At 45.0% G+C, this 71,282-nt stretch overlaps 2 protein-coding genes and 1 pseudogene across 28 annotated transcripts in view; 2 read left to right on the forward strand and 1 right to left on the reverse strand.

Annotated features, from left to right (window-relative positions):
- Positions 1–8,925: 8,925 nt before the first annotated feature.
- LOC709678 (large ribosomal subunit protein eL34 pseudogene) lies at positions 8,926–9,377 on the forward strand (annotated as a pseudogene). Its single transcript, XR_001446599.3, has one exon. The product of XR_001446599.3 is annotated as a large ribosomal subunit protein eL34 pseudogene (transcript).
- A 6,841-nt stretch (positions 9,378–16,218) lies between these two features.
- Positions 16,219–50,836, reverse strand: TNFRSF10A (TNF receptor superfamily member 10a). 2 transcript variants are annotated; one of them, XM_015144975.3, is made up of 10 exons: positions 50,094–50,836; positions 35,369–35,465; positions 26,761–26,874; positions 25,912–26,023; positions 24,792–24,865; positions 24,600–24,704; positions 23,985–24,016; positions 23,371–23,553; positions 21,263–21,335; positions 16,219–17,249 (listed from the first exon to the last, which is right to left on the reverse strand). In XM_015144975.3, exons 1-10 carry the CDS (start codon positions 50,397–50,399, stop codon positions 16,930–16,932), a joined length of 1,416 nt encoding a protein of 471 aa, XP_015000461.2. In that variant the 5' UTR covers positions 50,400–50,836; the 3' UTR covers positions 16,219–16,929. The 2 variants fall into 2 exon arrangements, with proteins under 2 accessions (XP_015000461.2, XP_077799371.1); XM_077943245.1 differs by lacking the exon at positions 23,985–24,016 and having other exon boundaries at positions 24,577–24,704; positions 50,094–50,821.
- A 15,917-nt stretch (positions 50,837–66,753) lies between these two features.
- Positions 66,754–71,282, forward strand: part of CHMP7 (charged multivesicular body protein 7) — an 18,256-nt gene continuing 13,727 nt past the window's right edge. For 17 of the 25 annotated variants that reach the window (XR_013397179.1, XR_013397180.1, XR_013397185.1 and 14 more), the window contains exons 1-2: positions 66,754–67,139; positions 69,378–69,549. Coding sequence is in view for 4 of the 25 variants with exons in the window: in XM_015144987.3 (XP_015000473.1) it covers positions 66,841–67,139; positions 69,378–69,549 (471 nt within the window). In the remaining 21 variants the exon portion in view is untranslated. Of the gene's footprint in view, positions 67,140–67,627; positions 67,696–69,377; positions 69,550–71,282 lie in introns of all 25 variants that reach the window. The other 8 variants (XR_013397173.1, XR_013397174.1, XR_013397175.1 and 5 more) reach the window with 2 other exon arrangements.

Below are 71,282 nucleotides of genomic sequence, written 5' to 3' on the forward strand. Positions count from 1 at the left end.
CCCAGAAGTACCTCGAACTATGAACGTATTGATCAGTGTAATTTCCTAATATTTTCTTAGCTAGAACTTTGCCTTTTTGTCTGAGCCTATAGCACTCAGGGTTTTCGGCAGTAGGGCTGGTACCTCATGCTTCCTAGATCTGTTAATGAGTGGGACCAGTGTCTGTGCTCAGGTGGTCAGGCCAATATCAAATGGGTCCCTGGCAGAATATTTTTTCCTAACACATTCCTCTTCTGGTTTCCAGGGATCGGTAGATGTCAATATGAGTTGTGGTAGTGTAATTTCTTTAAATTTTTCATGAAGGCCTCAAAACAAATTATATATGATCTTTAAAATTTTGTTTTCTCATATACAGGGTGTTTATGCTAAATCTTCATGCAGAAATCTAATGACTGTAGAGAGACCAGGTTCCTGAAACAGGCAATCCAGACTCCAATATGTAGTGCTAAGGCTCTGATTCAGGGACCACCAGAAGAGAGAAGGTCCAGCCAGTCTCATGTTAGCAAACACTTAATTTCACTCATACTTCCCATTCACTCTTCCTCCTCCAGGCCAGGGCCTGTCTCCCCTGAGCCTACATGGGGCCTGTGGTAAGCAGTTTCTGAAATGGTCCCAGTGTTCCTCTCTCCTGGTATTCATGGCTGGGACGTAATGAGAAACATCTGTTTTTTTCTCTGGTTTTGGGGCCAAAGCTTCAAAACACTGATGTTTCCTGAGCAATTGTGGTGAGAGGGGCTTTATTTTTTTTAATCATAAGATGACTTCCAGCATTCCTGAGTTGAGGCTCCTGAGGTGGCTCTTGGAGGAGAGGGTCCGGCTGCCAGTGGAACCAACCACATGATCAGAACAATGGAACTTTCCACACCACCACATCCCTTAGTTCAGAGCAGGGAGATGCCTGAGGATTAATCACCCGAGATTAATGATTGACACCTTCGTGCTTTGGAATGAAACTGCCATAAACACCATAAACCACAAGGTTCAGAGGAAAGGAATAATCAGTCGCTCACTGGGGTTGGACAGATGAGAGTAACTCAGAAAAATTAAGGGCAACATCACACTTTCTATAGCGAAAGTAATGTCCGTGGGCTTTACCTCACTATATGCTACAAATCTAATCATTTAATAAAACCTCCTTAAGAAATCAGAGAAGTTCATCTTATATTATGTTGGGCAATGGACTTTCTAAGCTTATGATCAAGAAAAAAAATAAATGTACCTATAGATTTAGCTACTTAAAATGTAAAATTTCTGTACATTAAAATCTAAGACAAAAAGAATAGGCAAATAAAAAATCCAGAAATCTGTTAATAGTATTTGGGAAGCATGAAGCCTGTCTTTCTAAACAAGACAAATCCTAAAAAATGAATTTGAACAAAGGAATTTAAACTACTGACCAATATATGAAACATATATTAGAGAAATGTATATCCAAGTCAACTAATTCTTTCCTGGTTAGCAAAAGTGAAAACCAAAGAGCAGTGATGTCAGATCTAAAGTTGGTAGAAGTTGGCACTGTTGGTAGGAATCACAGCTGTGTGTGTGTGTGTGTGTGTGTGTGTGTGTGTGTGCGCGCGCGCGCGCGCATCTCTACGGGTTAACCCCAATATGCTACTTCTTCTAGAAAATTGCCTAATGAATGTGATCAGAAATGTGGCCAAAGAGGGCAAAGAATATTCACAACTTCTTTGCCCTCCGCATACTGGTGATTGAGGTTTTGGGGAGAGGGGCTAGTATTTGGGCGGAGCGTGACACTGGACTCTCGCCTTTGCCCATCTTGAGAACACAGGTCATCCTCATCATCTTTGGAGGGGGACTGACAGGATGTTTAATAACTGTATGTTTTGTGGGGGGATTTGGGCAGGGTCCAAATGTCAGGAAAAGGGGCACAGAGCTGAAGAACAGGAGTCGCCTGTAATGAACCAACCCGGTCCCACTGATGACGATGCAGGCAAGTTCCAGGGAGAAAGTGAAGATCGGCCCAGGGCGGGAGGAAGCCACAGGAAAGTGACCACAGGACTTTCCCAACAACCAGGGCCAGTTCACCACTCAGGGACCCACTGTCCCTTCCTTGACAGCTCTATCAGAGCCCAGCTGCAGCCCCAGGTGCAGCCAGAGGACCCCCCCGGAGGCTGTGGGTGAGCCAGGCCAGTGCTGGTGTCCCTGTCCCCACAGGGAGGGGCAGAAGGAGGTGCTGGATTCCAGTCCCCAAGACTCCGTCACTTTATTTTTTTTATTTTTTTATTGTTATTTTTTTTGAGACGGAATCTCTCTCTGTCGCCCAGACTGGAGTGCAGTGGCATGATGTCCACTCACTGCAAGCTCTGTCCCCCGGGTTCCTGCCATTCTGCCTCAGCCTCCCAAGTAGCTGGGACTACAGGCACCCACCACCAAACCCGGCTAATTTTTTGTATTTTTAGTAGAGACAGGGTTTCACCATGTTGGCCAGGATGGTCTCGATCTCCTGACCCCTCGTGACCCACCCACCTCGGCCTTCCAAAGTGCTGGGATTACAGGCGTGTGCCACCGTGCCTGGTCAAGGCTCTGTCACTTTAAATTCCAGGGAGTCAGAGGCAGGAAACAACCCCCCACGCACTTCAGCAAACCTGAAGGAAGAGAAGGCAGGGAGGTGTGAGTCACAGCGAGAACACAGCCTGTGTTTACTCAGAGCTGTTTCAGAGGAGAATGGGACAGGGCAAAACCAAAAACAAACAAAACCTCTACACTTCTTTTTATGTCAGTTTCCATAGTTAATTTGGTCATGAATTCACACATACCTCAAGATTTTACCCTTAATTGCCTTCTTTTTATGTTTGATGTTACCAACATATTCTTCAGATATGATCATCTACTGCTTTCTCTAGTGTGAGAACAGACAAGCAAGGGAAGGTCTGCTTTTGTGAAGCAGTTCCTGCCCTCCGTGCACACAGCAGAGGCTGTCTGGCCTGTTCTTTTCTCCTGCCTTCAAATGAGCAGATTCTTTCTTCTGCCCGATCAAATCTGGTGTGTAATTTCTCTACTGGATTTTCCACTTCAGCTATTATATTTTTTTCAGTCCCAGGATTTTCTACCTTCTGATATTTCCTATATCTTTATGGATATTCTCTATATGTTCGTATAGGTATGTATAGATATATATAGATGCATCAATGTTTCCCCAGAGGAAAAGTGTAGGTGCTACTCTGGGTTTCCCTAGAATATTTCCCTCCAGCCCCTGCCCATGGGCTCCTCAGCCTCACCCTTGAAGCCATGGGCTGCGCGCTATTGTTTTAATCCTCCGCAATCCTCTAGAATATACACCCCCCCCCCCCCACACACACACACTTCCTTTAGATACTTGAGCATTCCTCAAACTGTTGATTTAGGCAAGGTATTGCCTCATGCCCATAAACCTATCACTTTGAGAGGTGGAGTTGGGCAGATCACTTGAGGTCAGGAGTTTGAGACCAGCCTGGCCAACATGGCGAAACCATGTCTCTACTAAAAATACAAAAATTAGCCAGGCAATTGTGGCACTCTTGTTACCCCAGCTACTCCGGAGGCTGAGGCACTAGAATTGCTTGAGCCTCGAAGGTGGAGGTTGCCTTGAGCCGAGATGGTGCCACTTCATTTTAGCCTGAACGACAGAGCAGAGCGAGACTCTGTCAGAAAAACAAACAAACCCCACCACAACTGTTGATTTAAAGCCGAATAAGACCAATATCTGAGCTTCCCCAGGTATCTATCAATTTCTTCTTTCCCTGCACATGGACCATATTTACTTTGTATGCTTTTGTGGGTTGAATTTTTCTCCCTAAAGCTTATTTTAAAGCCCTACGCTTTGGTATTTGTAAATGCGATTATTTTTGTTTTTGTTTTTTTTTTAAGCAGAGTCTCACTCTGTTGCCCAGGCTGGAGTGCAGTGGCACGATCTCAGCTGACTGTAACCTCTGCCTCCCAAGTTCAAGCTATTCACCTGCCTCAGCCCCCTGAGTAGCTGGGATTACAGGTGCATGCCACCACGCTCGGCTACTTTTTGTATTTTTATTACAGATGGTGTTTCACCATGTTGGTCATGCTGGTCTCGAGCTCCTGACCTTGTGATCCGCCTGCCTCAGCCTCCCAAAGTGTTGGGATTACAGGTGTGAGCCACCGTGCCTGGTCATGTGATCTTATTTAGAAATGGGTTCTTTGCAGATATAATTACTTAAAAAGAGGTCATACTGGGTTAGGGTGGGCCCTAAACCCAGTGACTGGTGTCCTTAGAAGGCCATGTGAAGACACAGAGGGGAGACACACAGAGAGGAGAACATCCTGGGAAGACAGACATGGAGACTGAGTGAGCACCCCGAAGCCAAGGAAGGTGATGGATAGCCAGCAGCCCCCAGAAACCAGAAGAGAGGCATGGATTATTCCTCACAGCCTGCAGAGGGACCAACCCTGCTGCCACCTTGACTTTGAACCTCTAGACTGCAGAACTGTGAGGTGAATTTTTTTGAACCATAAAGTTTGCGGCAATTCATTACAGTAGTCCTAAAACTAATGCGCTTAGTCAAATTCCATCACTTTTTTTTTTTTCATTAAGCCCTCTTTTGGTTGCTGTCGTAGGGCTGGAGAAACTCCCTTTCATTCTCCTAGGATCCCACCTAGGTTGCAGAGTTAAACTGACATAAGATTGATCATCGGGAGCCCTCATAAAGAAATGAAGATCCAATGAAGTACTTAGAGTCAGTTACTCATGCACTGAATTGGATCAAAAACGAGTTGTGAAGAAGCAATTAAATTACGTGAAGAGATTTAAAAGATAAGTTATTTTTAACAAGGTCTGTACAGAATCCTCTTTCAACTTCTTTTCCTTGCAGATAGGGAAGGGCATCTTTCCCATAGAAATTACATCTTCCACTTTATCATTATTATTATTATTTTGAGATGGAGTCTCTCTCTTTCACCCAGGCTGAAGTGCAGTGGTGCTATCTCGGCTCACTGCAAGCTTCGCCTCCCGGGTTCACGCCATTCTCCTACCTCAGCCTCCTGAGTAGCTGGGACTACAGGCACCCCCCACAGCGCCAGCTAATTTTTTGTATATTTAGTAGGGATGGGGTTTCACTGTGTTAGCCAGGATGGTCTCGATCTCCTGACCTCATGATCCACCTGCCTCAGCCTCCCAAAATGCTGGGATTACAGGCATGAGCCACCGTGCCCGGCCATCTTCTACTTTTAAGAAATAACAGGAGGGTCAAAGTGATTATTTCTCACTTGCTGTTTTTCAAGTATCTTTAACTTAAATAGTCAGTATGCTAGATTAGCATATTTTAACCCCTTCATTTCTCTCATCTGGAACTTCCCAGGACGTTTCATGTATTAAAAGTTAAGTTGATGGCTGTGGAGAGCAGAATCAGGTTAGTAACTGAATGGCAAGAGACCTATAAAGGAAAACAGGAATATAAATAGGAACAGGCAAGACATAAGTCTAACTATATAGTCCCATTTTTTTTTCTTTTTTCTTTTTTTTTTTTTTTTTTTTTTTTTTGAGACGGAATCTCACTCTGTCACCGAGGCTGGAGTGGAGTGGCGCGATCTCGGCTAATGGCAACCTCCGTGTCCTGGGTTCAAGCGATTCTCCTGTCTCAGCCTCTTGAGTAGCTGGGATTACATGTGTGCGCCGCCACACCCAGCTAATTTTTTGTATGTTAGTAGAGATGGGGTTTTGCCACCGTGTTGGCCAGGCTGGTCTCAAACTCCTGAGTTCATACAATCCACCCGCCTCGGCCTCCCAAAGTGCTAGAATTACAGGCGTCCCATATCTTATTGAATAAGTCTCTTAGTCATGAGAATAGTTTTGTCCAGTTAAGCAGTTGTATCTCATTTTAGGAGGTGATGTTGTAGGTGGTCCTTCATCTAGGTTAGGCCTCTATAAGGTGTGGCCAATCAGTATTTAATAAGAGGCATTTCTATGGAAACGAAAGAAAAGTAAAGGTTAATGGTTGGAGCAAATTATACAAGCCCAGTTTTTGAGTCCAGAGGACAGTCCGTTGAGATTTCTAGATGTTGGGCTTGAAGTATCTTTAGATAGTGGAATAAGAAGTCGTGGCAATTTTGATGAATTTCCTGTTGTGTGGTTTACATCAAGTGTTCTGGTGAACTTTCTGAGCACCCCATATACTCACGGGCATGAAAATTGTCCATAGGTAAGTTGTTATTGTTACTGAAACACCTGAGGATGGGTCTGGGTCCTGCTGCTTGACACACAGAAGGTCAAGCACTGAGACATTGAGTATTTCCAGGGAAATGTAGGGGTATATATAGCAGGGAGGAAATGTAACCATGTGTAGGAATACAGGAATTAGAGAGTGATGATAAGAAACCTAACCATGTGTGGAAAAAGAGGAATTAGAGAGGAGTAAAGAAGAGAAGTTAGTCAACAGGAACCACCTGACTGGCTAGGCAGTCCTAGTGGATGAGGAGTCTGGCATCTCACTGTTCAAATGCAATGATTTCAGGAAGTTTCAGTTCCTTGATACTGTCTGGGAAGCTTGTTGGTGGGTTTTCTGAGAAAGGAAGTTAGATAAGACTAATATAACTTTCTAAAGTGTTAACACTGGGGGGATCAATTTCTATGATTTTTCAAATAAACCGTAAACATCGATTCTGTGAGACAGTTGGGTCCGTTTCAGTCCCTCATTTCTACTTATTAATTCCTCAATCCTGGGGAACCTGACCCTGGATCTTTCTGGCTGCCTCACGCTGAGGTGAGGCGTTGTGGGCAGCTTAATACCATGGGTGACCTCGTGGCCACTCAGGAATCACAGGTTAATCTAATCCTACAGTTTTCTTCTGAAATACAATCTTCCTCTCTCCATCTCCCACTTCCACCAAAGATGAATCGTAGCAAGATCATCTCTTATTAATATTACACAAACATTTTGTTCAAAAGAAACAAAGTTTTTACCCTTGTATGGTGTATTATTGTTAAAACTCATTTTAATAAACGCTTAGAAACTAATCCAATTTTAATTAGTTTGAACATAATGTAAGATTTTCATAAACTTTCTATAATGTTTTACAATTTTCTATTAAAGAGCAAATCAATATTCCAAAGAAACCCTGTTATTCTGACACAGGGGCCCAGATGCTGGCCTTGCATCAGTGTGCTTTGAATATTAACGCTTAATTTGTAGAAAAACTCCCAAACTTATTTTATCTCTCAGAATCAGTCCTTACTATCTCACGTGCCCATCTCTTCCAAAATAGTCCCTGGGCCTAAAGGGATTGAATAGTTTTAATTTCTTGCCCTGTGTCTCATGAAGGCACTTCATTTTGATTGTCACCTTCTCCTGGGTCTGAAGATGAAGCTTTGACTGGTGCCAATGTTCAGGATTAAGCAAGAGTTGGCCAGGCACGGTGGCTCACGCCTGTAATCCCAGCACTTTGGGAGGCTGAGGCGGGCGGATAACAAAGTCAGGAGATCGAGACCATCCTGACTAACATGGTGAAACCCCATCTCTACTAAAAATACAAAACCAAAAAATTATCTGGGTGTGGTGGCAGGCACCTGCAGTCCCAGCTACTCAGGAGGCTGAGGCAGGAGAATGGTGTGAACATTGGAGGCAGAGCTTGCAGTGAGCCGAGATCACACCACTGCACTCCAGCCTGGGCGACAAAGCGAGACTCTGTCCCCCCTCCCCGCCCCCCCCAAAAAAAAAAAAGATTAAGCAAGCAAGAGTCGGTGCCTTTTTCAGACCCAGGAGTCCAAGTCCTTTAACTTGACAGCCCAGGATTGGTTAACAGGATTTTACACTGCAGGAAGTCCTAGCATTCTCTCTAACATGTCACAGATTAACCATGTCCAGTAGTTACTGCCTGCAGCACTTCAAACCATTATATTAAAGTGGTTAGGTTACTTATTGCACATGTCTAATTGCAACAATCTAGTGACAGAACTATGTCCAAAAGCATCAAAAATGTGATAGATTTTATGCCAAACTTACCAAAGTAAAACAACTAACTTTCCTCTCCATCATTTTTAAAAAAAGGTAAATGCAGCCAGGCATGGTGGCTCACGCCTGTAATCACACTTTGGGATTATACTTTGGGAGGTCAAGGCAGGTGGATCACCTGAGGTCACAGCTTTGAGATCAGCCTGGCCAACATGGTGAAACCCTGTCTCTACTGAAAATACAAAAATTAGCTGGGTGTGGTGGTGCGTGCCTTTAATCCCAGCTACTTGGTAGGCTGAGGCAGGAGAACCTCTTGAACCCAGGAGGCAGAGGTTGCAGTGAGCTGAGACTGTGCCACTGCACTCAAGCCTGGGTGAAAGAGCAAGACTCTGTCTCAAAAATACAAACAAAAAAATAACATAAATGTGGATATCAGTTTTCGAAATTCAGCATAGGGATAACCTCCTTTCACTTAAATACTGTAAAAGAAAACAGGGACAGAGTCAAGAACAAGCATAGAATAATTTCAACTATTTCAAAAGAGCGTCATCACACCTTTCCAAGATTGTTAATCTAGACAACTGCTTAGGTAAGTTTCACTGCTACAGCCTTCAAACCGGTGCAACACTTGTACGTATTTTATTTTCAAGTGCACACATGAAGCCCTAAACGTAATAAAAGGGTTGGGATAAAAAATTAGTAGAAAGTTGGCTGCGCACAGTGGCTCATGCCTGTAATCCAGCATTTTGGGAGGCTGAGGCAGGTGGATCACCTGAGGTCAGGAGTTCAAGACCAACCTGGCCAATATGGCAAAACCCTATCTCTACTAAAAATATAAAAATTAGCTGGGCGTGGTGGCAGGTGCCTGTAATCCCAGCTACTCGGGAGGCTGAGGCAGGAAAATCACGTGAACCAGGGAGGCAGAGGTTGCAGTGAGCCGAGATCGCACCATTGCCCTCCAACCTGGGCGACAAGAGTGAAACTCTGTCTCAAAAAAAAAAAAAAATGGCTCTTCCGGGGACGTTGTCTGCAGGTACTCAGAATGGTCCAGCGTTTGACATACCGACGTAGGCTTTCCTACAATACAGCCTCTAACAAAACTAGGCTGTCCCGAACCCCTGGTAATAGAATTGTTTACCTTTATACCAAGAAGGTTGGGAAAGCATCAAAATCTGCATGTGGTGTGTGCCCAGGCAGACTTCGAGGAGTTCGTGCTGTAAGACCTAAAGTTCTTATGAGATTGTCCAAAACAAAGAAACATGTCAGCAGGGCCTATGGTGGTTCCATGTGTGCTAAATGTGTTCGTGACAGGATCAAGCGTGCTTTCCTTATCGAGGAGCAGAAAATTGTTGTGAAAGTGTTGAAGGCACAAGCACAGAGTCAGAAAGCTAAATAAAAAAATGAAACTTTTTTGAGTAATAAAAATGAAAAGAGTTGCTGTAAAAAAAAAAAAAAAAGAAAGGTCTCATTTTTAAAATTACTACTTAACCCAAGTGAATGTCACTTAGTTTTAATAATGGTAAACACAACTAAAGCAATTTTAGAGAAATCCTAGTCAATATAAATTTCTTAAGGGCAAGGCCAATCTTTCCTGAATATTAAAACTTTGTACCCGTATCACAGTTTTTCTTCATTGCCTAAAGAAGAGGATCTGAAACCAACTTAAATTATTGATTGAATTGAATTTCCGTGAAAAGAAATGCCATTTAAACATTTCTCCTCTCACTTGCTTTTTCAGATAACAAAATCAATAATGTTCTTTTTCTGCTGGACTTTTAAGCCTTTATTTTTATTTTTATTTTTACCAGGAAACTTAAAGTTCTTGTAGCTCTCTAGATCGTCAGAGCTAAGCAAAACCAATCCAATTTTAAATGGCTGGTATGAGCTCTCAATTTTTGCAGGTTTGACAAAGGTAGCTTAGGAAGTTTAGGTAAATAGAACAAATGATAAATGGTTGGAAATGCACAGGAAACAAAATGGCTGTTCATAGAACCAAATATAAGCCTTCCATTAGAAACTAAAATACGGCCAGACACGGTGGCTTATGCCTGTAATCCCAGCACTTTGGGAGGCCGAGGTGAATGGATCATGAGGTTAAGAGAACGAGACCATCCTGGCCAACATGATGAAACTCCATCTCTACTAAAAATACGAAAATTAGCCAGGTGTGGTGGTGGGCACCTGTAGTCCCAGCTACTTGGGAGGCTGAGGCAGGGGAATCACTTAAACCCGGGAGGTTGCATTGAGCTAAGATCACTCCACTGCACTCCAGCCTGGTGACAGAGCGAGACTCCATCTCAAAAAAAAAAAAAAAACAAACAAAAAACAACAACAACAACAACAATGGACTTACAATTGTATGTATAAGCCAAATCCCAATGAAAACAAACAGCAGATAAATGTAAATTAAAAGCAAAAACAAATAAACAGGACACCAACCCCCAATTTTTTTTCCTACTCAGTTGTCTTGGAGGCTACCGTGTTACCCAGGGCCTAAGGAAAAAAAAAAAAAAGATGAATATTTCATTTCTGGTATATGAATTAATGTCTTTAAGTCCACCAATCCCACTGTGTATTTTGTGCAATTAAGAAATTCACTTTAGGCATGTGACAAGTAAGTACTTTATTGCTAGTACTATCTCTGCAGAAGAGCAATACAGTGTGAAACGAAGCAACGCAAGCATGGGTGTGAAATGTGGCCCCTTGTTTAAATATGACTTCATGATGAACTATATTAAAGAAGAATTGGCAAACTGCCAGTGTATTTCTTTACAATACTTCTTATTTTACCTTCATCAAGACTGAGCTTTTAACCACGAGCAATGTCAATTAGCCAAACTTTTCAATTTTCTATCAGATTTTAAAGAATATTTTACAATGTACTTACATGGATCATTGATGACATGCTAGAACTTTCTGTTTTGTCCTAAATTGTCTGTCTTTGTTTTAATAATCATTCAATTTATATTAGAATATGTTCCTATATTCATCATGTAAGACTTTTTCTCATACAAAGTTATTCTCTTTTCTTTCTAACCTTCATTACCAAAAATACATCTTCACCATAATTTTTTTATTTTTCTTTTTTTTTGTTTGTTTGTTAGAGATGAGCTTTTGCCACATCACTCAGGCTGATCTTGAACTCCTAAGGTTGCAGTCCACTTGCGTCAGCCTCCCACAGTGCTGGGTTTACAGGCGTGAGGCACCACGCCTGGCCATAAATCCATGACTTACTTTACATCTTTCTCCTCTTCTTACTGGTTCCTTTCTACCTTGTTTCATAAATAACCTTTGCAAGTCCATAAACAGAATTAACCTTTAGATAACTTCTGAATTAGACAAATTTATTCTTTTTCTTAATAAGAACCCATCTTCTTTGGCAAATCTTATGTACAGAATTATACACTAACTACAATTGTTATCCTTAGTAACTTTAAATTTTAGTGAAAACTAGGAAGCAAAAAGTCCTGAACTGAACTGTCTATCAAGAGAAAATACTAGCATTTTCTAGATGGGCTTTCCATAAGGAGGAACAGTCAGACTGCAGGTTTTTCTTTCCCTTTCTCGTAATCAGCCTAAGAAACAATATTTTACATTTTATCAAAATAATTCCCAGTCAGGTGCAGTGGCTCATGCCTGTAATCCCAGCACTTTGGGAGGCCAAGGTGGGTGGATTGCTTGAGCCCAATAGTTCAAGATCAGCCTGGGTAATATGGCAAAACCTTATAGCTACAAAAAATACCAAAAAGAAAAAATTAGGCCAGGCACGGTGGCCCAGACCTGTAATCCCAGCACTTTGGGAGGCCGAGGTGGGTGGATCACGAGGTCAAGAGATCGAGACCATCCTGGCCACCATGGTGAAACCCCATCTACTAAAAATACAAAAATTAGCTAGGCGTGGTGGCACGTGCCTGTAATCCCAGCTACTTGGGAGGCTGAGGCAGGAGAATCACTTGAACCAGGGAGGCAGAGGTTGTAGTGAGCCAAGATCGCGCCACTGCACTCCAGCCTGGTGAGAGAGCGAGACTCCATCTCAAAATAAATAAATAAATAAATAAATAAATAAATAAATAAATAAATAAAAATTTTTAAAAAATTAGCTGGGCATGGTGGCACATGCTTGTAGTCCCAGCTACTCAGGAGGCTAATGTGGGAGAATCACCTGATCCCGGGGAGGTGGAGGCTACAGTGAGCCATGATCACACCATTGCACTCCAGCCTGGGCTACAGAGCAAGACCCTGTCTCAAAATAATAGTAATAGTAATAATAATAACTCATTTGTTGCCTTTATTAGGTTTTTAATTGCTTAGAAAAACTGAGATCTAAAAGGTTTTTTACATTCACCTAACCTTCTGTAGTGCTTTTTTTTTTGAGACAGGGTCTCAACCTGTCACCCAGGCTGGAGAGCAATGGCCCGATCTCAGGTCACTGCAACCTCTACCTTCTGGGTTCAAGTGATTCTCCTGCCTCAGCCTCCCAAGTAGCTGGGATTACATGCACCTGCCATCACGCCCAGCTAATTTTGTATTTTTAGTAGAGATGGGGTTTCACCATGTTGACCAGGCTGGTCTCAAACCCATGACCTCAGTTGATCTACCCACCTCGGCCTCCCAAAGTGCTGGGATAATAGACGTGAGCCACTGCGTCCAGCCTGTTTTGTCCTTTTTTTTTTTTTTTTTTTTTTTTTTTTGAGACGGAGTCTTGCTCTGTCGCCCAGGCTGGGGTGCAGTGGCCGGATCTCAGCTCACTGCAAGCTCCACCTCCCGGGTTTACGCCATTCTCCTGCCTCAGCCTCCTGAGTAGCTGGGACTACAGGCGCCCGCCACCTCGCCCGGCTAGTTTTTTGTATTTTTTTTTTTTAGTAGAGATGGGGTTTCACCGTGTTAGCCAGGATGGTCTCGATCTCCTGACCTCGTGATCCACCCGTCTCGGCCTCCCAAAGTGCTGGGATTACAGGCTTGAGCCACCGCGCCCGGCCTGTTTTGTCCTTTTAACAGAGAAATTCAAATTCTAGTTCTGTGTCAGTTCACTCTCAGTATTTAGGCTCATTTTTAAAAGTAATATAATAAATTCATTCAGTTTAATCAACTTGAGCACATAGGATTCTCTTGTTTTCTCTCTTTCAGCTTTTTATTTCTGCTGTGATTTGCATGTGCCCCCCAAAGTTCATGTGTTGGAAACTTAATTCTGAATGCAACAGTGGGGGGAGGTGAGACCTTTAAGGGATGATTGGATTATGAGGGTACTTCCCACATGAATGGATTAATACATTATTGTGGAAGTGGGTTCGTTATTGCAGGAGTAGATTTGTTATAAAAGTGAGTTTGGCCCCCTCTTGTATGTTTTCCCTTCCTCTCATGCATGCCCTCTTGTCCTTCCACCTTTCACCAGGTGATGAGGCCACAAGAAGGCCCTTGCCAAATAGGGGCCCCTTGACCTTGTACTTCCAAGCCTCCAGAGCAGTAAAAAACAAATCTCCATATTTAACTAAATCACCCAGTCTCAGGTGTTCTGTCATAGTAGCACAAATCAGACTGAGACAATATCCATTCAGTTTGATCTGTTATTTAATGATTCATTTTGAAACAACCTTTGAATAACTTCCAAACTAAAACAATATTATTTTTTATTTTAGCAAAAACCCATCTTTTCTGTCTCATAGTTTTTTTGTTTATTCATTTTTGTGTTTTTAGAAAGAGTCTTGCGTTGTTGCCCAGGCTGGAGTGCAGCAGTGCGATCTTGGCTCACTGCAACCTCCACTCCTGGGTTCAAGCGATTCTCCCACCTCAGCCTCCGGAGTAGCTGGGGTTACAGGCACCCGCCACCATGCCACCATGCCCGGCTAATTTTGTATTTTTAGTAGAGACGGGGTTTCACCATGTTGGCCAAGCTGGTCTTGAACTCCTGAGCTCAGGTGATCCACTGCCTCAGCTTCCCAAAGTGCTGGGATTATAGGCGTGAGCCACCATGCCTGGCCAGTATATGGTTGTTTATAAGTGTGTGACACCTTCCCCTCTCTCTCTACCTCCTGCTCTGGTCATGTGAGACAGCTCACTCCCCCTTTGCCTTCTGCCATGATTGGAGGCTTCCTGAGGCCTCCTAGAAGCAGAAGCCGCCATGCTTCCTGTACAGCTTGCAGAAGTGTGAGCTAATTAACTTATTTTCTTTATAAATTACTCAGGCTCAGGTATTTCTTTATAGCAATGCAAAACAAACTAATACAGTGACTCTGTTATAAAAGCCTGTTTGCCTCTCAGTGTGTCCCCTCGCCCTATAATGTCCTGCACCAACTTGGGACTCTGCAGAGACTTTGTATTAGTTTGTTCTTGCATTGCTATAAATTAATACCAGACACTGGGTGATTTATAAAGAGGAAGAGGTTTATTTGGCTCACAGGTCCACAAGCTGTACAGGAAGCACAATGCTGGCATCTGCTTGGCAAATAGGGAAGCCTCAGGAAAGTTACAATCATGGCAGAAGGCAAAGGGAGAGACAGCACTTCACATGGCCAGAGCAGGAGAAGAGAGAATGGGGACGTGCCACAGATTTTTTGACAATCAGATCTCATGAGAACTCACTCACTGTCAGGAGGACAGTACCAAGAGGAATGGTGTTAAAACGTTTATGAGAAATCTGCCCTCATGATCCAATCACCTCCACCAGGCCCCACCTCCAACGCTGGGGACTACAATGCAACATGAGACTTTGGTGGGGCCACAGATCTAAACCATATCAGAGTCCGTCAGCAAGAAGGCCCTCCCTAGGTTTGGCCCTTTGCCCTTGGACTTCCTAGCCCCAAGAACCATAATACATAAATTGATTTTCTTTATAAATTACCCACTCCCTACTCTGAGGTATTCAGTGATAGCAACAGAAAACAGACTAATACAAATAACCTTCATTTAACTTAGGTTAATATAACTAAGATTTTTAAGTTACCAAAAATTAAATATAAAAATACTTAAAAGTAGACACCTTATAAAAACCATACCAAAAAAGACACAAGAAATGGCCTTGCGCGGTGGCTCACACCTGTAATCCCAACACTTTGGGAGGCCGAGACAGGCAGATCACGAGGTCAGGAGATTGAGACTATCCTGGTTAACACTGTGAACCCCCGTCTCTACTAAAAATACAAAAAATTAGGCGGGCGTGGTGGTGGGTGCCTATAGACCCAGCTACTTGGGAGATTGAAGCAGGAGAATGGCATGAACCTGGGAGGCGGAGCTTGCAGTGAGCTGAGATCACACCACTGCACTCCAGCCTGGGCGACAGAGCAAGACTCTCAAAAAAAAAAAAAAAAGAAACAAAAAAAAGATACAAACATCACATAACACATAAAAAACACAAAACAAACAAACACATAACATAAAAAACACACAAACAAAATACAAAGAACCATACATTGAAAATATATGACTCTTTTCAATCCTTTTTTTCATTCTTGTGTTTCATATACATCAAGAAATTTATATTTTCCTTGTACATTTTGTTCTCCAGTTGAATTTACAGTTTTATGATCTTAAAGACACATAAGTGTTTTGATTAGTAAATCCAGGTAGAAGTTGTATGTGTGAACTGTATATAATGTTGACAACTCTGAAGAATTGTCTGTTTTAATTAAACCAAGAAACTTAAACTAGCTTTTCATATACTAAAGATTACCTCGGATCACGTGAGCTTGAAAAACATTTAGGTGGGCTCCCATTTTTCTAAGAAAATGCTTGATTTACGGAAGCAATTCTTTTCTTCCTTTTAGCCAAATCTTTGCATAGGCACCAAATAACACATTTGTTTAAGATGAGAGCTCCCCCCTACCCCTGCCAAAAAAATAGTATTTTTATATACAAAAGTCCAAATCTCCAAAGGTACATGTACTTCAATTGTGACTTGAACTCACGGTAAATAAATTAAATAATTAATAAATTAACCTTAGCTTACTGGATAGTCACCATCTTATATGCTGTTCCCTTGACTGAAATGTTGTTGTGGAGCAAATGACTCTATATGAAATGGGACTTATTGGAGGAATTAATGCATCTCATAATGGAGACTGAGAAGTTCCACAACAGGCCATCTTCACAGCAGAGACCCTGGAATGCTGGAAGCAGGGCTTAATCCAGTCCAAAAACCTAAGACCCAGGGAAGCCGATGGTGTAATTCTTAGTTCAAGACCAAAGTCCTTACATCCTCGGGGGGCCACTCATATAAGCCCTGGAGTCCAAGGGCTGGAAATCCTAGAGTCTGATGTCCACAGGCAGAATAAGAGTGTCCCAGCTCCAGGAGATCAGATGGATTTGCTTTTCTTTTTTTGTTCTATCTGGCTCCCCAGTCTATTGGATGGTGTCCCCCAACATTAGGGGTGGGTCTTTTCCACTCAGTCCACCCGACTGCACGCCAGTCCCCTCTGGAAACACCCTCGAAGACATGCCCAGAAATAATGTCCCAGAAATAATGCCTTACCAGTGCTCTAGGTGTTCTTTAATCCATTCACATTAGCACCTACAATTAACCACCATGATAAGGAAACACATGGAGACCCAAGCAGACCGGCCAGCTCAGGAGAGAACCAGATTTTTCTTTGGCATATGAGCCTCAGTCGGGCAATAATTCTTTCAAGTTTATTTTATCTTGAGATGGAGTCTTGCTCTGTCCCTCAGGCTGGAGTGTAGTGGTGCAATCTTGGCTCACCGCCTCGTGGGTTCAAGCGATTCTCCTGCCTCAGCCTCCTGAGTAGCTGAGAATATTGGCACGCACCATCACACCCAGCTAATTTTTGTATTTTTTTGTAGAGACGGCGTTTCACCATGTTGGTCAGGCTGGTCTTGAACTCCTGAGCTCAAGTGATCCACCCGCCTCACCGTCCCAAAGTGCTGGGATTACAGGCATACCACCACACCCAGCTAAGTATTTATTTTATATACATGTAAACAAAACAAAACAAAACAAACAAACAAAAAAACTATTAACACCAAAAAAACTATTAACACTCTTTCTGGTAAAAAGAGTCTTTCACTCCAAGGACACGGCAGAGCCTGTGCCATCTTCCACGTAGATGAATTTTCCAGAGTCCACCAGGAGGTCCTGAATCCTCTCCTTTGCATGTCTCTCTCCTATCCTCTCCAAGGCATCCAGCAGGGTGTGGATCGAGGCATCCTGTCCAGTTTTGTTGACCCATTTCATCAGCATTGCATACAAGGCATCCCCTGGGCCTGCTGTATCAGCTCTTACCATGTGGATCTCATTGTTTGTGAGGCCCAGCTGCCTCATGAGCTGGTCCCAGGAGTTAAAGGGCACGATGTCTGCAAAGTTGTCAAAGAACAGCATCATAGCTGGGTGGAGAAAGCCACAGAGACAGCTTGGTGAGTTGGGACTCAGTTCAGAAGGGGCAGAGGTTCCCACATCAGGCCCAGAACCCAAGAGGAGAACCTGGAGAGCCCCTTGCATGGGCAAACTTGTTGCTCCATTGCCCACCCACCTCCCATTCACAGACAGCCCGCCCACACTGCCCGGTCTCCGTGGCCCCCAAGGCACTGACGGACACCAAGGTCACCAGAGAATCTGCCCTCAGAGAGGGCTGAGAACCCACCTGGGGAGAATGGATGGACCCTAAGGAGGCAGAAAGCAAAGTGGGTGAGAGCCCGAGGAAGGGAGAGAGAGTGGCTGCAGCGGGAGCTCAGAGGAGGGAGGCTGCCTGGGCTGCGCTTGCCATGGGAGCAGGTCCCAGGGCGGCCACTTCTGCATCTGTGGGAAGTGCAGGGTCTGGGGCAGAGCTAGGTGGGGGCAACCAGGCCCTGACCAAGAAGCAAACCTGAAGACAGAGCAATCCTGCCCAGATCTCAGGACTACCAGGGATTAAATGAAATGAGATGTGTGTGCAAAGCACTGCACACCACCATCCACAGGGATAGAAAGGGCCAGGAATACCAGGCTATGTTTTCTAACAGCCTCATTTAAAGAACATAAAAAAGAAAAAAGTGACATTCATTTTGATGTGTGGTACTGAATATGTGTAAAATATAATTTAATATGCAACCAATATACAAAAACTGAAACTCACTCAATTGTCCCATAGAAAGGTTTTTTTGATAAACATAGAAATTGACCCTTCTGGTCCTTAACCACTTGAAACTTACATTTGTTTTATCTGAAGTATTTCCTCAGGAAAGACATTCAGGCATCTCAAAAATGTATCAAAGAACTGAAACTCACCAGATCACTACATCCAGACAATGATGGGATGTGGGACCCCTCATTCCTCTTGTTTCCTTGCCCCATTCTAGTTCCTACTTTCTTACACTGTTACATTTCTTGCCTGCTATATAAACCCTTAGTTTTAGTGAGTCAGGGAGATGGATTTGAGACTGAGCTCCCATCTCCTCCACTGCAGCACCTGATTAAAGCCTTTTTCTTGGCAATACTCATCATCTCAGTGACTGGCTTTCTATGCAGTGAGCAGCGGGACCTAGACCAAACCCCTGAGGTTTTGGTAACAGATTCTGGTTCCCTGGCTGGGAAAGTGTTGCTCATGGTTCTGCTGCCATGGGCCAGGCGTCTCAGAAGCCCTCCCAAGCAGTTGCCCCACTAATTTTGGCTGGAAGTGAGTTTCAGTCTCTCTCTGGTCCCACTGCAGCCGTCCCCAACCACATTCCTGATTACCTCAGAAGAATTGCCTTTGAAATTTGGCATTTGCATCCAGATAGGTGATTGTCCTTTATAGGCTCAGACAGCAGGATCTGCTCTTCTCAGTTTGAGAAATTTGTAAAGGAATTTCCATTTGCAGGTTGAACAGGCCCAAGTTCAGACTTTGGAACTGAAAGGGATGCACTCTGCCTCTCAGTCTGGACACTCTTGGGGGCTTGTTGGTAATTGTGTGTCATGTTGGGGCAAGTGAGTGTCTTTTGTGGGTACCAGGCAGCACGACTGGCTCCTCTCAATTTGAGAAATTTGAAAGAATTTTTGTTGGCAGGTTGATCAAACCTAACCAATGGAGAGAGGAAGCACCCTGTTTCAGTCTGGGTAGTTTTGGGGCTTGTGTGTTGCTGCAGCAGTTGGATTATGTTTTGATAATTATTTGTATGTGTTTGCTAGAGTCACGGGAAACTGTAAGTAAGATTAATTTAATGTTGTTGGTTTAATGAAAACAGCTGAGTCTTCTGAGTTATTGGTGAAAATGCCTATATATTTAACTTTGAAGCTCTTAGGTGAGCACCTGATGTTCACTGGCTATTAAAAAAATGGTTGACAAAGAAATAACTAACTTTAAATGATGGTGTCTAATATTTCAATTTTCAGAAGCAATCTGGATAAACTGAAAAATGAAAGAATTCGGTAAATATAAATGGGATGTTTTAAGTAAATTTTTCATGTAATTAAAAATTGTTGTCATTGGATTACAGAGAAAACTTTCAGGGCAGTAACTGAAAGACCAATGTGTGGCCAGGCACATTGGCTCATGTCTGTAATCCCAGCACTTTGGGAGGCCAAGGCGGGCGAATGTCCATCACTTGAGGCCAGGAGTTTGAGACCAGCCTGGTCAACATGACAACACCCTGTCTCTACTGGAAATACAAAAAGTACCCAGGTGTGATGGTGCACACCTGTGGTCCCAGCTACTCAGGAAGCTGAGGCATGAGAATTCCTAGAATCCAGGTGATGGAGGTTGCAGTGAGGTGAGATTGCACCTCATCACTCCAGCATGGGTGACAGAGCGAGACTCTCTCAGAAATAAGTAAGTAAATAAAAGACACACTGATGTGTTCATAAAGACTGTGATTGTTAACCAAACATGAAGCTGGGCAGGAGTTGATTGTGTGGGGTAAACTAATGGAGGACTGAAATAATTTTTACGGCTTTTCTTGGTTTGAAATATTGCTGATTCTTTTGGTTTTGTTTTCCAGAGTCTGGAGAACTTTTTGTATATTGAGTATACTTTTGTAAACAGAATTTGAAGCATATTTCTCCCTCTGCCTAATTTCTCCAGAATGTGTAAATTATTTGTGACTATTAATTCATGGCAATGTGTTTGCTTGCATATGGTTAATAACGTTTTCTTTTACAATGGAACGCAGTTGGAGAAAATGGTTATTTTCTCAGGGCTTTGATTGCAGTGGCCTTGTGAGAGGTTCCAGCAAAGCCAACTTAGGAGAGCCTATGTGGACAGTGATTTTTGTTGCACTTTGTGTGGGTAATCAGGCCACATATATGAAACTAAACTTATTTTGCAGGTACACTGGTCCTGCTATAATTTGTCTTTGGTGGAAGTGGGGCCAAGACAGAGAGAGAGATTGTGTTTCAGAAGAAACACAATCTTCTAGTATTAAATTAACTTTTGATTCCTGGGTGGCCTCAAGGTCACCCATGATATGAAGCTTCCCACAATGCCCCTCCTCAACCATGAAGCAGCCAGAAAGATCCAGGACCAGACTCCCTGTGACTGTGGGATTGACAGATAGAAAGGCAGACCTGAAATCAACCCAATAGTTCCATCAAAAGTTTTTTGTTGTTGTTGTTTTGGTAAACATAGAAGTTGACCCTTCTGTTCTTAAAGCTCAAATCTTACATTTGTTTTATCTGAGTTCCTTTTTCAGGAAATGATCTTCAGGCTTCTCAAAGTATCAAAGAACTGAAACTTACCAGATCACTACATCCAATGGAATGCGGGACCCCTCATTCATCTTGATTGCTTCTTTACTCCTCCCTAGTTCCTATTTTCTTACACATTGTTACATTTTATCCCTACTATATAAACCCCTAGTTCTAGTCAGTTGGGGACATGAACTTGAGACTGAGCTCCCATCTCCTTGGCTGCAGCACCCAATTAAAGCCTTCTTCCTTGTCAATAGTTGTCTCAGTGATTGGCTTTCTGTGCAGTGAGCACCAAGACCTAGACCCAATCCCTGGTCTCAAATAATGAGTGAAATATTTCAAATGAGTGAAATATTTTCCATTCTTTCTTTCATTAAGTCTTTGGAATCAGTATGTAGTTTATACAACAGCTCTGCAAATTGGGCTTAGGCACAGATAAAGAGCTATTAGCCCACTGAAGTCAGTTGTGCCATGCAGGACAGCGCAGCTCCTCAGGAGGTCCTGAACAACAAAGGAGGAGAGAGGAAGTGGAGAAGGGGATAGACAGAATGGTTAGTGTCATTAATAGCATGCAGAAAGAATGAGTGGGAAGAAGAGACGGAAGAAGACAGTTTAGGGCCTTGATGGTCTTATAGCACAGGACCCCGTTTCTGGCATGGAATGCTCTGGAAGAGCATTCTCAGCAATGGGGACACCACTTAGGACACTGTCCCTATTCCCTCCATTCCTGCTGCACCTCCAGGAGCAAAACACTTACTCTCAGTGGGGTCAGCGCCATTTGCTGGAACCAGCAGCCTCCTCCTCTGAGACCCTTCAGGTTCTGCCGGTCCCTGTAACACACAGTGGAGAACGCCTTGGTCTGAGTCAGGGGTCCTGCAGTCTAGTACTGACCCTGACCACCAGCCAGCCCTGAGACCTGCAGCACATCACTTTCCCTCTTGGGTCATCATGGAGATGCCGAAAAACCTCTAGTCCCACAGAGCTCACAGTCACTCCCCACTGCTGGCATTACCACCTCAGCTCCACTCCATCAGATCAGCGGCAACATTAGATTCTTATAGGAGAGCGAACCCTGTTGTGAGCTGTGCATGTGAGGGATCTAGGATGCACGCTCCTTATGAGGGTCTTATGCCCGATGATCTGTCACTATCTCCCATCACCCTCAGATAGATCCACCTAGTTGAAGGAAAACAAGCTCAGGGCTCCCACTGACACTATTATGGTAAGTTGTATAATTATTTCATTATATATTATAATGCGATAAGAATAGAAATAAAGTACACAATATGAATCATCCCAAAACCATCTTCACCTCCCAGTCCATAGAAAAACTGTCTTCCACACAACTGGTCCCTGGTGCCAAAATGTTGGGGACCATTGGTTAATAATATGATGTCTTTTGTATGCACATATACTGATGCATCGATTTGGACAAAGAATCACAAGAAATGGTATCTCATAGTTACTTGAGGAAAACCCAGGGCACTGCAGAGTGGAAGATGCTCTCTTTCCTCACTGAATACCTTTTGACAGTTTAAATTTTCTCACTTTAAATGTATAAACCATTTCTTCACATCAAAGCACCTTATCAAGCTGGAGAGATTAGAGATTATTGACCTTTTTAATGTTTGCTTTCTTTTTACTTTTTTTATTTTTATTTTTTACATTTTTGGTTAGAATAAATGGGTACTAATGCAAGAAAGCAACCAAATGGAACAGTCTAGGTGGAAGGAGATCATTGTCTACATGAGCATTTAACCTGTGATTAAGCATTTAACCAAAGCAGAGGGAAACAGGAGAATCAGTGGCTCAAAGGGGTTGGAAAAACCAGACAGCGACTAGAACAATTCAGGGAGTGCCTCGCTTTGCACTGAAACACAAAACAAGTTCCATTTAGATTCTATAGTTATATGAAAAAATCACATCTTTGAAAAAAATATCTCCATAAGAAGTTAGAGGAGTTCATCTTGTGTTGGGGAAAGGTCTGTCTACAGTAATGAGCAATGAAAAGGTAAATGTATCTACAGATTTCACTGGTTAAAAATTAAAGCTTCTACACCTGAAAATATTAGAACAAAAAGGGGCAAGAAGAAATTAAGAATCTATTGTCTGAATGTGAGAAAAAGCATGAGTAGGAGAGCAGACCTTTCTCATAAAGACTCTGAGAGACAAGACACTGATCTTATGCAAAAACAGTCAAAACAAAGAAATGTTCATTTAAAACAATGTTTTCCTAAATAGCAAAAAAAAGAAAAAGCCCTTCAATGTTGAATCAAAATATATAAACTGGTACAAACCAACGCTTGGGGGCTGTGTGCATGTGTGTGTGTGTACATGCATGTGTACATGCATGTGTGTGTGCATGTGCATGTATGTGCGTATGCACAGTAAGCAGTACTGTCACACGCTGACTTGGAAATTGTGCTTCTTCTTGGAAGCCTCCATACAACCATATTCAGAAATCTGGGCAGAGATTTATATCCAAATATATTTAATGCAATAATAATTTCAGAGTACATTTAAAACCCCTGTTGTTAGGAGCAAGGGCTCCCTAACTTCTGTTAGGAGCACACAGTGGAGACCGTGCAGCTTTATTCAGTCATCAACAAACCCTGTGACCCTCACTCTATTCCTGTGGAGCTCCAGTTTCTGAGGACATGGCAAGGACAGGACAGGGACTAAGAAGCAGACATCTGGAAGAGTGGCTGTCCCCTTGTGAGGGTGGTTTCTTTTCCCCACGCAGCCCCGTCCCCTGCAGTCCTATCTCCCTCAGGCTCCACTTCCCCCTTGACCAGGAGAGCCGAGGCACGGCCCTCATCCCCTGCCTACAAGGTCTTGGAGGGGCCTGGCCTGTCCCCCACTCACCAGCAGACACTGTGCCTCCCCTGGAGACTGTACAGTGACACCTGTCAAATCTGCCGGCTCCTGGCTTTCCATTTGCTGCTCAGAGATGAAAGTGGACAGCGAGTCTCCGTGGTTCAGAATCATGTTGTGGGCATTGTCCTCAGCCCCAGGCCCTCGTAGGAGACCCAAGCACCAGAGAAACACCTTAGGAAGGCAAAGAGCCAACTCAGAAGCCCACACCCAGGGCTCCCCACGGGGTCCCCAGGGCACAGCTGGACCTGCTGCCACCACACTCTCCCAATGAGGTCACTCCAGGAAGTCCATGCTCAGCACATCCAGGACCTGAGGCTGGGGCCAGGCTCTGGTGCTGGGCTCGGGGGCTTACCCCATCCCCAGGGTACAGGCTGTGGGGTAAGGGTGTCACCCGGCCTGTAGGAAGGACAGGGCTGCAGCATGGCCTGCTACCCTGTATGATGCTCAAAATGGCCTGTGTCCCCCATAGTCAATCCACAGCGTCCAGGCCACTTCAGAGACTCAGGGTAGCCATGATAACACGTGGACCCACCCACCTGGGCCACGCTGTGAGCAAGAAGCAGTTCCTGAGCCAGCCCCAGCTCCTGGAGAAATCAACTCACCCTGTGCATGCACTTGGGGTTCCCTCCACAACCTAGAAGAGAAGGCAGTTCCCTTAGTGGCCAGGAAGGGCCCATGCAGCACTCCTTCTTAGAGGGCAGTGTTGGGCAGGGGTGGGCTGGGGGCTGGGACACTGGACAAGAAACCCCAGGCCTGGGGATCTACATGAGGCCTTGCTAACTTGGGAGCTCCTTCAGGAGGAGGAGTATAAGGGAAGTAGGCTAAAAACAAACACATGGAAAACTGCTGTTTTCTGCTTTGTGTTCTGCTCTGAACAAAGCTACATAAATCCCATGACCACTTCTCATCCCGACTCTTGTCACCCAGTTGAGGAGCTGACTGCCCCCTGCCTGGCTGGTCCTGAACAACGGAGGAACTGGCCCTGCCTTCCCAGACTTGGCTGGGAGATGAGGGGACGCCCAGCTTCGGGAGAGGGACGGATGAGACCAGGGTCCTAGGGGTGCAAGGATGCAAGGATGGGGAGTGATCACAAGGAGGAAAATAGAGCCAGGCCACAGACACTAGGACTTGGGGCAGGCGTGGGCGTTTCTGTCTGTGGGAACAGGAGGAGGCAGGGCAGAGAGTGCCCAGCGCCCCTGCCCTCAGCCAGCACCTACCTGAGCCGATGCGCCTACAGAACATCAGCACAGCCACCAACAGCAACAGGACAACCAAAATCACAACTATCACAATCAAAATCGCCCATACATTATGTCCATTGCCTGAGAAAAGACAGGGAAAGACAGGAGTCCCAGGGCTGCTGGTCACTGTCTCTTCTGCAGCTGGGGCTTCCCCAGTGTGCTTTGTACCTGATTCGTTGTGGACACACTCGATGTCACTCCAGGGCGTACAATCCTTGACCTTGACCTTCCCTCTGGGACACCTGGATACACACAGGGAGGGAGAGGGGGGACTCTTGATGGAAAGTTGGCCAGGTGGGATGAAAGATGAGCCACCCTCCCTTCCCCAGTGTCCCTGAGAAGGCGTCAGGGGAAGGACAGTCTCATCGTGTCTGCAGGGGGTCCCACTATGCTCCTTTGTTGAGGCTGGGGAAAGGTCTGAGCATGCGCACTTTAGCCCCTCGGCCTCCCTGCCCTATGGTCAGAGCTGCAGCTCCAGGAGCCTTCTGTGCCGGGCAAACATTAATCTTCCCTGGGCTGCAGGGGAGGCCTGCGTTAGGAGGAATCACACTCCAGGGGAAGGCCACACACCTGTGTGGCCACAAGCTGAGCCCCATCCTCCAGTTAACCCACAGTACAAGTGAGCCCTCGCCCCACCTGTCTGCTGGTTCCTCTCAATCACAGCAAACACTGGAAGACCAGAGAAGAGCAAGTTACTCTTTGCTTCCAAAACCAAAATAGGAAAAAGACAGGACTTATTGGGAAATCGGGGCCAGGGATGAGGCCGGCTGGGTGGGCTCAGGTCCTCATGGGAACTTGAAGGAGCTCCACCCATGGCCTTATTATGATTTTTGCGGGCTGTGGGCATTTCTGTCTTCTTGAATTAAAAGCAAATATTAAAAATTACATTTTATGACTCAATTTGTTTAAATATAAATATAACCCTGGCTGGATTCTATACCATTATTTTCTTATGATTTTAAGATAAAATATTTCATGTACTTCTATTGTGGGCCCTAAGTCATGGCCTCCTGAGCCAAGTGAACAAGTCAGCCTGGCCAAGGGGACTAGTGATGGGGAGGGGTGAGAAGGGGCCACTGCAGGGGACAGGGGTGGGGACAGGCAGATGAACCAGGAGGGGCAGGTTGCAGGCTCAGGAGACGCCACAGGCTTAGGGACACCCATGGGGGTGGAGGCGCCATGGGGTCAGGGCTGAAAGATAGGGGTACAAGGAGACTCAGGTTTTTTAGGGTTCCTTGCTTCTGGGGGTTCTTTGAGGCTGCTGGGAGCCCCTTGGCTGCTGTCTCACCCTGTGCTGCACTTCCGGCACATCTCAGCGGAATCATCATTCCGGAAAGTTCCTGGTTTGCACTGACACGCTGTGTTCCTGGTCCTGGTGCAGGCACTTCTCTCTTCTTCATCTGATGACAGAATACAAGGTTTTGGGAATGTGTTTCCCTGACGTGTCCCTTGATCTTTCCTCACCACCCCAACCCCCTCCCCCCTCAGCTCAGCTCAACTCAGTTTGCCAAGGAGATCTGAGGGCCAGATTCTGCACCAGCACACTTGGGCTCATACAGGACACCCACCCTTCAGCTCTCACCAACACTTGGAGTCATACAAAAGGACCATGATTCGTTATTACATCAGATTAGGGAAAAAGCACCATTTAGATTGCATGGTCAGTAGCAAAGGAGGCACAGGTATCATTTGAGAGCGTCTGCAAGAAGAGGAACCCTTGGATGACTTCCCAGAAACCCAGCGTGCTGGGGAGGAGGGAGGTACCTGAGAAATTGAAGGCTAAGTGAGGCCGAGAACCTGCCAGGAGCACAGAGCCCAGGGGGAGTGTGACCCCAGAGCAGACCCGTACCACCACTGAAACTCAGCCCTGTCCACTCAGCCAGGCCTTCTCTGTGCTGTAATGATGCCCCTATCCTCTTGGAGCTGATAGTTTGCACTACCAGGTGGCATGCATTATAAAAATGATTTCTTTCTGTTTCATTTTATGGACCTAAGACAGAACCATGGAACAGGGTATGATGAAGACCAAATTGGGCTGGAACTTGGTTCCCTGACTCACATCGGCTACAACTCCCACCTCATTGCCCCTCATTGCCCCTCACCCCACCTCTGGACACGAGGTCCACACATTCTGTACCTGATTTACAAGCTGTACATGGGAGGCAAGAAAACAGATTGTTGGAAGCACTGGTGTAACCCACACCCTCTGTGCACTGGTTACAGGCTCCAGAATGTTCTGATCTATGAGATCCTGGGAAGGGAGAGAAAAGCCAATGAATGAATTGCAACAGAGTTCCCAGAGGCTGGCGGCGGTGAATGGAAAACTCTTCTTTTGGCTATCAGTAGACCCCAGATAGGGAAATCCCCTCTTCTCAGCTTGGTCTTGTCGTCAATTCTGTATCTATTACACACCTCTGACTGGCACTGCTGACAGAAATATAATATAAGCCACATACATAATTCAAATTCTATGAGAGCCATATTAAAATAGTAAAAAAAAAAAAAAAAGAGGTCAAATTAATTTTTTTTTTTTTTGAGACGGAGTCTTACTCTGTCAACCAGGCTGGAGTGCAGTGGCCGGATCTCGGCTCACTGCAAGCACCGCCTCCCGGGTTTATGCCATTCTCCTGCCTCAGCCTCCCGAGTAGCTGGGACTACAGGCGCCCGCCACCTCGCCTGGCTAGTTTTTTGTATTTTTTAGTAGAGACGGGGTTTCACCGTGTTAGCCAGGATGGTCTCAATCTCCTGACCTCATGATCCGCCTGCCTCGGCCTCCCAAAGTGCTGGGATTACAGGAGTGATCCACTGAGCTCAGCCAAAAAACCCAAACTGTTAAAAGCAACTTCCTTGATGATGTGTTATGATGATGACACTACCAATGATAAAAATGTGATCATTCAGTAGTAGTGCTGGGGCAACTAAGGTTACTGCTGAAAAATAATAAAGCTTCTTGCTTATGCTCTTCCTATAAAGAAATAGAGACTAGTTCTATCAAGGTGTCAACTGTAAAGTATGAAACCACACAAGTACTGCATGAGAAATTTTTCTTTTTTTTTTCTTTTTTTTTTTTTTTGAGACGGAGTCTCGCTCTGTCGCCCAGGCTGGAGTGCAATGGCCGGATCTCAGCTCACTGCAAGCTCCGCCTCCCGGGTTCACGCCATTCTCCTGCCTCAGCCTCCCGAGTAGCTGGGACTACAGGCGCCCGCCACCTCGCCCGGCTAGTTTTTTGTATTTTTTTAAGTAGAGACGAGGTTTCACCGGGTTAGCCAGGATGGTCTCGATCTCCTGACCTCGTGATCCACCCGTCTCGGCCTCCCAAAGTGCTGGGATTACAGGCTTGAGCCACCGCGCCCGGCCGAGAAATTTTTCTTTCAAGTTTGGAGAGAGAAAGGACCTTCTCAGTCTCACGAGAAACTAAAAAGTTGCGTAAAGTTAATTATATAAAAATTAGGAAGAAAACTGCATGGAAGAAATCATGACTAACATGAAAACAAACTAGGAGAAAATATTTGCAATGAAAACCACACTTAAAAGCACAGTTTCCTTAACCTATAGGAATTCATACCAAAAAATCTAGAAAGAACATCAACAAGAAAGTAGCAGACTTGAACAACACAACTAACAACTAGACCAGACAGATGTCTATAAAACACTCTACTCAATCAAAACAAGATATACATTCTTTTAAAGTGCACATAGAACATTCTCCAAAATAGACCATATGCTCGGCCATAAGATAAACCTTAATACACTTAAAAGGATAGAAATAATACAAAGTACACTCTCCTACCACAATGGAATAAAATTAGAAATCAATAGCAGGAAGAAACTGGGGAACCTCACAGCTATATAAAAATTAAATAGCACACTCCTAAACAACCAACTTGTCTAAGAAGAAATAAAAAGAGAAATCAGAAAATACGACGAATGAAAATGAAGACACAACATATGAAAACCTATGGGATACAGCTAACATAACTGAAGTTTACAGAGAAATTGTCTATTAAGGAACAAGAAAAATCCTTCCTAAATGTCTATTAAGGAAGAAGAAATATCTCAATCTATAACCTAATAATCCACTCTAAGACACTGGAAAAAGAAGAGCAAACTATACATAAAGCAAGCAGAAGGAAGAAAATAATACAGATTAGAGCAGAAATTAATGAGACAGAGAATAGAAAAACAACAGAGTAAATTAATGAACTCAAAATCTAGTTCTTTAAATTGATTGATATATTGGCACAACTAATGGTATTAAAAAAATTAACACAGGGAAAAAATAAGACTCAAATTATAGTCACACACTGCATGATGACGTTTTGGTCAACAATGAACCACATATGTGATGGTGGTCCCATAATATTATGATGGAGCAGAAAAATTCCTATCGCTTAGTAATGTCATAAGTCAATGCATTACTCAGGTGTTTGTGGCAATGCTGATGTAAACAAACCTACTCCACTGCCAATTGTTTAAAAGTATAGCACATATAATGAATTTCTATATGTAATATTTGATACTGATAATAAATGACTTACTGATTTATGTGTTTTTGATACTATGCAATGTATTGTTATTTTAGAGTGTACTCCTACTTACAAATGAAAAAGTAACTGTAAAACTGCCTCATGCAGTTTTCCAGAAGAAGGTATTGTTATCAGAGGAGATAGGAGATGACAGCTCCACGTGTGTCTGCCCCTGAAGATCCTCCAATGCGACAAGATGTGGAGGTGAAGGACAGTGATGTTGCTGAACCTCTCCTTGTGTAGGCGAAGGTTAATGTGTGTGTTTCTTTCTTTCTTTTTTTTTTTTTTTTTTTTGAGACGAAGTCTCACTCTGTCGCCCAGGCTGGAGTACAGTGGCACAATCTCAGCTCACTGCAACCTCTGCCTCCCAGGTTCAAGCGATTCTCCTGCCTCAGCCTCCCAAGTAGCTGGGACTACAGGTGCCTGTCACCATGCCTGGCTAATTTTTTGTATTTTTAGTAGAGACGGCATTTCACCATGTTAGCTGGGATGGTTTCAATCTCCTGACCTCGTGATCTGCCTGCCTTGGCCTCCCAAAGTGCTGGGATTACAGGTGTGAGCCACCGCGCCCAGCCAATGGGTGTGTTTCTGTCTTAGTTTTTAACAAAAAAAAATTTTAAGTAAAAAAAAATTTTAAGTTAAAAATATAAAAATGCCTATAGAATGAGAATATAAAGAACATATTTTTGTACAGTTGTACAATGTGTTTGTTTTTTAAGCTAAGTGTTGTTAAAACGAGTGAAAAAGTTTTAAAAATTAAAAACTTTATAAAGTAAAACAGTTACACTAAAGTTAATATTGAAGGAAGAAAAAAAAATTTTACAGATTTGCTGTAGCTTAAATGTACAGTGTTTATAAAGTCCATAGCAGTGTACAGGAATGTCCCAGGCCTTCACATTCACTCACCATTCACTGACTCACCCAGACAAGATCCAGTCCTGAAAGCTCCATTCATTGTAAGTGCCCTAGACAACCGCACCATTTTTTTAAACTTTTTATACTATATTTTTATTGGGCCTTTTCTATGTTCACATATGTTTAGGAACTCAAATACTTACCATTGTGTTACAATTGCCTACCAGTACAGGTTTGTAATCTAAGAGCAATAGGCTATATCATCTAGGTTTGTGGAAGTACACTCTATGATGTTTGCACAATGATGCACTTCTCAGAATGTGTTCCCATCACCAACTGAAGCAATGACTGTATTAGAATCAGAAATGAGAGACAGCACATTACTACAGATTATACAGAAATTTAAAAATTATGAAAGAATACTATGAAACCTGTACAATAAAAAATTAGGTACCTTAGATGAAAGGGACAAATTTCTAGAAAGACACAAACTACTGAAAGTGAATCAAGATGAAATAGACAATTTGCATAGACAAACAGCAAGTAAAGATTTTGACTCAGTAATCAAAAACTACTCCTAAAGAAAAGTCGTTTTTCACAAGATGGCACTGAAAGCAAAGAAGGAAGCTCCTGCTCCTCCTAAAGCTGAAGCAATGCAAAGCCTTTGAAGGCCAAGAAGGCAGTGTAGAAAGATGTCCAGAGCCATGAAAAAAAGAATATCCATACGTCATCCACCTTCTAGTGGTCCAAGCTACTGAGACTCTGGAGAGCACCCCCAGGAGAAACAAGCTTGACCACTATGCTGTCATCAAGCTTCCAATGACCACTGAGTATGCCATGAAGTAGATAGAAGACAACAACACACTTGTGTTCATTGTGGATGTTAAAACCAACAAGCACCAGATCAAACAGGCTGTGAAGAAGCTCTATAACATTGATGTGGCCAAGGTTCAACACCCTGATTATGCCTGATGGAGAGAAGTCGGCATATGTTTGACTGGCTCCTGATTACCATGCCTTGGATTTTGCCAACAAAACTGGGATCATCTAAACTGAATCCAGTTGGCTAATTCTAAATATATGTATATGTTTTCACCAGAAAAAAAAAAGTCAAGGCCCAGTTGGCTTTACCATTGAATTATACCAACCATTTCAAGAAGAATTCATACCAATTATTCACAAACCCTTTTTAAAGACAGTGGAGGAGGCAGCACTTTCCAATTCATTGTATAAGGACAATATTACTGATATGGTTTGACTGTGTCCCCACCCAAATCTCATCTTGAATTCCCATATGTTGTGGGAGGGATCCAATGGGAGGTAATTGAATCATGTGGGGCAGGTCTTTCCCTTGCAGTTCTCATGATAATGAGTAAGTCTCACAAGATCTGATGGTTATTATAAGGGGGAATTTTCCTGCACAAGCTGTTTGCTTGCTGCCATCCATTTAAGACATGACTTGCTCCTCCTTGCCTTCTGCCATTATTGTGAGGCTTCCCCAGCCACGTAGAACTGTAAGTCCAATTAAACCTCTTTCTTTGTAAATTGCCCAGTCTTGGGTATGTCTTTATCAGCAGCATGAAAAAAAAAAACAGAAAACAAACAAACAAACAAAAAAACGAATACAGCAAATTGGTACCAGTAGAGTAGGGAACTGCTGAAAAGATACCTGAAAATGTGGAAGCAACTTTGGAACTAGGTAATAGGCAGAAGTTGGAACAGTTTGGAGGGCTCAGAAGAAGACAGGAAAATGTGGGAAAGTGTGGAACTTCCTACAGACTTGTTGAATGGCTTTAACCAAAAGCCGAATAGTGATATAGACAATAAAGTCCAGGCTGAGGTGGTCTCAGATGGAGATGGGGAACTTGTTGGGAACTGGAGCAAAGGTGATTCTTGTTATGTTTAAGCAAAGAAAGCAAAGAGAGGTGACATTTTGTCCCTTCCCTAGAGATCTGTGGAGCTTTGAACTGGGAAGAGATGATTTACGATATCTGGCAGAATAAATTTCTAGGCAGCAAATCATTCAAGGGGTGACCTGGGTGCTGTAAAAGGCATTCAGTTTTATAAGGGAACAAGAGCATTAAAGTTTGGAAAATTTGCAACCTGACTATGTGACAGAAAAGAAAATCCATTTTCTGAGGAGAAATTCAAGCTGGCTGCAGAAATCTGCATAAGTAAGGAGGAACTGAATGTTAATCCCCAAGACAATGGGGAAAACGTCTCCAGGGCGTGTCAGAGGTCTTCATGGCAGCCTCTCCCATCACAGGCCTGAGGGCCGAAGAGAAAATAGTTTCGTGGTAGGAGCCCAGGGTCTTCTGCTGTGTGCAGTCTAGGGACTTTGTGCCCTACATTCCAGCCACTCCAGCTGTGACTAAAAGGGGCCAAGGTACAGCTTGGGTTGTTGCTTCAGAGGGCGTAAGCCCCAAGATTTGGCAGCTCCCACATGGTGTTAAGCCTGCAGGTGCACATAAGTCAAGAACTGAGGTTTGGGAACCTCCACGTAAATTTCAGAAGATGTATGGAAATGCCTGGATGCCCAGGCAAAAGTTTGCTGCAGGGGCAAGGCCCTCATGGAGACCCTCTGCTAGGGTAGTGTGGGAGGGAAATGTGGCGGAGTCCCTACTGGGGCACTGCTTAGTGGAGCTGTGAAAAGAGGGCCATCGTACTTTAGACCCCAGAATGGTAGAATTGCAGATCACTTACACCGGGTGCCTAGAAAAGCTGCAGACGCTCAACACCAGCACATGAAAGCAGTCAGGAGGGGCGCTATACCTTGCATTGCCACAAGGGTGGAGCTGCCCAAGACCATGGGAACCTGCCTCTTGGCATCAGTGTGACCTGGATGTAAGACATGGAGTCTAATGAGATCATTTGGAGCTTTAAGATTTGACTGCCCTGCTGGATGTCAAACTTGCATGGGGCCTGTAACCCCTTTGTTTTGGAAAATGTCACCCATTTGGAATGGCTGTATTTACCCTATGCCTGTACCCCCATTGTATCTAGGAAGTAACTAACTTGCTTTAGATTTTATAGGCTTATAGGCAAAAGGGACTTGCTTTGTCTCAGATGAAACTTTGGATGGCAAACTTCTGAGTTAATGCTGAAATAAGACTTTGGGGGACTGTTGGGAAGGCATGATTGGTTTTGAAATGTAAGGACATGAGATTTGGGAGGGGCCAGAGGTGGAATGATATGGTTTGGATGTATTCTCACCCAAATTTCATCTTGAATTCCCACATGTTGTGGGCGGGACCTGGTGGGAAGTAATTGAATCACAGGGGCAGGTCTTTCCCATGCTGTTCTCATTACAATGAGTAAGTCTCATGGCATCTGATGGTTATTATAAGGCAGAGTTTTCCTGCACAAGCTCTTTGCTTGCTGCCATCTATGTAAGATGTGACTTGCTCCTCCTTGCCTCTGCCATGATTGTGAGGCTTCCCCAGCCACATGAACTATAAGTCCAATTAAACCTTCTTCTTTTGTAAATTGCCAGCCTTGGGTATGTCTTCATCAGCACCACATAAACGGATTAATACAATTAGCTTAATATTAAGACCAGAAAAGGACTTCACAAAGAAAGAAAACTACAGACTAATGATTCTTATGAATATGGTTGCAAAAATCTGCAACAAAATACTAGCAAGTTGAATCCAAAAGCATACAAAAAGAATTATATACCAGGATCAAATAAGTTTTATCCTAGGAATGCAAGATAGGTTCAACATCCCAAAATAAATTGATGTAACAAATTACATCAATAGAATAAAAACCAAAGGTCAGATGATTATCTCAAAAACACAGAGAAAGCATTTTACTAACTCCAACACCATTTTATGATTAAAATCACAAAATAAGAATAAAAGTGAACTTCCTAGGTCAGGCGTGGCGGCTCATGCCTGTAATCCCAGCTTTGGGAAGTCGAGGCAGGAAGATCACGAGGTTAGGAGATCGAGACCATCTGGCTAACATGGTGAAACCCCGTCTCTACTAAAAAAAATACAAAAAATTAGCCAGGTGTGGTGGCAGGTAGTCCCAGCTACTCAGGAGGCTAAGGCAGAAGAATGGCATGAACCTGGGAAGCAGAGCTTGCAGTGAGCCAAGATCGCACAACTGCACTCCAGCCTGGGCAACACAGCAAGACCCCATCTCAAAGAAAAAAAGTGAACTTCCTCAACCTGATAAAGAATATCTACAAAAACCCACAGCTAACATTGTAATGGTGAACAACTGAAAGATTTTCTCCAAAAAAGATATCTGTTTTCACTGCTTTTATTCATTATCATACTGGAGGCTCTAGCCAGGACAATTAGGTAAGAAAAAGAAATAAAAAGCGTCCAGATCGGAAAGGAAAAGGTAAAACTTTCTCTATTTGCAAATTATATGATCTTATATAGAGAAAATCCTAAGGAAGCCACTATAAAAGCATTAATAATAATAAGCAAGTTCTGCAAGGTTATAGAATACAAGATCAATGTATGAAAATCAATTATATTTGCATACACTCAAGATGAATCCTAAAATGAAATTAAGAAAAGGTTTTATCCACAATAGTATAAAAAAGTATTAAATATCTAGAAATAAGTTTAACAAAATCAACCCAAAATTTATAGTCTGCAAACTACAAAACATTGTTTGTAAAAATTAGAGGTGATCTAAATAAATTTTTAAAAACTCATGCTTTTGGATCAAAAGCCTTCTCATTGTTAAGATGTCAATAACCTCTAAACTGAGCGACAGGTGCAACACAATCCCTGTGAGAAACTCAGTTGATTTTAGAAATTGGCAAGCTGATCCTAAAATTAATATGGAATTTCAAAAAGCCCAGCATTAACAAAATAATTCTGGAAAAGGAAAACAACAAAAGGAAGATTCATACTTCCTGGTGTCAAAACTTGCTACAAGACAGTGTGGCACTGGAAAAAGGACAGATATAGATCAATGGAAAAGAATTGAGAGTCCAAAAATACACCCATACCTTTACGGTCAATTGGTTTTTGACAAGGATGCCAAGACTATTTAATGGAAAAAATCATCATTTCAATGAATGGCAACTGGATAGCCACATGCAAAAGAATGTAGCTGGAATCTTATCTGATGCCATTTACAAAAATTAATTGAAAATGCATCAAGAGTTAAGCTACAAAACTCTTAGGAGAAAACATGGGAATAAAGATTTGTAACCTTGGATTTGGCAAAGGATCAATAAGTATCTGTTGAACAGAAAAACCAGAAACTGTAGAAAACACAAAACTTGAAGAACATGGAAAAAGAATGTTATTGATGAATTTTGAGATGATTTTTGTATATGGTATATGGTAAGGAAAAGAGAGGTGTCAAGGATTAGAGATCAGTCTTAGAATGTACCTGGTGGACACAACTCTCCCAAAGGACTGTGTTCCCATTGCTGTGTGCCGACTGATTGATCATGAACTTTGATGGTTGCAGCTGAGCCAGGTACGACCTATGGGGACAAAGCAAGGACTGGCATGAGTGGCTTCCAGATCTTACCCATTACAAGATCAATCTTACATTCCATTCCCCCAACCCTCCAAAATTAGACAGAACTTGCATCTTTCTCCCAGTTATGAAACTCAACCATTTGTTTGTACTCAAATTTGTCTCTTTGTCCCCACCCCTGCCCAGCCCTTGGCAACTACCATTCTACTGTCTGTTTCTATGAATTTGACTACTGTACATACTTCATATAAATGGTAATATACAGTGCCTTATGTTTTTCTTGTGGCTGTCATATTTCAATTAGCATAATATCATCACGATCCATCCATGTGGTACCATGCATTGGAATTTCCTTCCTTTCCATTGTGTGTATATATATCATATTTTGTTTATCCATTCATCTATCCATGAGCACTTGGTTTGTGTTCACATCTTGGCTATTGTGAATAACGCTGCTATGAACATGGGTTCACAAAATCTCTTTGAGCCCCTTCTTTCAATTCTTTTGGATATATACCCCAAGGTAAAATTGCAGTTTTATTACAAGAGTTGTATAATTCTTGTAGATCTTAGACTTAGAGGCTGCATATGAAAAGTCAATAGTTACCATCCTACTCAATAGTGAAAGACTAAAAGTTTTTTCTCCAAGATCAGGAACAAGACGTGGAGACCTCCTTTTATCACTTCTATAGTATCAGAGTAATGCGGGGCCTACACTTTCTAACTCAGTTTCTTGGAAGAGTTTGAGGAGAATTCATGTTACCTCTTTAAATGTTTGATAGACGTCATCATTGAAGCCAACTGGTCCTGGGCTTTTCTTTGCTGGGAAGTTTTGAATTATGGATTCTATCTCCTCACTATAACTGTGTTCAAAATCTCTATTTCTTAATGATTCAATATTGGTGGGTAGTGTGTTTTTAATAATTTACCAGTTTTATCAATGTGATCTACTTTGTTGACATGCAATTATTCATAGTATTTTTTATAATCCTTTGGATTTCTGTAAATTTGTTTGAAATGTCCCCTCTTTCATTTCTGATTTTGATTATTTGTGTTTTCTGTCTTTTTTCTTAGTCCATCTAGGTAAAGGTTTGTACATTTTATGGATCTCTCCAAAGAGCCAACTTTCAGTTTCTTTGAGTTTCTCTGTAGTTTTTCTATTCTCTATTTCTGTTATCTCTGACCTAATCTTTATTACTTACTCTTTTTTTCCTGATTTTGGGCTTAGTTTGCTCTTCATTTTCTTTCCTTTCTTTTATTTTCTTTCTTTTTTTTTTTTTTTTTGAGACAGAGTCTCGCTCTGTTGCCCATGCTGGAGTGCAGTGGCGTGATCTTGGCTCACTGCAAGCTCCGCTTCCTGGGTTCATGCCATTCTCCTGCCTCAGCCTCATGAGTAGCTGGGACTACAGGTGCCCGCCACCACACCCAGCTGTTTTTGTATTTTTAGTAGAGACGGGGTTTCACTGTGTTAGCCAGGATGGTCTCTATCTCCTGACCTTGTGATCCGCCCACCTCGGCCTCCCAAAGTGCTGGGATTACAGGCGTCAGCCACCATGCCCGGCCGTTTGCTCTTCATTTTCTACTTCATTATGTAAAGGTAGATTGTTGATTTGAGCTATTTTTTAAAATGTATTTACAGCTGTCATTTTTCATTTTAGCACTGCTTTCATATATCCTGTAAGTTTTGGTATATTGTTTTCGTTTGTCTCAAGATACTTTCTTTTGAAACATTTTTAAAATTTCCGTAGGTTTGAGGGTACAACTGTTTTTTTTTGTTTTTTTTGTTTTTGTTACATGGATAAGTTCTTTAGTGGCGATTTCTGAGATTTTAATGTGCCTGTCATCTGTCTCAAGATATTTTCTTTTTTGGGGGGGTGGGGCCTCCCGAGATCTGCCCACCTTGGCATCCCAAACTGCTGGGATTAAAGGCGTGAGCTACAGAGCTCAGCCTCTCAAGATATTTTCTAATTTCCTTTTTGATTTTTTTTTTATCCATTGGTTGTTTTAGATTTTTTAATTTTCACATATTTTCAGATTCTTCAGTTTTCCTTCTGCTATTGATTTATAATTTCTTTTATTGTGATTGGAAAAGATACTCCATATTATTTCAATTTTTAAAATTGTATTAAGGCTTGTTTTGTGGCCTAACATATCGTGTGTTCTGGAGAATGTTTCATGTACCCTTGAGAAAAATGGATATTCTCCTGTGATTGGGCGGTGTTCACATACACACAGACACACACACACTTTTACTAATGAGGGTTATATGATGTGTACATTTTTTAAAAAGCAGGATACTGAATCAAATATTAAATAATGAACTTCAATTTTTAAAAGGCACCTTACAACCTGAACCCCAAAAGAGTCTGTCAATGTCCCATGAAATACTAGAGTCAGAAAAAGATGAAAGAGCAGTATAGTTATTCAGGACAGGATTTCTGTACAATAAATTACATCATAAAGACAAGTGAAAACCATTGGGGTCTGAGGATTAGCTGGTAGTAATGTACTGATGCTTACTGTCTGATATTGAGGGTTGTATTGTGGTTATGCGGGAGAATGTTCTTATTTGTTGGAAATACCCACTCAAGTGTTAAAGGGTGATGTGCATTCTGTGGGTGGCTTGCTCTCAGGTGGTTCAAAGCAAAGCGTATAGTATAATTTTTGCATCTTTTCTGTAACTGGGAGATTCTTTTAATTACAAAGTTCAATTAGAAAAGGAGGAGCAGGGAGGCTAGGTGCGGTGGCTCACACCTGTAATCCCAGCACTTTGGGAGGCCGAGGCGGGCGATCACCTGAGGTCAGGAGTTCAAGACTAGCCTGGCCAACATGGTGAAACCCCATCTCTACTAAAAATATGCTGGGCGTGGTGGCTGCACCTGTAATCCCAGCTACTCCGGAGGCTGAGGCAGGAGAATCGCTTAAATTCAGGAGGTGGAGGCTGCAAGGAGTTGAGGTCGTGCTACTACACTCCAGCCTGGACAACAAGAGCAAAACTCCGTCGGAAAGGCCAGGCCAGGCCAGGCCAGGGAAGGGAGGGAAGGCCAGGCCAGGCCAGGGAAGGGAGGGAAGGCCAGGCCAGGCCAGGCCAGGGGAGGGGAAGGCAGGCCAGGCCAGGCCAGGCCAGGCCAGGGGAGGGGAAGGCAGGCCAGGCCAGGCCAGGCCAGGCCAGGGGAGGGGAAGGCAGGCCAGGCCAGGCCAGGCCAGGGGAGGGGAAGGCAGGCCAGGCCAGGCCAGGCCAGGCCAGGGGAGGGGAAGGCAGGCCAGGCCAGGGCAGGCCAGGGGAGGGGAAGGCAGGCCAGGCCAGGCCAGGCCAGGCCAGGGGAGGGGAAGGCAGGCCAGGCCAGGCCAGGCCAGGGGAGGGGAAGGCAGGCCAGGCCAGGCCAGGCCAGGCCAGGGGAGGGAAGGCAGGCCAAGCCAGGCCAGGGGAGGGAGGGAAGGCCAGGCCAGGCCAGGGGAGGGAAGGCAGGCCAGGCCAGGCCAGGGGAGGGAGGGAAGGCCAGGCCAGGCCAGGGGAGGGCGGCCAGGCCAGGCCAGGGAGGGCAGGGAAGGGCAGGCCGGGCCAGGCCAGGGAACAACGGAAGGGCAGGCCGGGCCAGGCCAGGGAACAGCGGAAGGGCAGGCCGGGCCAGGCCAGGGAACAGCGGAAGGGCAGGCCGGGCCAGGCCAGGGAACAGCGGAAGGGCAGGCCGGGCCAGGCCAGGGAACAGCGGAAGGGCAGGCCGGGCCAGGCCAGGGAACAGCGGAAGGGCAGGCCGGGCCAGGCCAGGGAACAGCGGAAGGGCAGGCCGGGCCAGGCCAGGGAACAGCGGAAGGGCTGGCCGGGCCAGGCCAGGGAACAGCGGAAGGGCAGGCCGGGCCAGGCCAGCGAAGAACGGAAGGGCAGGCCGGGCCAGGCCAGGGAACAACGGAAGGGCAGGCCGGGCCAGGCCAGGGAACAACGGAAGGGCAGGCCGGGCCAGGCCAGGGAACAACGGAAGGGCAGGCCGGGCCAGGCCAGGGAACAACGGAAGGGCAGGCCGGGCCAGGCCAGGGAACAACGGAAGGGCAGGCCGGGCCAGGCCAGGGAACAACGGAAGGGCAGGCCGGGCCAGGCCAGGGAACAACGGAAGGGCAGGCCGGGCCAGGCCAGGGAACAACGGAAGGGCAGGCCGGGCCAGGCCAGGGAACAACGGAAGGGCAGGCCGGGCCAGGCCAGGGAACAACGGAAGGGCAGGCCGGGCCAGGCCAGGGAACAACGGAAGGGCAGGCCGGGCCAGGCCAGGGAACAACGGAAGGGCAGGCCGGGCCAGGCCAGGGAACAACGGAAGGGCAGGCCGGGCCAGGCCAGGGAACAACGGAAGGGCAGGCCGGGCCAGGCCAGGGAACAACGGAAGGGCAGGCCGGGCCAGGCCAGGGAACAACGGAAGGGCAGGCCGGGCCAGGCCAGGGAACAACGGAAGGGCAGGCCGGGCCAGGCCAGGGAACAACGGAAGGGCAGGCCGGGCCAGGCCAGGGAACAACGGAAGGGCAGGCCGGGCCAGGCCAGGGAACAACGGAAGGGCAGGCCGGGCCAGGCCAGGGAACAACGGAAGGGCAGGCCGGGCCAGGCCAGGGAACAACGGAAGGCAGGCCGGGCCAGGCCAGGGAACAACGGAAGGGCAGGCCGGGCCAGGCCAGGGAAGTCCAGGGAAGGGAAGGGAAGGCCAGGGGAGGGGAGGGGAGGCCAGGGGAAGGGAGGGGAGGCCAGGGGAGGGGAGGGAAGGGGAGAGGAGGGGAGGGAAGGGAAGGGAAGGGGGAGAAGGAGCAGGAGAAGGTGGAGGACGAGAAGGACGAGGCTGTTAAAAATAGCTTAGGCTGAGCTTAGTTTGACTGCTGCCAGGATTTAAAAGAGATCAAATGCAACCCCTTTCTACATAAAAGTCTCTCTAGTATTTGGCGACAGCTACATTAGTGTCTCTTCCTCAAACTCTGTTTCTCTTTTCTGCTCTCACAGTCCTATTTCCTTGTGTAGTACCTGGCTTGTATCTTGTGACCTGCTAGAGCCACCTGTTAGTTCTAGTAGTTCTCTGCAAATGAAGGTAGTCCCATTCCTTCCTTCCCAATTATTCTGTCTTTCTCTCCTGCCATACTGCATTGGCTAGGACCCTGAGTTCAATGCCAAATGGATGTGATCTACAGGAACATGCTTGGAATTGGTCCTAATCATGGAATGAACGCATTCAATATTCTACTATTTTAACAGATGTTAGCCATAGCTTTTATACATGCATTTAATCAGTTTTAAGGAAGTTCTCTTCTGTTTCTAAAGAGAATTATTAAATCATAAATGGAAGTCAAAGTTTGTCAAATGTTCTTTCTGCTTCCATTGATGTGTTTATATAGCTTTTCTCCTTCATGCTGTTAATATCATGAGTAACATTAATTTTCAGATCTTAATCCAACTGTATTCCTGGAATAAACCCTACTTTCTTACAGTGTATTATCTTCTTGGAGAATTCAATTGGCTATTGTTGAATTAAGGATTTTTACATCTGTATCTATAATAGATATTGATCAGTATTTTTCTTTTTTTGTAACTTCTGTCAGATTCTGGTATCAGAATGATGTTTGCCTTTTAAAACAGTAAAGAAGTTTTTCCTCCTTCTTTATGTCCTGAAACAATTTGTCAACTGTTGGTGTTTCTTCCAAAAATATTTATAGAATTCAGTGAAATGACATGGGCCTACAGTTTTCATCATGTGAGCATTTAAACAATGAATTTCGCCAGGGAGGGTGGCTCACGCCTGTAATCTCAGCAGTTTGGGAGGCCAAGATGGGCAGATCACCTGAGGTCAGGAGTTCAAGACCAGCCTCGCCAACATGGTGAAATCCCACCTCTACCAAAAATACAAAAAAATTAGCTGAGCATGGTGGTGGGTGCCTGTAATCCCAGCTTCTCAGGAAGCTGAGGCAGAAGAATCGCTTGAACCCAGGAGGCAAAGGTTCCAGTGAGCCAAGATTACACCACTGCACTCCCGCCTGCGTGACAGAGCAAGACTCCAACTCAAAAAATAACATAAATAAATAAACAAACAAACAATGAATTGCAATTCATAGACAACTTTAGGAATATTTAAATTATCTTTACTTCTTATGGCTATTTTGCTAAGTAGTGTTTTTTAAGAAATTTGTCTATTTAATCTAAGTTGTCAAATTGATCGGCATAGTTATTCGTAAGATCCCACTATTATCCTTTTAATGGCTGTAGAGCTTGTAATAATATCCCATCATTAATTCTTGATATTGGTATTTTGTGCTGTTGTTCTTTTTTTCTTTTAAAGTTTGGTTTATTACTTTTTTTTTTTCTGAGATGGAGTTTCACTCTTGTTGCCCAGGCCGAAGTGCAGTGGTGCAATCTTGGCTTCACTGCAACCTCTGCCTCCTAGGTTCAAGCGATTCTCCTGCCTCAGCCTTTCAAGTATCTGGGATTACAGGCATGCACCAGCACGCCTGGCTAATTTTTTATTTTTAGTAGAGACAGGGTTTCTCCATGTTGGTCAGGCTGGTCTCAAACTCTAGACCTCAGGTGATCTGCCCGCCTCGGCCTCCCAAAGTGCTGGGATTACAGAGATGAGCCACCTCCCCCAACCAGTTTATTACTTTTATTAATTTTGTTGATCATTTAGGAGAACCAACTCTTGGCTTGTTGATTCCTTTTACTGTTTGAATTCTATTTCATTGATTTCAGTCTTATTATTTCCTTGTCATCTTGGTACTACCTTTGAGTTTAATTTATACTTACTTTACAGGTGAGTAATGCAGACCTCTGAGTCATTGATTTTGATGCCATTCTTCTTTTAATCCTTAAGAACTTTACTGAGATATACTTTATGTATCATATAATTCTTTAAATATATTTACAGAAGTGTATAACCATCAATAAAATCAATTTTTGAACATTTTCATCATCACCCCAAAAAGAAACTCCAGGCCAGGCACAGTGACTTACGCCTGTAATCCCAGCACTTTGGGAGGCTGAGGTAGGTGGATCATGAGGTCAGGAGTTCAAGACCAGCCTGGTCAACATGGTAAAACCTCATCTCTACTAAAAATACAAAAACGAGCCAGGTGTAGTGGCAGGCGCCTGTAGTCCCAGTTACTCGGGAGGCTGAGGCAGGAGAATCGCTTGAACCCAGCAGGCAGAGGCTGCAGTGAGCCAGGATCATGCCACTACACTCCAGCCTGGGCGACAGAATGAGACATCATCTCAAAAAAAAAAAAAAAGAAAAGAAAAAGAAAAGAAATGCTTTGAATCCTCTTTTGATTTCATCCATGAACTATGAGTTATTTATAAATATGTTGCTTAATATTCACATTTTGGGAGTCTTTCTAGATTTTGTTATTGCTTAACACTTTAACTTCATTAAGATTAGAGAACACATTTTATATAATTTCCTTCGTTTTAAATGTTTTTAGATTTGTTTGATAGTTCATAACATGGTCTATCTTGGTGAAGTACCATGTTCATAGAAAAGAAGGTATCTCCCATAGATGTTGCATGTGTGCTCTATAAATGTCAATTAAGTCGGCCGGGCGCGGTGGCTCGTGCCTGTAATCCCAGCACTTTGGGAGGCCGAGGCGGGCGGATCACAAGGTCAGGAGATCGAGACCACAGTGAAACCCCGTCTCTACTAAAAATACAAAAAATTAGCCAGGCGCGGTGGCGGGCGCCTGTAGTCCCAGCTACTCAGGAGGCTGAGGCAGGAGAATGGTGTGAACCCGGGAGGCGGAGCTTGCAGTGAGCCGAGATCGCGCCACTGCACTCCAACCTGGGCGACAGAGCGAGACTCCGTCTCAAAAAAAAAAAAAAAAAATGTCAATTAAGTCAAGGTGGTTGAAAATGTTCAGATCTGATATTTTACTGTTTTCATCTGATCATTCTATCAATTGCTAAGAAGGGGGTGACATGATCTCCCTTTAATCCTTTTGAGCGTTGCTTCATGTATTTTAAAGCTTTATACACACATTTATGATCATTATGCCTTCTGATGAATTCTTTTTGTTTGTTTGTTTGTTTTCCTTTTTTGAGACGGAGTCTGGCTCTGTCGCCAGGCTGGAGTGCAGTGGCACAATCTCGACTCACTGCAACCTCCGAATCCCTGGTTCAAGGGATTCTCCTGCCTCAGCCTCCCTAGTAGCTAGGATTACAGGCGCACGCCACCACACCCAGCTAATTTTTGTATTTTTAGTAGAGATGGGGTTTCACCAAGTTGGCCAGGATGGTCTCTATCTCCAGACCTTGTGATCTGCCCGCCTCAGCCTCCCAAAGTGCTGGAATTACAGGTGTGAGCCACTGCGCCTGGCCTGAACTCACTTTTAACACTAAAAATAGTGCCTTAAAAAAACAAACAAACAAAAAAAAAACCTCTGCTAATAGCAAGTGAAAACCTGCCAACAAGCTCTTGGTGACTCTGGACCTGGGCAGTCCCCAGCCTTCTGTTCAGCTGTTCTTCCCACCTCTCATAGGAAACATAGTCTATGAAAGGCTGAGGACGTCACATCCGCGTTAGTGCAGGCTTCCTAGAACCCACATTACTCATTCATCCAAGGAGGGCACATCAGCACCTGGTGACCACACTGTGCAAGGAATCGTGGAGCATCAGGAACAAGGCACGACCCTCCCTTTCCTTAGGACAGTTCCCGTTCACAGGGAGATGAGGCACAGCCATCAATACCCCGAGTCATGAGGGGCTACCCTGGCAGAGGTGACAAATGCCATTGGTGGCAGGACACCGGTAGACATAGAGGGAAAAGTCCACACAGACAGGTTCCCAGGCAGAAAGGAAGTCAAGGCAGCGGGGGAGGGGAGTCAAAACAAGCGATGCTGAGATGCAGCTCTGAGGTTTGTGGGCGTCTCTGATTGAGGGAGATGGAAGGTGAGTCAGAGAAGTGAGGTTCTCAGTTCACAGATTTGGGCTCATGGGGGTGTGTGTGTGTGTGTGAGAGAGCAGGAGAGAGAGGTCTTGTTCCAGGTCTTCTCCATAGACTCTCCTGACGCTGCCTCTTCCTGAGATGAGTCATTCACCAGGGGGTTTCCTTGCCTTGTTCTTCCTGGACCCGTATTGTGTTAGGCTGTTTTAGAGGCAAGTTTGATATTCACACTGTGATTTCCTCCTTCAGGCATAGACACCCTAAAAAATGCCTTGTTGATCTTAAAATGAGCAACTCAGAATTGTTCTGAGGTTGGCTGTGGTTGCAAATCTGCTTCCTTTGAGTTTTTGTGGCTTTTTTCTGTCTTTGTTCTTTTGGTATAAAAAGACCCCTGGGTTAAGAAGCAAGCCATCTGTCTTGTAGTCTCGGGCCAGCCTCATGGTCTGGGGTAAACCACTTCTTCTCTAAACACGTTTATCATTCTGGAAATAAGAGGTGGCTTTAAATGATTTCTCAGGGATCCCTAGCTGTGACCCAGTGCTAGGCAAATGCAGGCCTCATGAACAAGCACCAAATACTCCCCTGGGAAAGGTCAGCAGAACCCAGTGACCCAATCACTGCTGCTGTCCCCGAGGGTCGCTCATCCTCCTGTCCAGTCCCTCCACTGAACGAATGTTCTGCGTCTCATGCTGCTCATCTAAAACAAGGACAATGCAGGTTCCTGTACAGTCTGGTTGTATGAGGATTAAGTGTGTTCATATGTGTATAAAGTGCTGAGAATAGAGCTTGGCACGCACAAGTACTGCATTTCAGCACATGCTGTTGTTAGTACAATCATTACTCTCAATGTTGATTTTAATGAAACCACGTCCTCCACGCCAACAATACCATGAACTGGGGCCTTGCAACCGCACAGCCTCCCTCTGCCAGAGCCACATAGGGAGGAATGGCGTCCCTGGAGCCGGCACAGCCTCTCTGGAGGTGGGGGGTGGGGGAGGTGGCCCCCATGCTTCCTGATCGCCATTTAGGTCCCTGGTGACACCTCCTGCACCAGACTGTGGGCTCCAGGGAGCAGGATTGACACAGGCAGGACTCATTTGTCCTCCCACCGGCACCAGGCGCAGACATTCTCAGAGTAAAGGGCTCATCATCTACTTCCTGGGTGAATGACTTTTCCTCCAAGCCCATGAGGTGAGCCCAGTGGTGGCCTCAGTTCACCGCCTCAGGTCACAGGCTCCAGGCCCCAGCACAGGGACGGGACCCCAAAGAACCCTGTGGACTCTGCTAAGGAACACCAGGAGCTCCCAGAGGCCAAGTGCAGGGCAGAGATGTGGAGAAGCAGCTGCTCGGAGGACCTTAGCCCTGCAGAGGCCAAAATATGGCTGCTATTATACAGAAGGGGAGGGCGAAAATGCTACAGACATGGCTCCAGCAGATTATTTTTGCTACCATCCAAGTGCTGAAACCACTGTTAAGGAGAAAGTCTTAAAAGCAGTCAGAGAACAAAGATCTCCCCACAGACAAGCCAGGTGAGAGGGGCCGCCTAAGCCCAGAGAAACCACAGCAGGAAGAGGCAGTGGCAGAGGCCCCACCCCAGCCGGTGCTGCTCCCCTCTCCTCTTCACCAGGACGGTTCCCCTTTCCCTCAACTCAGTGCTGAGGCCAACAGCAGACACGGGGTGAGGGGGTGATGCACTTAACATGACCTAAGCCATACAAATGTATTACCAACAAACTCCAATGACTTAACTTTGAAATTTTCTTCATCTAAGTTTTTAAAGTGGTCATTCCTAGTTTCTCTCATTCCTACCAGTGCCCTGGACAGACTTGCCTACGGCCAAGTGCACACACTTTCCACCTCTGAGCTGCACACACTTTCCCCCTCTGAGCTGTGGTCCCCTCATCTGTAAAATGTGATGATTCACATCCCCTCCTGGCCACAGGTGGGTGTCTGAGGTGCTGAGTGCACCCTGCTCTTCCCTACAAAGCAAACCCTTTCTCCTTTCCCCATTATCACTGATACCTGCCTGAGAATCCAGAAGAGCCCCTTCCCAGACCAACAGGCAGCTGCTACTATCAAGCAGGCCAGGTCCCAAATGCTGGGGACTTCCTCCTCTTAAATCTCATTTTCTCCCCAGACAAAAAGAGAGCAATAAGCCCCATCTCCCTTAGGTTAGGAAAATACCCTGAATGAAGATGTGCAGTATCTGGCTGGGAGCAGGACACCAACTGTCCAACAGCACAGGCTCGGAGCATGGCACTGTCCCCACTGTCCCCGTCCCTGAAAGCTGGAGCCTCGCTGCCCTGCCACTCCTGGATACAGGACAAGGATCAGAACTGGGACTGTGGCCTCTCAGTAGGGGCTGAGTGAGCAGCCATCTGCAGCCACGTGGATGGAGACCTCTCCTGCTCACTCTTCAAACTGCAACCAGTGCCGGGCGCCCACTAGAAGGAAAACTGGAAGGAAACGTGGCAGGTAAACCAGGCTGTGGCCCTGCAGTGCCATCTTTGTCCTCACTTGAAGTCTGGCTCCTCTGTTCCTCCACGTCCCCTCCCCATGGCACCCCACCCCATTCCTTAGAACCTTCTGCCCCAAGCTCAGGGAGCCCGTGCTGAGGTGCAGGTAGCAGCAGGTGCAGCCTCTGCTGGGTGGAGGACAGGTGCCCTGGGGATCCAGAGTCCTGAGTGAGTGACACCAGCCCTGAGAGTGTGATTTGTCCTCCTACATGACAACACACATCTGCCAACACAGACCACTGTGGTTTACACAGGGCCTCTGCAGACTTTTATATCTGCCTATTTTGTAGGAAGGAGCTGGGGCCACAGCAGAGTCACACAGTCCACTGCCAATACAGTGCACTGCAGTTTATACAGGGCCTTTGCAGACTTTTATCTCTGTCTTATTTTACAGGAAGGAGCTGGGCCACACCAGAGTCACAGAGCTGAAGAGGAGCACGGACAACTCTGGCCATCTTCAGCCTCCAGTCTCTGGGCTCTTTGACAGCCTGAGTGTCTAAGCTTCTGAGCCTTCAGAATTTCTCATTTCCTACTTTGATAAAGAGAGAGGCGAGGTGGAAGGACCTGGCACAGAGATTGGGCCAGCCTAGCACTGACAGAGCCAGGACCTGGGGTCAGCAACTGAGCTCAGCTCCAGGCTCATCTGATGTCATCCTGACAGCCTGAGGACAGAGACCTTATCTCTATTCACAGGCATGGCGGGTGGCAGGGACTGGCCCCGGCTGACCTCGGTTTCCCAAGTGCAGAGGTGCGACTGCCGTCTTCCCTGCTCCTTCCCCAGCAGTCTAATCTGGAAGATTAGCTCTAGGTCATCTACTCCCAGTCTCAAAAAACTCCTGGATCCTTGAAAATCTCTAATAACACTGAAATAAAAAAATACAAACATTGAGGTCTATCATTTTTTACCTCTTAAGAGTAGCAAAGAATGGAAGTTCCACGTAGTAAGGGTGCAGGGACACGGGCACGCTTGTGTATTCTTGGTGTGAGAGTAACATTGGTACAATCTTCTCCCGAAGGACAATTTAGCACTATCCAAACAAAATTCTAAATTAATGAGCTCATTGACCCAAGAATTCCTCTTTTAAAGGGCTGCCCGATACTCCAGAGAATATTGACACATGGACATATGATACATACAAGGGTTCTCACTACAATGCTGCTGGAATTAGTAAAAACAAAGGCAGGACATAATGTTAACAATTGCCCATAGGATGGAAGATTAAAATCAACTGTGGTTCACCCCATGTGTTTCACCCATGCACTAAATATTATGATGCTGTTAAAGAAAATGAGATACATGCATGGACTGATAGAAAACATCTGATGTGATTTGTTGTTCAGTCAGAATTTTTAAAAGCTAAAGTACCTATAAATGCACAGGAAGAAGGCTGATGGATGGTGGGATGAGAGGGTCCTGTGGGATGGAAGAAGGCCTTGGTGTCTGCTATGGGTCCTTTGTCCCTGCCAGGTCTCATGTTGAAATCTGAACCCCAATGTAGCTGGTGGGGCCTGTTGGGGTTTGGGGTGGATCCCTCATGAAAGGCTTGGTGCCATACCTGCCCCCTCCCACATTCCCCCAGGAGTTGTCACTCTTAGTTTCCATGAGAGCTGGCTGTTAGGATGAACCTGGCCCCTCCCGCTCCCCTTTCAGAAATCATCCCCCTCCCCCTGCCATTCTCCCCACCCCCTTCCCTGATGGGCAGAATCCAGCTGTCCTTCCCCTTCACCACCAGTGGAAGTTTCCTGAGGCCTCACCAGAAGCAGATGCTGGTGTCATGCTTCTTGTACAGCCTGCAGAATCATGTGTCAAATAAACCTCTTTATAAATTATCCAGCCTCAAGTATTTTTTTATAGCCACACAAACGCACTGTCACATTTCCAAAACCACCAAATTCAGATGTTTGACCTTGTCTACACAGGTGAGCCCTACATCCACCTGGAATCGCACTAGCCTGTCAAAAAGAAAGCCATTTAATAAGCGTATTAAAAATAAGCATCAACCGTGGGTTCCACCTAATATAAACTGATGTTTAAAACATAAATTCTGTAATTATTTGGAGATTACAAAATGCTATTGGTTTCCTGGATTTTGTTTAGTTTGTTAAACAAAAACACTTAAAATTTACCGACACTTGTAAGACTGGTTTATCTTTGAGGTAATTTGGCTTTTGTTTTGTTTTTCCTTAACATAGAAGGAATCTGAAAGAGAACAATTGATAGAGACTTAATGAACTTGAAAGAGAACTGAAGGTATTGGCATTTTTCCAGACTGAGTGATTGCTTTCACAGGAAACGCTGCCTCCTGAAGGAAGGGCGTGCCCCGGTCTTGGCTGCCTGCCTGGTGGTCAATTCACTGCCCTGTACCTGTTGATGTGCAAGAAAGTGGCTGGCAGGAAACTGCTGCCGGTGTGTTTAGTGGACTCGAAACGGAAGAAACAAGCAGCGGAGAGAAAGTTACTTTTTCTGCCGGGCTGCGTGTTTAACCGATTTGTCTAAGAAAAGAAGGATGGAGGGCCCGGCGCGGTGGCTCACGCCTGTAATCCCAGCACTTTGGGAGGCCGAGGCGGGCGGATTTGGCTAACACGGTGAAACCCCGTCTCTACCAAAAACACAAAAAATTAGCCGGGCGTGGTGGCGGGCGCCTGTAGTCCCAGCTCCTCGGGAGGCTGAGGCAGGAGAATCGCTTGAACCCGGAAGGCGGAGGTTGCAGTGAGCCGAGATCGCGCCAACGCACTCCAGCCTGGGCGACAGAGCGAGACTCCGTTTCAAAAAAAAAAGAGAGAGAGAGAGAGAGAGAAAAGAAGGATGGGGGTGGGGAGGGAATGAGGGAGTGGGGAGGAGAATGGTGCTCCCCATTCACGCAGCCGGTGTGGCTCGGAGGTGGCTTGGAAGTTTACACACTTGAGCTCTATCGATTCTGAAACGTCCCGATACATCTTGAAGTGTGGGGAGCAGGGAGCCGCGCTAGGCAGCGGCCAACGTGGTGGAGTCCCCGGACCCAGACTCTTGCGGGAGGGGGCTCTGCTCCCTCCAGGCCCCGGCCGCTCCTGCCTGGCCCCGGGGACCCCGCTCTTCCTCGGACTTCGACGACGGACTCCTCTGCCCGGACATGCCCCGCCACAAGTGACCAGGGCCAGGCACCCCCGCCGTGTCCCCCTCTCTCCCTGCCCCCTCCCGGTGCCAGGCGCGCTTTTCCCCAGGCAGGACCGCGATGGGGACTCACCTGCAGCAGGACCCCGACGACGACAAACTTGAGGGTCTTGTGGACCCGGAGCCCAGGGCTGGCTCCCTGCGCCGACCTGGGTCCTACGACGCGCCCTGCCCGGGCCTGGGCACTGGGTCCCTGCTGTCCCATAGAGGTAGGGAGCGCTCCTCGGCCCCCGCCCCGCGGTTCAATCCTCCCCGCGGAAGAGCCCCACACTTTGCTGGGTGTGGCTGTGGCTGCCTCTGTCCCACTCGCTGCGCTCCCCGGATTCGGAGTCACTGCCAGGAACGCGCCCAGCTTTACTCCAGCTGGTGGTGGCGCCATCCTGCCAGGTCAATCTAAGAAGCAGCGTGCTTGGCTGTGATAAGACAGAAGTTCGCATTCGGAGTTCAGGGCACCCCTGACCCCGCCCCCTTTTCGGGGCACCTGCGGCTCCTGTTGGCCAACCCTGAACTTCCTTCCTCTGTGACCGCCCTCGCCGCCCTCGCCGCCCTCAGCTTCTGTTCCTCAAACACGGCCGCCGCGTGGATGCTGCTGCATTCGGAGTCGTTTTGCTACTGTCAAAACGACTGGTCCCAGCGCAAGGCTTCTCGGTCGGGAGTCGACCTCAGTCTCTCCGTGGCCGGATTCCTGGCTACTAGCAGGCACTCGGTGGACGGATGGGTAGCGGAATGAAGGGCACAGAGGCCGCCACCGCGGAATCTGGCCTCTAAGAGGCTTCTACGGCCTCTTCCGTCACTACCGGGCGAGTGATTCATCCTGCGTTTTTTTTTTTGTTTTTTTTTTTTTTTAATGGAGTCTAGCTCTGTCGCCTAGCTGGAGTGCAGTGGCCCGATCTCGGCTCACTGCAACCTCCGCCTCCCGGGTTCAAGCGATTTTCCTGCCTCAGCCTCCTGAGTAACTGGGATTACAGGCGCCCGCCACCACGCCCAGCTAAGTTTTGTATTTTTAGTAGAGACGAGGTTTCACTGTTTTGGCCAGGCTGGTCTCGAACTCCTGACCTCGTGATCCGCCCTCCTTGGCCACCCAAAGTGCTGGGATTACAAGCGTGAGCCACCGAGCCCGGCGCATCCTGCTATTGGTCTCAGGTTTCCATGCCAGTGAAATGTCACCTCAACTCCACTGTCCCTGGTGTCAGGCAAGCCCGAGGGACCCAATTCTGCCTTTCCTCTGGATTTTCCTAACCTGTTAAAGAGTCTTGAGAGTTCTTAAACCATGGGGGACTACCTGGTGCATGACAGGGATGCGACTTGGCGGCAGTCCCACGTGGAGGCAGGTCCTTTCCAGCAGTTCCTCCGCACCCAGCGCTTCGCGGGCCCAGGGAGCGGAAAATCAGCCTCCCGAAAGCCAGGCGAGTCACGGTCCTGCCTGCGAAGGGTTCCCAGGGCGACCTTGGGGCTGAGGAGTGGGTAAGAGAAAGGGGACGCTGATTGATATTCATTTTTCTCCATATTTTACCGAGTTCCGGTACTATTTGTTGAAAATACTTTCTTTTCGGCCGGGCGCGGTGGCTCACACCTGTAATCCCAGCACTTTGGGAGGCCAATGTGGGCGGATCACGAGGTCAGGAGTTTGAGACCAGCCTGACCAGCATGCTTAAACCCTGTCTCTACTAAAAATACAAAAGAAACCAAATTGGCCGGGCATGGTGGCGCATGCCTGTAATCCCAGCCACTCAGGAGGCTGAGGCAGGAGAACTGCTTGAACCCAGAAGGTGGAAGTTGCAGTGAGCAGAGATCGAGCCACTGCACTCCAGCCTGAGCAACAGAGGGACTCTCCGTCTAAAAAAAAAAAAAGAAAAGAAAAAGAAATTTTATCCTTTGACACCAATAGCTACAGGACACAGTAAACACTCCCTAACTGCTAGTCAGATAAAAATAAAACCTCCCACTAAAAGTTCTGTTTCACTCAATTCCTTTTATCCAATCCATCATGTTCATAAAACAGGAAATAAACAGAATTGAAGGGAGAAATTTACACTACTGTAATAATAGTTGGAGACTTCAATTGTCTCACTTTCAAAAATAGAACAATCAGAATGAAGATAAATAAGGACGTAGAGTACTTGGACATCACTATATACTAATGGAAACTAAAAGACATAAAAAACAGTTCACCACAAACAGAAGCATTCAATTTTTCTCAAAGATACATGGAATATTCTCCAGGATAAACCATAAGTTAGACCACAGAGTAATTCTTTATAAATTTAAAATAACTGAAATTAAAACTTCTGATCACAATATGACACTAGAAATCAACATCAGAAGGAAAAGAGTAAACTCACACATGTAGAAATCAAGCTTTTAAATAACCAACGAGTCAAAGAGGATCTCATATGAGAAATTAGAAAAGATCTGGAGATAAGTGAAGCAAAAACCACAACATACTAAAACTTCCGGGATGCAGTAAAAGCAGTGCTAAGAGGACATGTTATCATGGTAAATGCTTATATCAAAGAGGAAAAAAGATCTAAAATAAACAATGTACACATTAAGAAACTAGCAAAGGAAGAATAAACTAAATCCAAGGTAGCAGAACAAAGGAAATTTTAAAAAATAGAGGAGAGATTATTTTAAAAAAGAGAATACAAAAACAGTAAAGAAAATAAGCCCAAAGGTTGATTCTTTGAAAAGATTAACAAAATGGAGAAATCTTCGACTTAATTTATTAAAAAATTAAAATCCTCAAATTACTAAAATCAGAAATAAAAGTGGGACATTATTACTGATTCTATAGCAATAAAAAGGGTTAGAAGACAGTACTATGAAAAACTGTATGCCAAAAAACACAATTATCTAGCTAAAATGAACAAATTTGTAGAAACACACAACCTACCAGTACTGATAAGAAACAGAAGATGAGAACAGACATAACTGGAAGGAGATTGAATCAACAATCAAAAACTTCCCTGGACCAGAGTTGTGTCCGGCCAAATATTTAAAGAAAAATTGGCTGGGCACGGTGGCTCACGCCTGTAGTTCGAGCACTTTAAGAGGCCAAGGTGAGCAGATCACAAGGTCAGGAGATCCAGACCATCCTGGCCAACATGGTGAAACCCCATTTCTACTAAAAATACAAAAATTAGCTGGGTGTGGTGGTGCATGCCTATAGTCCCAGCAACTCGGGAGGCTAAGTCAGGAGAATCGCTTGAACCCAGCAGGCGGAGGTTGCAGTGAGCAGAGATTGCACCATTGCACTCCAGCCTGGCGACAGAGAGGGACTCTGTCTCAAAAAAGAAAAAAAAAGAAAAGAAAAGAAAAAAAGAAAAATCAACAGCAAATTTTCTCAAAGATGTGAAAAGGAGGGAACTCTTCCTAAATGATTCTGTGAAGCCAACACTGTCCTTACACCAAAGTCAGGCAAAGATACCACAAGAAAGAAAACTACAGACCAATATCCCTTATACATTTTGCTGCAAAAATCTTCAACAAAATAATAACAAACTAAATCTAACATTCATCGATTTTTATTTATTATTTATTTATTAAAGACAGTCTTGCTCTGTCACCACGCTGGAGAGCAGTGGTTTGATCATAGCTCACTTCAGCCTTGAACTCCTGGGCTCAAGTTATCCCCTTGCCTCAGCCTCCCAAGTTACTGGGACTACAGCTGCATGTCACCATGCCTAGCTAATTTCTTGTTTTTTTGTAGAAATGGAGTCTTGCTATGTTGCCCAGGCTAGTCTCAAACTCTTGGACTCAAGCAATCCACCTGCCTTGGCCTCCCAAAGTGCTGAGATTATAGATGTGAGCCTCCATGCCTGACTCTGAATCAAACATTTTTAAAAAAGTTATACACCGGTCGGGCATGGTGGCTCACGCCTATAATCCCAGCACTTTGGGAGGCTGAGGCAGGTGGATCACCTGAGGTCAGGAGTTCAAGACCAGCCTAGCCAACATGGCAAAACCCCACCTCTACTGAAAGTACAAAAATTAGGCCGAGGGCAGTGGCTCACACCTGTAATCCCAGCACTTTGAGAGGCCAAGGCTGGCGGATCACCTGAGGTCAGGAGTTCGAGACCAGCCTGACCAACATGGAGAAACCCCATCTCTACTAAAAATACAAAATTAACTGGGCCCGGTGTCACGCACCTGTAATCCTAGCTACACGGGAGGCTGAAGCAGGAGAATCACTTGAACCCAGGAGGCGGAGGTTGTGGTGGCCAAGATCGCGCCATTGCACTCCAGCCTGGGCAACAGGAGTGAAACTACATCTCAAAAAAAAAAAAAAAAAAAGAAAATTAGCCGGGCTTGGTGGCGGGTGCCTGTAATCCCAGCTACTGAGGAGGCTGAGGCAGGAGAATCACTTGAACCTGGGAGGGGGAGGTTGCAGTGAACTGAGATTGTGCCACTGCACTCCAGCCTGGGCAACAAGAGTGAGAATCCATCTCAGAAAACACAAACAAACAAAAACGGATTATACACCATAATCAAACGGGATTTATTGCCGGAATGCTGACATGGTTCAACATATGAAAATCAAAGTAATACAGCACATTAACAGAATGAAGGACAGAAACCACATAATCTTCATCTCTTTTTGTTTGTTTGTTTTTGTTTTTGAGACAGCATTTCACTTTGTTGCCCAGGCTGGAGTGCAAAGGCTTGATCATAGCTCATTGCAGCCTGCACCTCCTGGGCTCAGGCAATCCTCCTACCTCAGTTTCCCCAGGAGTTGGGACTATAGGTGTGCCACCATGCTCGGCCTTTTTTTTTTTTTTTTTTTTTAGCATAGACAAGGTCTCCTTGTTGCCCCTACTCATCTCAATTGATGCAGAAAAAGCATTTGACAGAATTCAATACTGTCTTATGATGAAAATACTCAACATACTAGGAATAGAAGGAAACTATATAGGCCGGGCGCGGTGGCTCAAGCCTGTAATCCCAGCACTTTGGGAGGCCGAGACGGGCGGATCACGAGGTCAGGAGATCGAGACCATCCTGGCTAACACAGTGAAACCCCGTCTCTACTAAAAATACAAAAAAAAACTTAGCCGGGCGAGGTGGCAGGCGCCTGTAGTCCCAGCTACTCGGGAGGCTGAGGCAGGAGAATGGCGTGAACCCGGGAGGCGGAGCTTGCAGTGAGCTGAGATCCGGCCACTGCACTCCAGCCTGGGTGACAGAGCTAGACTCCGTCTCAAAAAAAAAAAAAAAAAAAAGAAGGAAACTATATAGACATAATAAAAAAAATTTGAAAAATGAAAACTAACATAAGGATGAAGGACTAAAAGATTTTTGTCTAAGATTAGGATCAAGACATGGATGCCTACTTTCACCACTTCTATTCAAAATAGTACAAGAAGTCTTAGAGCAATTATGCCAGAAAGAGAAACATGCTCATTCAGATTTGAAAGGAAGACATAAAATTATCTGTTTGCAGATGCCATGATCTTATACATAGAAAACCCTGAAGATTTCACAAAAATCTGCTAGAATGAATAAACAAATTTGGAAAAAGTTGCAGAAAAAAATCAATACACAAAAATCAGTTCCTTTTCTATTCACCAACAATAAACAATCTGAAAAGAAAAGAAAGCAATTCCATTTACAAAGGTATGAAAAAAATGCTTAGGAATAGACTTCATCAACAAGGCAAATAACTTGTACACTGAAAACTACAAAATGTTCCTGAAAGAAATTAAAGAAAACATCAATAAATGGAAGGACAGTCTGTGTTCATGGATTGGAAGACTTAATATTAAGATGCCAGCACTACTCAAAGCAATCTACAGATTCAATGTGATCACGATCAAAATCCCAATGATGTATTTTTGCAGAAATAGAAAGATCCATCCTAAAATTTACATGGAATCTCAAGAACTCTAAGCAGCCAAAACAACCTTGAAAAAGAAGAACAAAGCCGGAGGATTCATACTTCCTGTTTTCAAAACTTAACCACAGGCCGGGCGAGGTGGCTCAAGCCTGTAATCCCAGCACTTTGGGAGGCCGAGATGGGCAGATCACGAGGTCAGGAGATTGAGATCATCTTGGCTAACCCGGTGAAACACCGTCTCTACTAAAAAAATATAAAAAACTAGCCGGGCGAGGTGGTGGGCGCCTGTAGTCCCAGCTACTCAGGAGGCTGAGGCAGGAGAATGGCGCAAACCCAGGAGGTGGAGCTTGCAGTGAGCTGAGATCCGGCCACTGCACTCCAGCCTGGGCGACAGAGCGAGACTCCGTCTCAAAAAAAAAAAAAAAAAACCTTAACCACAAGCTATAAGAATCAAAGTAGTGTGCTACTGGCAGAAAGACAGACATATAGACCAATGGAATCATATAGAGTGCTCAAAATTAAACCCTCACAAATATGGTCAAATGATTTTTGATACAGATCTCATAACCACTTGTGTTTGGCCATATTTGCATTGCTATATGGGTAATTTATAAGGAACGGTTTAATTAGCTCATAGTTCTGCAGACTGTACAAGCACAGCACTGGCATCTACTTGGCTTCTGGTGCAGCCTTAGGGAGGTTTTATTCATGGGGGAAGGTGAAGTGAGAGCAGGCACATTATATGGTGAGAGTAGAGCAAGAGAGAAAGGAGATAGATGCTATACCCTTTGAAACAACTAGATCTTGCATGAACTAACTGAGCAAGAACTCACTTATCACCATGGGGATGGTGCTAAACCATTTGCATTAGTCTGTTCTCATGCTGCTAATAAAGACATACCCAAGATGGGGTAATTTATAAAGGAAAGAGGTTTAATTGACTCACAGTTCCACATGGCTGAGGAGACCTCGCAATCATGGCAGAAGGCAAAGGAGAGGCACATGCACATCCTTTTTTTTTTTCTTTTTTTTTTTTCTTTTTTTCAGACAGAGTCTTGCTCTGTCACCCAGTCTGGAGCACAGTGGCACGATCTCAGCTCACTGTAAGCTCCGCCTCCTGGGTTCACCATTCTCCTGCCTTAGCCTCCCAAGTAGCTGGGATTACAGGTACCTGCCACCATGCCTGGCTTATTTTTTGTATTTTTAGTAAAGAGGATTTATACCGTGTTAGCCAGGATGGTCTCGATCTCCCAACCTTGTGATTCGCCCACCTCGTCCTCCCAAAGTGCTTGGGATCACAGGCGTGAGCCACTACACCCAGCCGCAAAGGCACATCTTACATGGCAGTAGGCAAGGAGAATTGCAGAGCAAAGAGGGGGAAAAGCCCTGTATAAACCATCAGATCTCATGAGAACTCACCATCATGAGAACAGCATGAGGGTAACCACCCCCGTGATTAAACTACCTCTCACTACAAATCAAGATGAGATTTGGGTGGGGACACAGCTAAACCATATCATTCTACTGGCCCCTTCCAAATTTCATGTCCTCACATTTCAAAACATAATAATGCCCTGGCAACAGTCTTAACTCATTTCAGCATTAAATCAGAAGTCCAAGTCCAAAGTCTCATCTGGAACAAAGCAAGTTCCTTCTACCTATGAGCCTGTAAAATTAAAAGCTAGCTAGTTACTTCCTAAGTACATGGGGATATAGGCATTTAGTAAATATACCCATTCCAAATGGGAGACATTGGCCAAAACAAAGGGGCCACAGGCCCCATGCAAGTCCAAAATCCAATAGGGCTGTCATTAAACCTTAAAGTTTCAAAATTATCTCCTTTGACTCAATGTCTCACATCCAGGTCATGCTGATGCAAGAGGTGGGTTCCCATGGCCTTGGGCAGTTCTGCCCCTGTGGCTTTGCAAGGTACACCCCCTTCTTCTGGTTGCTTTCACAGGCTGGTGTTGAGTGTCTGTGGCTTTTCCAGGTGCACAGTGCAAGCTGTCGGTGGATCTACCATTCTGGGGTCTGAAGGATGGTGGCCCTCTTCTCATGTATTCACTATGCAGTTCCCCTATTCTGTATGGGAGCTCTGACCCCACATTTCCCTTCTGCACTGCCCTAGCAGAGGTTCTCCATGAGGACTCCACCCTGCAACACACTTCTGCCTGGAAGTCCAGGCATTTCCATACATCCTCTGAAATCTAGGCAGAGGTTTCCAAACCTCAATTCTTGTCTTCTGCACACCTGCAGTACCAACACCATGTGGAAGCTGGCAAGGCTTGGGGCTTGCACCCTCTGAAGCCATGACTCATGCTGTACATTGGCCCCCTTTAGCCATGGCTGGAGTGGCTGGGATGCAGGGCACCAAGTCCCAAGGCTGCAAACAGCAGGGGGACCCTGGGCCTGGTCCAGGAAACCAATTTTTCCTCCTAGACCTCCAGGTCTGTGATGGGAGAGGCTGCCGTGAAGACCTCTGATACGCCCTGCGCACATAAAGAAATTTTCCCCATGGTATTGGTGATTAACATTTGGCTCCTCATTACTTATGCAACTTCCTGCAGCCAGCTTGAATTTCTTCTCAGAAAATGAGATTTTCTTTTCTATTGAAATGTCAGTCTGCAAATTTCCCAAACTTCTGTGCTCTACTTCCTCTTGAACGCTTTGCCACTTGGAAATTTCTTCATCCAGATACCCTAAATCATGACTCTCAAGTTCAAAGTTTCACAAATCTCTAGGGCAGTGGCAAAATGACGCCAGTCTCTTTGCATAGCAAGAGTGACCTTTACTCCAGTTCTCATCAAGTTTCTCATCTCCATCTGAGACCACCTTTGCCTGGACTTCATTATCCATGTATCACTATCAGCATTTTGGTCAAAGCTATTCAACAAGTCTCTAGGAAGTTACAAACTTTCCCACATCTTCCTGTCTTCTTCTGGCCCTCAAAACTGTTTCAACCTATGCCTGTTACCCACTTCCAAAGTCAATTCCACATTTCTGGCTATCCTTTGTGAAAGGAAGATATCTTGGGCCCCCCCAAATCACCAAGCTAAAGTGAAAATTCAAGCTGGGAACTGCTTAGGGCAGAACCTGCCTCCCATCCTATTCAAAGTTATCCCTCTGCTTACTGAGGTAAAATGCATATCTGATTGTCTCCTTTGGAAAGGCTAATTGGAAACTCAGAATAATGCAACTGTTTGTCTCCCACCTCTCTGTGACCTGGAAGCCCCCTGTGATGGTTAATACTGGGTGTCCAGTTGATTGTATTGAAGGATACAAAGTATTCATCCTGGTGTGTCTGTGTGGGTGTTGCCAAAAAAGATTAACATTTGAGTCAGTGGGCTGCTGAAGGCAGATCCACCCTTAATCTGGTGGGCACAATCTGATCAGCAGCCAGCCAATATAAAGCAGTCGGAAAAACATGAGCAGGAGAGATGGGCCTAGCCTCCCAGCCTACATCTTTCTCCTGTGCTGGATGCTTCCTGCCCTTGAACATGAACATCAGACTCCAAGTTCTTCAGTTTTGGGACTCGGACTGACTCTCCTTGCTCCTCAGCTTGCATACAGCCTATTGTGGGACTTGTGATCGTGTAAGTTAATACTTAGTAAACTCCTCTTTATATATATCCTATTAGTTCTGTCCCTCTAAGAGAACCCTAATACATCCCTTTTCCACTTTGAGTTTTCCTGCCTTTGCTTCAACTTGTCCTACCTTTCCAGACCAAATCAATGTACTTCTTACATATACGCATGGATATCTCATGTCTCCCTAAAATGTGTAAAACCAAGCTGTGCCCTGACCACTTTGGGCACATGTCATCAGGCCTTCCTGAGTCTGTTTCATGGGTGCACATCTTCAGCTTTGGCAAAATAAACTTTTTTTTTTTTTTTCGATGGAGTCTTGCTCTGTTGCCCAGACTGGAGTGCAGTGGTGTGATCTCCACTCACTGAAAGCTCCACCTCTCAGGTTCATGCCATTCTCCTGCCTCAGCCTCCCGAGTAGCTGGGACTATAGGCGCCCACCACCACGCCCCGCTAATTTTTTGTATTTTTAGTAGAGATGGAGTTTCACCGTGTTATCCAGGATGGTCTCGATCTCCTGACCTTGTGATCTGCCCACCTCAGCCTCCCAAAGTGCTGGAATTACAAGCGTGAGCCACCACACCCAGCCAGCAAAATAAACTTTCTAAATTAACTGAGACCTGTCTCAGATTTTCTGGGTCCATACTTAATAACCATAAAGGGATTCTGAGTGGACATGCTCCTCACCTTTGACAAATCTAGCCTTTGACAAGCTAGATTTGACAAACACCTATTGGTGCTTGGTACCAGCATGAGCTTACTTTATGGCTCAAACCAATGGGACAATTTGCTGAGGTCTGAGAGCAATGCACCCTCCACCACAGCCCGCTCCCCCCAACCCCGCCGCCCACCAAGAGAATACCCAAATTTGGTCGAAATCTGAAGTTTATTTTATTTTTTTGTTGTACAACTCTTTTTTTTTTTTTTTTTTTTTTTTTTTTTTTTTTTTTTTTGGAGTTTTACTTGCTTCCAACAAGAAAGACAAGTTTTCCTTTTCCTTGCTTCCATCATGATGGAAGATAGGTAACTCCGTTATGGAGTTTGAGCTCACTTCCAACAGGGAAGGTGAGTTTGTTGTTGTTATTGTTGTTGTTTTGTTTGTTTTTCTGCTTCTAGGATGATAGAGAGTGGTCTACAGCCTGAGATCCATCCCTAGATAAGCAAGTGAATTGGGGTTTATCTTGGCTAAAGTTAAGATTAACAACCAGCTGGTCTTTATTTCTCCTTACCATTAGCATGCTCAGGAATTATACAAGTTGTGAGACTGTTTGTTTTGCTTAAGTTTTTTGTTGTTGTTGATGTTTGTTTGTTTCTGTTTTGTTGTTTCATACTTTTCTCCCATTGGGTTTGACCAACTCTATCCAACTTGACCAAATCCGAAGGAAAGTTCCAAATTATGGGGAACAACGCCTCTGAAATGGCTAAATTCCCATACACAAAAAAAGGTGGTATAGTGAGGGGGGAAAAACGGTCAACAAAAGAGAAAAAAAATTTTTTTATTTTGACTACTTAAGGGATTTTATTTACATAACAAGGCCACCTTTTTGCTAGCCAGGCCAAACTGAAAGCAATGGCTGTCCCCCACTCTGCAGTTCAATAGCTAAGTTTCTGCCTTTTTTTCCCCCCTATTCATGACAGCCAAGGTTTTGTTCCTAAATCAAGTCCTTTCTGGTTTGATACTTGGTACTTCCTTTTTTTTTTTTTTGAGATGGAGTTTCGCTCTTGTTGTCCAGGCTGGAGTGCAATGGTGTGATCTCAGCTCACCACAACCTCCACCTCCCGGGTTCAAGCAATTCTCCTACCTCAGCCTCCCGAGTAGCTGGGATTACAGGCATGAGCCACCACACCTGGCTAATTTTGTATTTCTTAGTAGAGACGGAGTTTCTCCATGTTGGTCAAGCTGGTCTTGAACTGCTGACCTCAGGTGATCCCCCAGCCTCAGCCTCCCAAAGTGTTGGGATTACAGGCGTGAGCCACTGTGTCCGACCAATACTTGGTACTTCTGAAATAGCAGCAATTTGTCCTAGCTGAAATATAATAATAAAATTTTGAATTTTTGTTATTGTTATTTTTGTTTTTGTTTTTAGATGGAGTCTCGCTCTGTGGCCCAGGCTGGAATGCATTGACACTATCTTGGCTCACTGCAACCTCCGCCTCCCGGGTCCAAGCGATTCTCCTGTCTCAGCCTTCCAAGTAGCTGGGACTACAGGTGTGTGCCACCATGCCCGGCTAATTTTTTGTATTTTTAGTAGAGATGGGGTTTCACCCTGTTAGCCAGGATGGTCCTTGATTTCCTGACCTCGTGATCGGCCTGCCTCTGCCTCCCAAAGGGCTGGGATTACAGGCGTGAGTTACAGTGCCCGGCCACCCGATTTTTTTTTACTCAGTTATTGCAACAGAGGCTACTCTTGGGTTTTTAAGAAAGAGTATAGTTTAGACACTTAGAAATGCTTTGTTTAAAAAAACGTTTTAAGTGCACTGTAAAAGCATCATGTGGTCTAGCCTTATAATAATTCTCCCTTTTTGGAGACCCAGGATTCAGTGTGGGCTCTTCCCAGAGCTCAGAGATCCAGTTAAAAAAGAATTGGTAATCCCGATCTAAATAAAATTGATCTCCTTATATAATCCAATGATAAATTTCTATAATTTTATGTTAAATTAGCAATTAAATCTGTTTTAATTTCCCTCCAGCTCACCAGAATTTCTCTTCAGACCTTATAATGTAAATTTTGCTATCTGACTTTCACTTGAATTGTTTCCTTTAATATGCAAATTTAAGACTATTTAGCTGACAACTGCCTAGGGTTGTGAAACAGGTTATCAGGAATCTGAACGCCTAAGATAAAGAAAAAAAGCATTTTTGTGAATCTGTAAGATGTACTTCTTCTATCAACATGCCTAATACATCTATGTATTTATATGTTGTGTACACAATGTTGCACTCCTGAAAATATATAAAAGAGCTCTAATTAATGGTCTTAAAAAATAAAAGCATTTACATCAAGTACTTTATTAGAAAAAGGAAAGACTGGTCAAATGCTTTTTCAAGTTATCTGATAAGTAAAATCTTTAATAAATAAGCTAGCTTTAAAATTACTGGTAAAGTAATATTAGAAATGTCTTAAGAATTGCCAGCATACATTTTTATTTGCATTTATTAATCAAGAAATTTCATACTTAACCCTACCAAATACTATAAGGTGTCAAAATTTGGCACAGAGCTTACAAAACTATAAACCCAGCCCAAGACAGAATGACCTCTGCTCCTGTAATCATTAATAAATAAGACATTGATATTGGTTTAATGAAAATAGCTACATCTTGAATTATTTAGCAAAATTACCATAATTTCTAATCTTGCGGCAGTCTAGGTAGTCTAGTCCACAGGCAGTAAGGAGGTTTGTTTTGGGAAAGGACTGTTACAATCTTTGTTTCAAAGTTAAACTATAAGTAAACTTGCATGGTAAAAGAATGTTTAATTTTGTGAAAAACGACCAAACTGTCTTCCAAAGTAGCTGTCAGAGACAACCTGCTCCCAGAAGAAAGCAGCAAGCCCCCTCCCCTAAATACCCTGCAGCTTATTTCTTCCGAGATGCCGGCTCCGCCCCAAGTTCTCAGAACTTAGGTACAGCTGTATCCACCCCCAGGCCAAACCACATCCTGGTACTCTAAGCCAGGTGGGGCAAGAAGTGACAGACAACTGCAGGATGTAGACTAACCTCAGAAAGCCCCTAGGCCCTCAAATCCCTATATAAGCCCCTCACCTTAAACACTCTGGGCTGCCTCCTCTGAGGGTTATGGAGCAAGCCGGCAGGTCAACAAACTTGCTTGCCTGACTTTGAGCCTACTGGTCCTTTCTCTCCGCCGACCTTACAATAGCTGTACCACTTTGCATTTCCACCAGCAATGAATGAGAGTTCCTGTTGCTCTGCATCCTCATCAGCATTTGGTGTGGTCAGTATTTTGGATTTTCACCATTCTAATAGGTGTGTAGTAGTATCCTATTCTTGTCTAATTTGCAGTTCCCCAATGACATATGCTATTGAGCATATTATCATATACTTATTTGCCGTTGGTATATCTTCTTTGGTGAGATGTCTGCTCAGATCTTTTATTCATGTTTTAATTGGGTTATTCTTCTTTTTGTTGAGTCTTAAGAATTATTCGTGTGTTTTGGATTAACAGTCCTTTATCGGAGATGTCTTTTGCAAATAGTTTTTACCAGTCTGTGGCTTATCTTCACATTCTCTTCACAGTGTCTTTCACGGAGCAAAAAATATAATAATTATTATGTCTAATTTATCAATTATTTCTTTCATGGATTATGCTTTTTGTGTTGTATCTAAAAAGTAATCATGATGCCCAAGGTCATCTAGATGTTTTGTCTTCTAGGAGTTTTATTGTTTTGTGTTTTTACATCTAAGTCCATGATCCCTTTGATTTGGCTTTTGTGAATGGTGTAAGATCTGTACCTGGATTTGTTTTTGTTTTTGCATGTAGGTGTTCCAGTGCTCATTGTTGAAAAGACTCTTTGAACCATTGTATTGCCTTTCTTTTTTTGAAAGGTCGGTTGACTATATTTATGTGTGTCTATTTCTGGGATTCCTATTCTGTTCCATTTATCTATTTGTTTATTTTTATGTATTTATTTTTGAGATGAATCTCGCTCTGTTGCCCAGGCTGGAGTGCAGTGGTGCAATCTCGGCTCACTGCAAGCTCCGCCTCCCGGGTTCATGCCATTCTCCTGCCTCAGCCTCCCGAGTAGCTGGGACTACAGGCGCCCGCCACCACGCCTGGCTAATTTTTTGTATTTTTAGTAGAGATGGGGTTTCACCGTGTTAGCCAGGATGGTTTCCGTCTCCTGACCTCGTGATCCGCCCGCCTCGGCCTCCCAAAGTTATTTGTTTATTCTTAAACCAATAACACACTATCTTGATTACTGTTGATTTATAGTAATTCTTGAAGTTGGGTTGTATCCATCCTCTGACTTACTTCTTCAATATTATTTTGGCTCTTCTGAGTCTTTTGCTTTTCCACACAAACTTTAGAATTAGTTTGTTGATATCTACAAAATAACTAGCCATGATTTTGGAATTGCATTGGATCTACAGATCAATTTGGGAAGAATCGATATCTTGATAATATTGAGTTTTCCTGTCCATGAATATAAAATGCCTCTATATTTATTTAGTCCTTCGTCGATTTCTTTCATCAGAATTTTGTAGTTTTCCTCATGTAGAATTTGTACATATCTTGTTAGATTTTTACCTAATTTTTTTATAGGGGGTGCTAATGTAAATGGTATTGCGTTTTTAATTTCATATTCCACTTGATCATTATAGGTATATAGGAAAGGAATTGACTTCTATAAATTGACTTTGTATCTGCAATCTTGTTCTCATGGCTTCTTAGTTCCAGGACATTGATTTGGCAATACTTTCATAATTTTCTACATGGATAATTATGTCATTTGTAAAGACATACCATTTTATTTCTTCCTCTTCAGTCTGTACAACTTTTATTTCCTTTACTTGGCTAACTATGTTAGCTAGGATTTCCCGTACAGCATTGACTAGGAATGGTGTAAGCAGACATTCTTGTGTTATTCCTGATTCCAGTGGAAAAGGATCTAGGTTCTCACCATTAATTCTTATGTTGGCTGTAAGGTTCTTGCTTATGTTCTTTATCAAGTGGAGGATGTGTCCCTCTGTTCCTGGAGTGCCGAGACTTTTTATCATGAGCTGGTGTTGGATTTTGTCAAATGCTTTTTCCGCATCTGGCGATATGATCATATGATTTTTCTTTAGCCTATTGGTGGATTATATTAATTGATTTTTGAACATTGAACTAGCCTTGCCTAGCTGTAATAAATTCCACTTTATCCTGGTGTACAATTCTTTCAATACATTGTGGGTTTCAATTTGCTAATATTCTATTGAGGATTTTTGCCTCTGTATTCACAAGATATATTATTTTGCGTTTTTTGTTTGTTTGTTTTTGTTTTTGTTTTTTCCGAGACGGAGTCTAGCTCTGTCGCCCAGGCTGGAGTGCAGTGGCGTGATCTCCGCTCACTGCAAGCTCCGCCCCCCGGGTTCACGCCATTCTTCTGCCTCAGCCTCCGGAGTAGCTGGGACTACAAGCGCCCGCCACCACGCCCGGCTAATTTTTTGCATTTTTAATAGAGACGGAGTTTCACCGAGTTAGTGAGCATGGTCTCAATCTCCTGACCTCGTGACCTGCCTGCCTTGGCCTCCCAAAGTGCTGGGATTACAGGCGTGAGCCACCACACCCGGTGGTGTTTTTTCTTTCCTGTAATGTCGTTTGTGTGGTTTTGGCATTAGGGTAATTCTTGCCTCATAGGCTCAGTTGAGATGTATTCCTTTTGTTTCTATCATATAAAAGAGATGGCACAGAACTGGCATAACTTGTTTTTTAAATATTTGGTAGAACTTATCAAATGAAACCATTTGAGCCTAATGCTTTCTGTTTGGATGTTATTAATTATTGATTCAATTAATTAGACATAAACATATTCAAGTGGTCTGTTTCCTCTTGTGTGTTTTGGCAGAGTGTGCTTTCAAGAAATGTGTCAATTTCGCCTAGGTTATCAAATTTGTGGACATACAGTTATTCATAGGATTCCTTTATTATCATTTTCATGCCCATGGGATCTGTAGTCATGTCCCTTATTTCATTTCTGATATTGACTATTTGTTTTTTCTCTTTGTTAGCCAGGCTAGAGGTTAATCAATTTCATTGACCTTTTCAAAATATCAGCTTTAGGTTTTGTTGATATTCTTTTGATTTTGTTTTCAATTTCATTGATTTCTGTTCTTTCATTTTTTCTCTTCTGTTTACTTTGAATTTAATTTGTTCTAATTCTAGATTACCAAGGTGGAATCTTAGGTTATTTTAGATTTCTCTTCTTTTCTGGTTTGTACATTCATTGATATAAATTTCCCTCTATACAGAGATTCACGGATCCATCCGGGTGGTCCGGGCACCACTGGCGCCCCTCTGCGGCGATTCCCCCGTTCCATTTTCTGAAGCCACAGGTCAGAAGCCGCTGTAGAACGCTTTGCCAAACTCCAGAAGGGAACGTAAGCTGCAGCTACCTGCCGCGCAGGCGCAAGCCTTTCTTTCCGCACAAAGACCGTGGGAGGAGGGGTCGGCGCAAGCGCTCGGTGTCTCTCTGAAAAGAACTTCATCATCCTGCCGCCCGGTTACGGAGCGCAGCGCAACGCATGCGCCTTGAAGACTTACGGAACTTATTTCATGCTCGGGGCGGCGGTGACGTGTGAACGAGAAGGAGGTGGTCAAGGAACGGAAGCCGGGAGGGAACTAGGGCGGAAGGGGACCAGGGCCGGGCTTGTGTTCGGTGCCTTGCCGGGGCTGGGGGGTTCCGATGTGGTCCCCGGAGCGGGAGGCCGAGGCTCCGGCCGGGGGAGACCCGGCGGGCCTACTGCCCCCCGAGTGGGAGGAGGACGAGGAGCGCATGTCCTTCCTGTTCTCCGCTTTCAAGAGGAGTCGCGAGGTGAACAGCACCGACTGGGACAGCAAGATGGGCTTCTGGGCGCCGTTGGTGCTGAGCCACAGCCGCCGCCAGGGGGTGGTGCGCCTGCGTCTGCGGGACTTGCAGGAGGCCTTTCAACGCAAGGGGAGCGTCCCGCTGGGGCTGGCCACGGTGCTGCAGGACCTGCTGCGGTGAGGGGCTGGCCGGGGCCGGGGTCACGAGGGCGGGCGGGGGCAGCTCTCCGAGGGCCGGGCCCTGGTCCTGTTCTCTGCACAGTGCGCTGCGCCCAGCCCGGTGTCTGGCCCAGAGAAGGCATCCAGTGTGGGTTCAGAAGGCGAAGAAGGAAAATAAGGAGGCCGGGCTAGGGAGGCTTGGAGGGAGAGGAAGGGGGGGGTCTGGGGGAAGATTTGGGGTCGGGGATAGTCCCATTAGATGAGTTCCAGAGAAACCAGCCTAGCAAAGGTGACAGTGATTTGCCTGAACTGGGACCCCGTTATGTAGTTATTTCGTAAGAGCCTCCAAATTTGAATGGCCCGTGGAGCAGAAGGTCTAAGAGATAGTATTCATTAACCTAGAGAAGGTCAGAGCTAAAAAGCGGGCATTCGTGGGGAAGAGGCCTGTAGGCATCTTGCCAACAACCCCTGGCACAGCTCATGCGTCTGGCTTGTCCTTGGCACAGGCTTTTTGGAGCAGAGAGGACGTGAAGGAGAACGAGGGCTTTGCTGAGTATCTGAGTGCCCTTAAAAGGTCTGTAGGAGATACGTGTGTGACAGGTGCAGTGTTTTGGCGGTATCTGAGGGGTAACATTGATAACTAATAGATGTACAGTGCTTGGCAGCATGCTGATACTTTGTATGCACCATTTGACCCACTCAGCGGTCTTGTGGTGCGGTGGTAGATTATCCTCAGCAGACAGAAGAGGAAACTGAGTTTCAGAGAGATCAAGTGACTTCCTCAGAGTTACACAGGTGGTTAAAGCTGATACCGGGACTGGATACCTGGTCTTTGGATAAGTCATTTGCAGTTCAATGTACGTATCATTCTGAGGCCAGCCTAGCGTGATACCCTTCTCAGTGAAGGAGGGAGAAAGTCAACTCTGATGTGTTTTTTTTGTTTGTTTCTTTTTTTCTTTTCTTTTTTTTTTTAGTTTGCTGCTCTTTCTGATTAAGAGCTCTCCCTTCTCTACTTTTGTTCTCAGTACCTTCCCATTGGCTGACATTGATATTGCCTAGGATGGTCTCGAACTCCCGAACTCAAGCGATCCACCCACCTCGGCCTCCCAAAGTGTTAGAATTACAGGCGTTGAGCCACTGCACCTGGCCAGCAAGGCTTTTGGAGAATGTGTACAGTGGAAACCGTTTTTGTTCATGCCTGAAGTAGGAAACAGGAGAAACAGTAGTTGAAGAAGTCAGTGAGGGATGAGACCAGAATGGACCTCCTTACTGTAGAAGGGTGACGATCTTTCACTTCCGATCCAGACACTTTAATACATCGATGGTATTAAAGTCTCTTCTCCTGACTGCTGACGCTCCACTGAAGCTTCCTGTTGCTTACCTGGGTCCTGAAGAATTTCTGAGGGTGATACTTCTCCACAGAGGCGACGTGGCATAGTATTAGTATTAAAAGTAGTATCAAAAACCACAATTACTTTTGCACCAACCTAATAGTTAACAGCTTAGCTTGAGGGCCAACTGGCCTAGGCCTGAATCCTGGCTCTGCCATTTGCTAAATTATGTGGCCCTGCACAAATTTTATGCTGTCTTTAACTCTCAGTTTGACAAATTCTAAAATGGTGATGATAATTGTACCTAGGTTTATTGTGAGGATTTGAAGAGATATTCCTTATATAGCCTTCAGCATAGTGACTGGCCAGCAGCAAGCATTTAATAAATTGAGCTGCTGTTACTGTTACCAGCACCACAAAATACTTACATATACTTACATATACATCGTATCCCCACCCTTGCCTTGGAAGAGCACGAAGTCTTTCTGTGTACATCTTTGTTTTCTTCCTTGTGTCTTGCACTCGACAGTGATTTATTTTCATTTGATTGTTTTGAGCACCATTTGTAAAAGAAAATCTCAGCGAAGGCTCAGAAGCTGCCTGTGTTTCTGTTGTCTTAGTGGGGCACTTGCCTTTTGGTTCCAGCTCTATCGTGGTGTAGATTTGACCTCTCTGCTTACCTTCTGAGTCCCTCAGTTTTCTCATTTGTTAAAATGCTCATAACACCGCCTCCTATGCAGAGGTGTTGTGAGGCTTAGAGCTGGAGTATAAACAATGCTGCATGTAGTTGGCACAGCGTAGGTGCTTAGTAAATGGTAGTGATGATGATGATAAAATTCCTCTTTTGGGGTAAAGGGGGAGCTGGAGACTGGAATGGGATATTGCATTAAGTGCTACTACACGCCCTTCTTTTTCTTCCCTGCAGTCGAGGGGAGCTGCAGCGGGAGTCAGACTTCATGGCCAGTGTAGACAGCAGCTGGATCTCCTGGGGGGTCGGGGTCTTCCTGCTGAAGCCTCTCAAGTGGACTCTTTCTAACATGCTGGGAGATAATAAGGTTCCAGCCGAGGAGGTCCTTGTCGCTGTGGAGCTGTTGAAGGTGGGTACTCAGAAGGGGGTGTCTGGGTGTCACCTGATGTGATCATAGCATCCTCCACGTCCCTTGGGTGCGTTCTTTTTTACATGGTGACTGAGTTGATAACTGAGTTTATCTGCCCTCCCTTGTACTTGCGCTTTGTATATTCATTAGTGGGACTTGTACATTTCAAGGGTTAGCCTTTGTCTGGGAATTTTCAGCAACTAACAGTGGATTATTTTCTAGTATCTGTAGGGATTCATGTTAAGCAGCCGTTTAGGAAATGCTTTGCCTTCTGTAGTTTACTGACAGGAGTTTCTCAGGATTCCTGAGGACCTTGTGGCTTTCGGTATTGCCACCTGTGAACTGGCGCACTCAGCTCCGCTTTCCTACTTTGTGACCGTGCCCTTTCCCCTTCCAGCTTTCTGATGGCCTGCCTTCTGCTGCACATGCTCCTCTCCCTTGAAGAGGCCACTGGGGCCATGGTCCCGTCCTAGCCTCCTGGTCAGTCAGCCTCCTCCCGGCCTGCCTTCCCCACAGCCTTAATCGCATGGCTCATTGCTCCACTCCCTTCCTCAGCAACACCCTCAGCTCCTTTGCATCTCCTTTGGTCCACACCAGGAGACTCCCAGCAAATCCATAGCCCTAGATCAGCCACATGGGGTCTAACACCCCTGCTGGAGAAAATCACCTGTCATCAGACTGAGGTCCCCTTCACAGTCCCCAGCTGTGGGAGGCCCTCAGAGCCACACCACAGCCTCATTTTTCTTTCTCTCTGTCCCCTCACACGCTGTGTCCTCTTTCCTCTCTGCAGGCACTTCACTGAGAAGGTAGACTCAGGGTTCCTGAGTTGGCCTTCAGTTTTCTGTCCTCCTTCCCCAAGCCTGACCTCCTCAGAGCCCACCTCCTTCTGTGCTCAGAGTGTAGTGTCCTTCCTCTGCCCCTCGTCTGCTGTGCGTCTGCCCCTCTTGTCCCTTTGTCCCATTGGCTGGCCTCTTGCCCGGTATGTTCCATCTCCCTCTCAGCCTGTAAACCCAAACCCACTCGTGCTTTTCTGAACACGGATTGTCTCTTTTGTGGTACCTGGGCCCTACCTAGTGACTGCTGTTTTCTTCTCAGCTGACCTTTGCGTCACCATTTCCTCACCTCCCATTCACTCTGTCACCCGGTGCAGACCTGCTTCAACCACCCCCTCCACCCGGATGCTGTGGATGAGTCTCTCTGTGTGTGTGTGTGTGTGTGTGTGTGTGTGTGTGTGTGTCTACAAAGTTGACTGAGCACCTGGTGGCCAAAGTACATTGCAGAGAGTATTTTTGAAATTCACAGACCAAGCCTGACCTCAGGGCCCTTGCATAGCCCTAGAGGCTTCACACAGCTGGAGCCAGCCCAGAATCCCCACCCCCACCCCAAGAGACGCACTTGTTTCTCCTCACCGTGAGAGACTCCAGCGCACTCTGCCTCAGATGGAGGAAGAGGTCTCCCAAATCTGCCAATGTCTCGCTGTCCCCCAGGACTTTGACTAAGCAGCCCACATTTTCTTCAGGGGCAGCCCGTTTGCTCCATCTACACGCCCTCCCCGCACCCACGCGGTTATTCCCCTGCCCGGTGCCCTGGTCTCCAGGGCTCAGTCAAGGTCCCCGCAAAGACTGCAGGATGATTTGAGTCTGCCTCTCATCTCACATTGTCCTCCAGCCTGGGGCGGAGGAGAGGCAGACCCGTGGATCCCCACAGGTGAGGTTTGCAAACAAAACAAGCCT

The sequence above is a fragment of the Macaca mulatta genome, chromosome 8, assembly GCF_049350105.2.
Source record: "Macaca mulatta isolate MMU2019108-1 chromosome 8, T2T-MMU8v2.0, whole genome shotgun sequence".
Lineage (NCBI taxonomy): Eukaryota > Metazoa > Chordata > Mammalia > Primates > Cercopithecidae > Macaca > Macaca mulatta.

Bases quoted from the DNA above. Each gene is read 5' to 3' on its own strand.
- TNFRSF10A (XM_015144975.3), bottom strand. From the start codon at position 50,399: ATGGCGCCACCACCAGCTGGAGTAAAGCTGGGCGCGTTCCTGGCAGTG. The intron at 26,875-35,368 runs GTACATTCTAAG...CTCCCTTCCCAG, and splicing joins GGGAGAGTTGTGTCCACCAG to GATCTCATAGATCAGAACAT. The intron at 26,024-26,760 runs GTACAGAATGTG...TTCTGTCATCAG, and splicing joins ATGTACAGCTTGTAAATCAG to ATGAAGAAGAGAGAAGTGCC.